The 72089-nt window shown below is 33.5% G+C and overlaps 1 protein-coding gene, 1 long non-coding RNA gene and 1 pseudogene across 3 annotated transcripts; all 3 read left to right on the top strand.

The window, feature by feature from the left end:
• Window positions 1-9097: 9097 nt before the first annotated feature.
• On the top strand, window positions 9098-10181 carry LOC127149461 (uncharacterized). 2 transcript variants are annotated; one of them, XR_007821078.1, is made up of 4 exons: window positions 9098-9279; window positions 9385-9457; window positions 9541-9590; window positions 9755-10181. It is a non-coding gene; the product is annotated as an uncharacterized LOC127149461 (long non-coding RNA). The 2 variants fall into 2 exon arrangements; XR_007821077.1 differs by having other exon boundaries at window positions 9098-9457.
• A 25068-nt stretch (window positions 10182-35249) lies between these two features.
• On the top strand, window positions 35250-48756 carry LOC127149314 (ABC transporter C family member 2-like). Its single transcript, XM_051084490.1, has 26 exons — window positions 35250-35582; window positions 36080-36258; window positions 36618-36657; window positions 36846-37008; window positions 37760-37874; window positions 38057-38137; window positions 39270-39294; window positions 39459-39515; window positions 39804-39869; window positions 40272-40346; window positions 40482-40589; window positions 41138-41272; window positions 41939-42045; window positions 42135-42228; window positions 42528-42695; window positions 42880-43028; window positions 43127-43334; window positions 43429-43527; window positions 43638-43790; window positions 44061-44458; window positions 44570-44750; window positions 44943-45266; window positions 45571-46327; window positions 46726-46847; window positions 48004-48249; window positions 48494-48756. Exons 1-26 carry the CDS (start codon window positions 35250-35252, stop codon window positions 48644-48646), a joined length of 4536 nt encoding a protein of 1511 aa, XP_050940447.1. The 3' UTR covers window positions 48647-48756.
• A 5153-nt stretch (window positions 48757-53909) lies between these two features.
• Window positions 53910-58039, top strand: LOC127149579 (ABC transporter C family member 2-like; annotated as a pseudogene).
• The last annotated feature ends 14050 nt before the right edge of the window (window positions 58040-72089 follow it).

Below are 72089 nucleotides of genomic sequence, written 5' to 3'. Positions count from 1 at the left end.
ACCAAAGAAGGGCAATTTTGGAATAACGAAAAAATAAAATAAGAAATATCAACCAAAATTAAAAAGTTGCTATATTTGCAAAATTGAAAAGGTTAGTGCTAATATTGCTAAATAAGATTTTTATTGTATCACCCAATATAATTTCCCTTATAAATACTATTAATATAAATAGATGGTCATAGCCACGTGTCAATCTATTTATTATCTAATACTCATGCCATGTGTCAAGTAAACACGGATTCTTAGTGGTCATGTATCCCACTACATGCTTGTCAAATTGCCTACAAATAATAACATTCGGTGAGGTCGTAAAATACACCTACATTGGAGAGAAATTGTAAAATTTGTAAATATTGTTTTATAATAATATTAATGTTGAAAAGAAAAAGGAAAACTCGATTTGGATCTTTCTCGTATATAATAAGTAATACAAATTATGTATCCATTTTGATGAAATATTGAAAATATATAAATCTTTTGTTTTTAATTTTTATAAAAAAGAAAAAAATTAATTGCCCCATTAATTTGGTAGGACATCTTTCTATTTATTATATTATAGTACTAAATTAAAATTTGATCAGATCTGGGATGGGCTTTGGGATTTGGGATTTGGGATTTGGGATGAGCATTATTTCCTTGGTTAATATTTTTAGTAAATGGTTGCAATAGAAAACCGGATTTGGAATGGGCTTTGGGATTTATGATGGCCATATTATAAGGAAAGAATATAAAGACAAATTTGATAATAATTGATTTTTGTAACAAAAAAATTTAGTAATAATTGATTTTTGTAATGGCAAAGTCAGTAATAATTGATTTTTGTGATTACATTCTAAAATAAAATTTGCAGAGCACATGGTACAAGTATGAAGAGTATGGTAATTGTCTACAATAGTATTATCACTCTCTAGAAAAATAGTTTCTATTCATTTAAAATATGCTTTTTTAAAAAACAATATTTGTAAAAATATATAGACCACCATAACATATAGAAATTAAAATTAGAGAAAATATAATAAATTCTATATAGTAAAATATATCAAATGTTGTACTTATATCTATGTTTTCTCTCAACTATGAAAACTAAAACTAAAAGGTATTTTGATGGCTATTAGCTTTTTTTTTAAATATAGATACAATTCAACCACCACAGATTGTACATTCAATTATGTAAGATTTGTATATATATATGTATGAATATATATGTACGTCTTAATTTCTAACAACATTAATATATATATATATATAAAACATTGTTTTTCCTTTTGAAAAAAATGTAAATATTGCTTAATAATAATATAATGTTGACAAGAAACAAAAAATGCTCTGATTTTGATCTTTAGTGTAACAAGTAGTACAAACAATATTTGTTTCCATTTTTATGAAATATTGCAAATATATAAATATTCTGTTTTTAATTTTTATAAAAAAGTAAAAGCTTCCACTAATATTGATTGAAATCATGAAACTGATCAATTGATTCCTCTCTTAACTTGGTAAGGCATCTTTCTATATATTATATTATAGTACTAAATTAAATTTTAACCTAGGCTATGGAATATGTAATAAAGTTTCTCTTTGCTATTTGTGAATCCTATCTCTCAATAATCTCAAGGTAACAAATAATGTTTTTTAAAAACTTAGGTAATATTTCTCCTATAAGCTATTTATACTGTGAAAGCTCTTCAGATAATTTGCATTATTATTATCATTAATATACGTTACAGCTAACACCCATTTCTCTCTATTATTGAACGTTCTTAAAAACAAAAAGGGTTAAAATTTGACTTTGTTTACCTTGTCTCTCAATTTTTTTTAATGAGATTAGTTATTTTTACTTTTTATTTCTAAATCAGAAGAATTTGTCAAAGTAAAAAGGATATCTCATATTTTCCATTTTGATAAAGGAAAAGTTAAGGTTATAAAGAAATGATTGTGTCAATGAGAAACCGACTTTTAAATGGTTACTATTTATTTAAAAGATCCTTCTTCTTTAACATTTATAAAAATATAAAGACCACCAAAGCTTAATAGAAATTAAAAATGGAGAACATACAATAAATTTCTATATAGTAAAATATATCAAATGTTTGCACAAAATCTAGGTTTAATTTCCACTCAACTATGAAAACTAAAATTGAAAGGTATCTTTGTGGCCATTAGGTTTGTTTAGTATCAATTAATATAGGTGAAAGTAAGTGGGAGTGAGAGATTCAAATCTTACTTATTTGTTAATCAATATACGTATCAAGAGGTCGGTAGATTAGTGTCATTAACATATTTATATTTATCTAGCTTGAAATGAGTTGAGGGGACTCTAAGAACTCTAAAATTTAAATAAAAACAAAACTTAAAATTTAAATTAAAAACAAAACAAAAAAAAGTAACATTGTAAAACCATTATAAGAACTATATATGAAAAATAAATTCAAAACTCAGAAGTTATAAATAAATTTAAAGATGAGAAAAAGTTAAGTAAGCATATTAGTTGAATATCAAAAGAATGAGAAATAGAGCTAGTAAATTCACTTTACTAAAAATATATTGAATAAATTGGATAATTAATAAGATTTTCTCTTATTCTTTCTTTCATATACAGTAAACAAATCAAAATGTATAAACGAACAATAAGTGGAATTTAATTTTGGAATGCAATCCTTCTTAATAAAATATAAATCAATTATCATTAAATTTTTCTATAATATTCTTAGGAGATTGATTTTGACGTTGCAACAACCGTCCTCCCAAATTATTTCCTTATAATATGGTCATCCCAAATCCCAAAGTTGGGTTGCAAAGTTTGCTGTTGCTACGGTTTATTAGACTAAAAAAATTAATTTAACCCCCCAATAGACACCCAAAGCCTTAGAAGGAAGTAATTGTAATCACAAATGATCAATATAATCTTCTTTACCCGGTACACGACTTCTTTACAATCCGTCCACGTTGGACGGTCAACAAGTCCAACCTGACGTGGAAGTCGTGTACGTCCTTCGAAATTTCCAAAATCACCCTATTTTTTACAATAGTTTTGTAACGACCCAACTTCTTATACTGAGCCGAAGCCATTACTAAATGTAAATAACATAATTAAAGTTATAAAGTTTGGCTAAAATGAATAAAACCTCAAAATTTTATTTATTTAAAAACCAAATCAGGGTAATGTGCGAAATGTAAACAAACATTAAAATCCTACTCGGGCTCTAGCTACTTTTAAAGAAACGAAATAGTAAATAAAGAATAATGAAAACTCAAGTACTAAAAGTTTAAACGGGGTGTAAAACGGAAGCAGAAATCCCTATGGCTCGCCACTGTCACTTCTGGTCGCCCGCCAGCTTGCCCTTGCCCTTACCCCTGCTTCTACCTGAAAAATACGACATGGAAAGAGTGAGTACAAAATACTTAGTAAGGGACCCACTACTAGTCCCACTAGGTGTCTGTTAACTTTATATTAGAGTCCTAAAAATGGTACCCAAAACTGGCACGTTCTCGAACACGTGCAACATGCGCTCCCGTAAAAACGGAATTTGGTCTTCGGTGTCCCGAGGGAGCACCTAGGACATACTGGTCTGTAGTGAACCCGGAGGAAACACTAAGACAATCAGGCTGCAAGGATCCTGTCGAATCACTCGTATCATATCTATATCCATGCCAGACTGGTGGTCCCGTCGGACTATGCAGTCCTAAATAGGTGGTGATCCCGAAGGACACCCATGTAGGTACGACTCTAATAGGCTAAGCTAACAGGTACTCTAACCATAGCATACATACACATAGCATCATCACGTAATCATATCAGTCTAATCATCATATCACATCTCCTCACTATATCCAAACATAAAGCCATAACCGGCCACGTCATTACATTATACCATGTCATCACATCAAATCACATCATTAGTCACATCATGCCCTCATTAATTAACATATCGTTATGCAGTCTAGTCCTCAAGTGCATAACTAGGAATGCATGCGGTCTCATGATTCTAGTCGTAGAGCTAGTAGTAGAAATCTCTTATCTGGAGATTTGCTCGACGAGTCCTAACATCAAGAAAAATGTGCTTTCCAACCAGCGAGGTCCTAAATGTTTAATAACGCCAATTTTCATGATTAATTCACCAAACGACCCATGATCCAAAAATGTAGTTGAGATGACTTACCCTAGGTCGAGGTTGCAACGCTTGAGCCCTTACTGAAGAAATCCGACGCTCCAAAGTCAATTGGTTCAAGATGTTCCTTAAGAGAAATAATTTAATTTAATCCAAATTAAATTATCTAGGTTAAAAATTCAAGTCTTGGCTGGGTATGCTAAAAACCCATTTGACTTACCAAAAACTTACCAACAATAGGTGGGGGAAAGGACCAAAAAGCAAGGTCGCTCCAAAAAGGCTTGGCAGCTCGGCTGGAAGGAAGGAGACGCGGCGCGGCTCGGCTTAGGCGCAGGCGTGGCTCGACTTGGGCGCAGGCGCTACGCGCGTGCGGCTTGGCTGGCGGTGCAGACGCGGGTCACTCAGATCGCGGGGCGGAGACGCGACCGGGTCGGGTTTACGTGTGACGAGGCACAGCGCGGGTTTTCGGACTCGGGCGGATCAACGGGGTTCACGGGTCGGTGCGGATTCGACTAGGTTGTGGGTCGGTGCGGATCGACTGGGTTGGCTTCGCCGACTTCGACAGGTAGCGCTCGACGTGGCTGAGCAAGCGGCTTGGCGGTAAGGGGTTGGCTTCGCCGACTTCGACGGTTGGCGCGGGGGCGATCCGGCTAACTTCGCGGCTGGCGCTCAACGGCGTACGTGGCTGCAGGTCGATAGCTACCCTTGGCGAGACGACTCGACGCCTGCGGACGGCTGGAGACGAAAGCGACGCTCGACGTGCGGTGGCGCACGGTGCGGTCACGACAACAATTGCGGCACTTCGTAAGGGAGGCGGCGGCGGCTAGGGTTTCCAAAATATTTAGGTTGCTCTCTCTTTTTTTATTTTGAAAAAAGAAGATAGGTTTTACTTTTTGGTGCACGAGTCCCAAGGCTCATTTATAAAAAGAACCCAATAATAAATTCCCTTTTTCTTTTCCCTTCAATTAATTCAAAACCAACAAATCTTCTCTCTCTTCAACTAAAACTTCCAATATCTTAAATTTTCAAAATCATCCAATCACAACACTCCCTTTCGTAAATATATATATATATTCTTTTCCAAATAAAATATCACATTAACTTAACTCAATTATTTTATCTTCAACAAACAACCTTACCAAATTTAATTATCCAATTAGAGAAATTATTTTATCCTCGGACTTAAATAATTACTCCACCAAAAATTTCATTAATAACAACGTCCAAGGTTTCAATAACTATGCTTAAGATGACAAAATTAAATTCCAAATTGTTGGGACATTACAAGTTTGCCCTACCACTCTACTTTTGCAATTTCTTTTCAACTCACCCTATTTTTGTCAATAATTTAAAAAATAACTATATTTCCTAACATAAGCCGGAAAACTAGGTTTGTTTTAAAAAAAAATTAAGTTTTTATTTTTTTTAATTATTTAGTAATTCTTGATGTTTTTAAAACGTCAAGAAAAAGTATCTTACTTGACGTTTAAAAACTGTCAAGAAATTTGAAAAATTACTCATCTCCGTCTTTTCATAAAAATTCTGGACGTTTTAAAACGTCAAGAATTTAATTGATATCACTTGACGATTTTAAAACGTCAACGATAAGTACATATCATTTAAAGTTTAAAAAACATCAAGAATGTCGAATTTATAAAAATTCTTGACGTTTTAAAAAGTCAAGAATTTAATAGATAATACTTGACGGTTTTAAAATGTCAAAAAAAAATGGTTTCAAAACCATCAAGAAAACTGAAAATTGACTACCCTCCGCCTTTTCATAAAACTTTTTTACGGTTTTTCTTTTAAATCATCCATTTCTTGAGGTTTTTTTAAAAAACCGTCGAGAAATTAAATTGCAACTGTCAAGAATGATCTTTTTTCTAGTAGTGATAAAAAAAAAAAAAACTTAACTCTTTACAATTTTAGATATATTATAATTCGTCTTTTAATACTTTAATGATATATTTAACATTGGCAACACAATTTTAAAAAAAAATGGTGTAAAATAATGAAGATAATAGCAAATAAATTTTTTTGCTATGATTTTTCTTTTTGTTCAAAGGGAGGATTCGAAATAAATTTCAAAATTCCGAAGTCACAATCACACTTTTTTTAAGCTCTCATTTGTTCTCTCTTTCAATTTTATCTTTGTTTTTGTTTTGATTTAAGAGGTGGCTTAAAGAAGATGTTATGGATCATTTTTCATTGCAATTACCTCTACTGCCTTCCTTCCGAGGCTTTGGGTATCTATTTGGGGTTAATTATGTTTTTTTTTTTAGTTTAATAAATCGATGCAACAGCAAACCGGATTTGGGATGGCCATATTAATAGAGAACAATTTGGGAGAAGGTTGCAACAGTAAAATCAATATCCTAAGAATATTAGAATTAAGGAAAAAATATTATAGGCAAATTTAGTGATAATTGATTTTTGTAATTGCATTCCTAAATTAAATTTCAAGATCTTTTCATTTGAATAAGTGGATTTTTCATTATAAATTATTAACTTGGTTTCTATGCTCATCTTCTTATTTTCTTCCTCATGGTGTTCTGAATCCAAGGTTTTTGTTCATTATTCCATTCTCTTTCACTAAAATCTTGTATTATCCTTTATTCTTTTTTTTTTCTCTCTCTTTTGATTTTGACATCTTGTTATATTTTTAAGGAATATTCTCTCGTCATTATATTCAATATAACGATCTTGATTGTTTTGTTCATTGCAAGTTTTAAACAATTTTAAAAAAATTTAACTCGAAACTTTTGGCCATAGAACTATATTTTTGGTATTGTCGACCACCAGTTATAAGTATCGTTTGGAGCAAGTCAGCGATTAGTGCTTACATGCCATGTGCCATTGACTCACTTGTGCTTTCTATTTCTCACATGCTTCTTCTAGCTCTATGTTTTATAATCTCATTTTTTTAAAAAATTATTTCAAATAAATATCAAAGACCTCAATTTAGCCTTGCGAAGATAACTGCAAACTAGCCATTCGCTTACAAGCTGTGGGAGCTCTAATGATTTGGCTGTAATTAGGAGATCTAATAATTTGGCTTAATTACAACAACTTTTGCAACTTTTGCATCCACCATGGGATTTCTAATTACAAATGTTTTAACTATTACTTCTTTGTTGACAGATGTACGCACAATTGGAAGTATGGTTTGTGAATAGCTTAAACCCGGTCTAGCACGTTGAGAGATATATAGATTTAGCTTCAGAAGCACCATCAATTATCGAGAGTAATCGGCCGCCCTCAGGATGGCCTTTGATTGGAGTTACAAAATTTGATAGTGTTGTGTTACACTATAGACCTAATCTCCCACCTGTCTTCTATGGGATCTCTTTTAGTGCTTTTTCTAACGAAAAGGTTGGAATAGTTGGACAGACTGGGTCTGAAAAATCAGCTTAATGCTTTATTTCGTATTGTTGAACTAGAAATAAGAAGAACATTCATTGATTGTTTGGATCCAGCAAAATTTGGATTGTGTGATTTTGAGAAAAGTTGTTGGGATTATACCACAATCACTTGTTCTTTTTTCAGGTAAAGAATATGATCATATTTAATCATCTTGGTTTCCAAGGTCCTCTTTGGTAAGTCTGATTGGGTTTTTATAAATTTAGTTTGTCTAAAAAACCTCCTTTCACCTAGGAATTGGCTTAGATATATTCTTTTTATTGATGTTTTTGAAAAATTAGGACAAGTTTTGAAAATTAAAATAGAAAGGTAATTTTTAAAACTTTGCTTATATGTTTAGAACTTGGCTAAGAATTCAATTCTTGGATAAAATTCATGGTAAGAAATGAAGAGGAAAGAGACTTAATTTTCAAAAACCAAACACTAAGGAAAGCTAGATGATTAAATATGATCACATCCTTTACCTGAAAAAAGAACAAGTGATTGTGGTTTAATCCCAACTTCTCTCAAATCCCACAATCCAAAATTTACTGTATCCAAACCATCAATGGAATATTATCCTGTTTCTATAGCTAGTTCAACAATATGAAATAAAGTATTAATTATGCTTGGATTTTCCAGCCCCAGTTCGTTCAAATTATTCATTAAAAGCGACCCTGTAACGCCCCAAAAATTCGAGGTAAAAATTTTCTCGTTTTATGTAAATTATTCGGAAATCTAAAATGTTGGTGTAAGTTGATATAATAATAATATAATATTAATTATATTATTATTATTAATATTTATTTTATTTATTATAATATTAATATTATAATAATTATTATTATTTAATATTATAGTAATATTATTATTTTAAAACAATAACATTATTATTACATAATATTAATTTATTTTTATTTAATATTAATATTATTATATATTATTATTTTACTTTATATTATTATTATTAATATTATATAAGTATTAAGAGTTATATATATATATAAAAAATTATTTTTAAACCTAACCCTAAACCGCGTGACACAGACCCCCCCATCCATTTTTTTCCTTCGTTTTTTAATTCCCCGCGCGCCGCCTTGTCTCTTCCTCTTCATTCTCTTCTCCTTCCGACCGTGTCCGCCACCACCTCTCTTCCATCCTCTCCGTCTCCGTCCTCTGTCCCTATCTCCATCTCCGTCGGCGTTCTTAGCTTCGCCGGACGTTCGCTGCAGCCACCATCCGCAAGTCGCGCCGCCTGCCGTCCACCTACAGCCGACGTTTCTCTCTCTCTCTCTTCGTTTCTGCCACCGCCGGCATCCTCTCCGTTCTCATCTCGTGTTTCCGACGCCGACAGAACACAGAGGGGAGCGCCGTCGTCGCCGGAAGGGGGAAGGAATACACGAGCCGTGAAGTGAAGCCGACCCGAGAACCCATTTCCAAGCTGACCTGACCCGAGACCATTTCCAGCCGAGCCGCGAGCCGCAAGCAAATCCAGCCGAGCCAAGTAGCGATCCGAGCCAAGCCGCGAGCCGCGAGTCGAGCCGCGAGCCGAGGCAAGCCGAAGACCAAGCCGAGTCAAGCCACGAGCCGAGCCGCGAGCCGAGACAAGCCGAAGACCGAGCCGAGCCGAGTTGAGCCGAGCCGAGCCGAGGCCAAGCCGAGCCGAGCCGAGTTGAGCCGAGTTGTGAGCCGAGGCCAAGCCGAGCCGAGCCGAGAGTGAGCCGAGCCGAGCCGAGCCACCTAAGCCTTCCTCCCTCCACTTCGGGTCACGGTGAGTCTTCGGTAAGGATTGTTTTGATGAATTCCCTAATGTTACCACATCCGATTCGAGTTTGAATGTTGGAATAAGATATGGCCCTACTTTTCTCCCTTGAAGGTAGTAAGGAGTTGACGCTTAAGTTCTCGGATCTCGCGGCAGGCTTGTTTGGAGATAGCTTTCCTTTCCTTGGGTAAGTCAACGGGTGTCGTTTCGGACCTTTTAAAAACGACTTCTACTAGAGTCATCAACTAAAACCTTTGTGTTTTCGTTTAGGTTGATCCGTTGAGCGTGGATTCGATCGAGGGGCATAACCGAGTATTCAAGTAAGGGTTTTCCTACTACTGGACCTCGGATCGAGGCTGAAAACGTAGTAATCCACAGGGGATTACACGTTAGTGACTGTACTGAATAACTGTATGTGTGTTGACTGCTAAGCACTGTTATTATATTTTGTCTGATGTAAAGGTACAGTGACTGCTAATTGTAGATTGGGATTTTATGTTGATGGACCTTGAAGTTACGGTTCAGTATGTAGTAATCATTGGTCTGGATGTTGATCATGGAGTTTGGACGGGGAAGGACAGTGAGTCCGGTTTTGGTTAGTTAGTTGATTGGGTCTAGGGTTTTCCCTAATGGTGTGCGAACTGGTGATGCGTATAGCAACTGAGGGTGTAATTATTTAAACCTTTACTATCTGACTGACAAGCCTATGGCGGAATTGTAATATGAATGCCGTTGGGGTGTGACTGTTGTAGACGGTTAGTGTGGACTAAGGGGTAACGGTTAGCTTCATCTATGGGGTAGTATGCCTTACTGAAATGTGCATCCTTCGGGAGCACTAGACTGATGTGTGCATCCTTCGGGAGCACTAGACTGATATGTGCATCCTTCGGGAGCACTAGACTGATGTGTGCATCCTTCGGGAGCACTAGACTGATGTGTGCATCCTTCGGGAGCACTAGACTGATGTGTGCATCCTTCGGGAGCACTAGACTGATGTGTGCATCCTTCGGGAGCACTAGACTGATGTGTGCATCCTTCGGGAGCACTAGACTGATGTGTGCATCCTTCGGGAGCACTAGACTGATATGTGCATCCTTCGGGAGCACTAGACTGATATGTGCGTTCTACGGAACCACTAGACTGTTATGTAGGGTACCCCCGAATAGGAAGTTAACTGTTGTCCCCTAACGGGCCCAGTAGTGGGTCCCTTACTGGGTATGTTTATACTCACCATTTTCTCTTCTTTAACTTTTCAGGTAAGGGCACAGCGAGGGGCAGACCGACGAGAGGCAGGAAGGACGCGTGAAGGCCATATGGACGCGTCTGGTTTTCTTATCGCTTCCGCTATGTATTTTGTCAGAATATTTGACTTGTGGTTTTGAACTGATAACTTGAGTTTTTATTTGAGACTTTTATGATTGATTTAAAATAGGGCCCGAAACTGTCTTTTTGTAATGTTTCTAATGCTTTTAATGAATCGTAACTGGTCCGTTTTAAATTTTATGTTGAATGGTCGAGTTTTGGTATTTGGTAGTGACCTCAGCTTAGTCCGGAAAGTTGGGTCGTTACAGACCCCATGAATGACGGGTGGGAGCTCGGGTCTCTATAACGTAATACAAAACTATCAAATTTATTACTCCAAACGAAGGCCATCCCAAGGGCAACCAATTACTCTCGATAATTGATGGTGCTTTCGAAGCTAAATCTATATGCCTCCCAATGCGTCGACTGAGTTTAAACTATTTTCAACCATGTACTTCCAAGTGTGAGTATATCTATCAACAAAGAAGTAATAGTTAAAACATTTGTAATTAGAAGTCCCATGGTGGATGCAAATGCTTGTTGGTTTTTCTCTTTGCTATTCCCCATCACTGCAAAAGTTGATGTAAGCCAAATCATTAGAGCTCCCACAGTTTGTAAGTGAATGGCTAGCCGTTGGTTTCTAGTTATCATCACAAGGCTAAATCTAATGTTATTGTCTATAGATTTTCCCTTGGTTTCAACAATTTTCTATTATAAGCTTTTTATACATGAATGGTTGGCATATCGTTGAGAGCTTTGGTAACTTGTGCGTAAAAGAGAGAGATGATCGATCTACTTATCGAGTCTAGTTGTTGTACTTCTCGAGATGTCTTTACGTAAAAAAGAAAGAAAATAGGTCTAAATTAACAGTTGTGAATTGACAAATAAATATAAGCAGAAAAGTGTAAATAATTAATAGAGAATCAACACAAAAAAGATTTGAAAACCGTACCAAAGTCTAGGCTTCTTTTAAAGTACTTAAAGTCCATCACTTTCTTGAATCTTTTCAATATGAGACAACTACGCTTCAAATATTTTATCAAAACTCAACAATGAGTACCACTAGGCACTACGGATTATCTAAAAAAAATGCATCAAAGAATGTAAGAATAATAATAAAATAGAAAATGCATATTACTTGCTTGGTAGTATAAATAGACTACATAAAAGCATAACATAAGAGGAAAGGTTGCCCACAACGATAAAGTGCTCAAAGTTCCAATCAAGATAAAAGTACAAGGGAACTGTGAAATTTGCTTCCAAAAAAAAAAAAAAAACACAGATGGAGATTATGGAACGATCCTATCAATTTCCCACCTATCCTTCAAAATGGATTGACGATCCTCACAAGAGGATTGGTGTTGAAGAACAACATTGGAGCTTCTATAATAGACAAAAGCATTTGGTCGTGCAATGTTTTTGTTACATGTAGACTCGACATGACAAACCGTATATAAGATACTAGTCTCCACAATTAAAAGTTGTTTAAGCTTACATATGTTATAAATTAGAAAGTGAAAAGGTATATAATGTATTGAGTAAGCTTTTGTGTTTGTGTTGGAAATGAAAAAAAAAAAAACAAATAGATAAAAAAAGAAAAAGAGTAGTTACTACGAGTAGTACTTTTAAAGCTAATAATTAAACGTCTCATAAAAGTATATACACGTACCAGACGAAATAACAAGACAACATATATCGCGTTTTTATATAAAGTTTGATTTCGTCCTAAGCTGCGTTGACCGATCCATTTCTTTAACCACATGTTCTCAAGAATTTCAAGAGTAATCGAAACAACCAAGTATAGGAGTATAATGAAAATCCATACACCTCCTAATGGCTTCATGTATATAAAAGGAACAAAAAAAAAAAAAGGAATTAGAGAAGGCAATAAATTGATGAATGTATATACACAAACTAAACTAGATAATGTGGAACCAAAAGAAAAGGAATTAGAGAAGGCAATAAATTGATGAATGTATATACACAAACTAAAACTAGATAATGTGGAACCAAAAGAAAAGGAATTACAAAAAGGCAATAAATTGATGAATGTATGCAAACTAAAATTGGATAATGTGTGATTGGTGATTTAAAAGAAAGTACGTACCTAAGTATAATATTCCAATCGAGAAGGCTTGTTTCTAATCTTGCACGATCAGAGTAGTTTTTTGTTGCGTAGTAAGGTATTATGATGGAATAACATCTGTAGAATCATTTTTGATATCGTTATTAGCATGTGGAAGTTCTGATGATGAATTTTAGTACCATTGGTTTCTCCGACTTGCAAAACTTCATTACTTTCTTTGGATAGTACTCCTACATTTTTCATTAGCGTTTGGAACAATTTTCCTTTTTCTCTTAGTTCTTCGTACGTTCCTTCCTCTCCATCATGCCTTCGCATGAAGGAGGATAATTTTGTCAAATTGAGATAGAAAAGGTAGTTAGTTGGTCACAACAACTCTAGTCTTCCCTCTTAATTCTCCATTAATGCATTTTTAAAAACCTGTCACAATCACACTGAATCATTTTTTTCCTTCTCTTATCTTATTAGGTTTTGTCACAATCCATTGGAGCAATGAAGCCATATTTACGCCAATTCATTGATGTATAGACTTTTTTGTAGGTTTGGTAGAATTTTTTTTTTTTGTTTAAATGTAGTAAAAGTAAATCTTTTTTTTTTTTTGCAAGTTAAATTAGTGAGTTTCTTACCCTTTTTCTTGGCTTGCAACTAGTATATTATTTTTTTCACTTTGACTTTTTTTGCTTTTTTCAACTTCTGCCAATCTATGAAGTATCGTAAGTTTCATTATTATCTAATTTTAACATTTACGAATAGTGATAGACTAAATTAAAAACTATAAGATGATAAGATACAAAACTAAAACTTCTCAATTTAAGCCATTAAAGATTTATTTATTTGTTGTATGTCAATGATGATGTTTTCTTGTGCTATTGTTTACAGTGAAAAACAAGGATTATTTGGATCAATATATTGTCTACTTGATTTTTTGGGTTGAATTTGATAGAAGATGAACTACAAAAGATCTTTGATAGCAACACTTCTCAATCCTCATGGTAACAAAGTTTTGAAACTTATTTATTTTGCAATTGCATTTTATATATTATTTGGATTTTTGTAGTCACTTTCTGATCTAAATTTTTAGATTGTTTGTTATTTGTTACATTGTTTGTTGTTTCTCAAAACATTGGTTGCAACTTTTGTTCTTTGAATAACTTTTAGAATAATATTAACTTAATTTATCATGAACTCTATTAAGGATCAAGTAATGAGTTAATATGTTGCATACAAAACAATAATTGTATAACCTATGTAGTTTGCTATTCATTATTAGGACTTCCAAACTGGCAAAAAAGAAGAAGCCTCTGTAGAGGGTAATCAAGATATGGGGTGAGGATTTAGTAAAAGAAAAAAGTGTGCTTTATATTTTGTAACGTAACTTAACTATTTTGTCTTAGGAATCATGTTAACATGTACTTTAGCATGCTTTGACTATCCTGTAGTGGTAGCCATTGAAAAGCTATTTTGTACGATCCGCTTAGACATATGTTTTAGGAATCATGTAGACATGTACTTAGGAACTAGATAATTTGGTGTTGACTATTCTGCAGTTATGCTAGTTATTGAAAAGCTATTTTATTCAATCCGCTTCGATATATGTTATAGGAATCACATTCACTTCATAATGAACACACTTCAACAACATAAAACACATACACACTTCAAGAATAATAACTTCTTAAGCTTAGCTAAATTCATCCCACAAACTAAGATAAATTACATACACACTTCAACAACACTTCATGATCAACAAAACACTTTAAGAACACTTCATAATCAACAACATTTTTTTATCAACACACTTCAACAACACTTCATGATGAACAACACACTTCAACATTTTTTTTTATCAACAACACACTTCAATAACATAAAGCACATACTTAGCTACATACACACTTCAAGATCAACAACACAAATCAACAACACACTTCAACAACATTATTGTATCTACAACACACATCAACAACACACTTCAACAACACTATTTTATCAACAACACACTTCAACAACACTTCATGATCAACAATACACTTTAACAACATAGAGCACATACTTAGCTAAATTACATACACACTTCAACATCAACAACACACTTTAACAACATAGAGCACATACTTAGCTAAATTACTTACACACTTCACATCAAAACACACATCAACAACATTTTTTTTATCAACACACTTCAACAACACTTCATGATCAACAACACGCTTCAACAACATAGAGCACATACTTAGCTAAATTACATACACACTTCACGATCAACAAAACACTTCAACAACATTTTTTTTATCAACAACACACTTAAATAACACTTCATGATCAACAACACACTTCAACAATATAGAGCACATACACACTTCAAGAATAATAACTTCCAAGCTTAGCTAAATTAAGCCCACAAACTTAGGTAAATTACATACACACTTGAATAACACTTCATGATCAACAACATTCATGATCAACAACACACTTCAACAATATTTTTTTTATCAACACACTTCAACAACACTTCATGATCAACAACACATATCAACCACACACTTCAACAACATAGAGCACATACTTAGCTAAATTACATACACACTTCAACAACACATCAGTGCAAATACCGAATTCAGTCCATAAACTTACCTACATTACATACACACTTCAAGAACACATAATCGCAAACACCAAATTCAGCCCACATACTTAACAAAACTCAAAGCTAAAACACCTACAAGCATATTGATGGCTAAAAGTAAGAAAATTGATCGAACGATGCACTAGCACAAAGTACAAAAGGAGAGAAAACCAATATTTTGAATGAAAATAGATTATGAAGTGTTGGGATTTGAAGTAGAATGCTGAGAACAACTTTTAGCGTTTGGCAAGTAAAACAGAGTGTCTCATCTTAACAAAAAGTGTATTCAAGTTACATATACTAAATCAATAGAGATAATTTGATGAACTTCAAAAACTGCATTTTAGTAATTCTAAGATAACCTTACCTCATTGATATTGAACATGGCAACCGTATTTTCCTCCAGCACTGTATTTTCCATGGTAGCTCGAACACAAAAATATGTGACAAAAATATGTGACAAAATATGTGACAATGGCATTTGTCGATACAAATACTTTACTTTCTTGAGGATCGTAAAACAAACAACCTCTTGATTCCTTTGGATAACCTACAAATAGACATAATTTTGAACAATGTTCCAATTTTTTAGGATTTTGCACCAACACGTGTATCGGGCATCCCCAAATTCTAAAGTGACGTAAACTACCTTTACGCCCTTTCCGTAGCTCATAAGATGTTTCTGAAACACTTTTAGAGGTAATGTTATTCAAAATATAGATAGCTGTCTCAAAAGCATATCCCCAAAAAGAATCCGATAACTAAGCAAAACTCATTATAGAGCGAACCATGTCCAACAACGTTTGGTTTCTTCTTTCTGATACACTGTTCTGCTAAGGCGTACTAGGTGTAGAGAGTTGTGACTAGATTCCATATTATCAAATAGTCTTGGAATCGTAAATCCATATACTCTCAACCTCGATCTGATCGAAGTATCTTTATTGTTGTATTTAATCCATTCTCAACTACAACTTTATATTTTTTAAATCGTTGTCAGTCGGCTTCACGTCGTCTTTCGATCTAAGCTAGAAGGTAGTCCGGGAAGGGGTGTGACATTACATCCTCGAATCTCCTTGGACTAGACTAAAAATCCACTTTCAAACCTTTAAACTTCAAATTTAGATACTTAACCCCATGAGCTTCCAAGTTAGTTCAAATTCAACGCATCTTTTATGTAGATATGCTTTTTTAATCAATATTCATACCTTAGAGGTTTAGATTCATTAACAATCTCAATATGAAACTAACAAATAAATAACTTAGAAACTTACCCAAATTCATTTAAAATAACCTCAACCGTGTTGACCAATGACCCTAAATGCTTTAGTCTAGGCTAAACATTCCACCCTTGAACCTTAAACTTCACATTAAACTCTTAACAAGATGAGGATCCAAACTTAGTGTATACTTAATGGGTCTTGTATATTAATATGCTCTTAGTTGCAATATCAATAATATGAGAGATTTAGATCATTTAATAACAAACTCAACATCAAAGTAACAAGTCAATAACTTAAGAGATTACCTACACTTGTCCGAAACGAACTTTAAGTGCTGTGAACAATGCTTCGTAATTCTCTAAAGTCCCTAATTTTCCATTCAAACATTATGAGTAATATCTAGTTCATGCTAAAACTAAATGAGTATTTAAGGACTATGAGAGAACTCATTAAATTTACCCAAACCTTAATGATACCTTGTCGAAATAGCCTTAACCACACATTAACGACTTTCTAAATTCAAATTTAGTACCTAAAACCATTTTATGTTTCAAAGCTTATAGAAGTAATACCCAAGCGAACTCTAAAGTTAATGGAATGCCCATTTTCAACCCTTAACATTTAACTATAGGACTCGAGTATCATGGGTAATTCAAGTTTAACACTTAAACTTAATGGACATTCAAGAACTCTAGGAAAACTCAACGTAATTACTCCAAACTTTCCAAGAACTTAACAACGTAATCTAAACTTCAATGTTCAATACCAAAACTGCCATCAAACTTCAAAATCTATCATCCAACACCATGGGTTATTCAATATTATCGCCAAAATTAGATGGGTACTCAAGACCCACTCCACAAAGCTTAAAATCCTACTCAAGTTGTGCCAAAACGCCTAATTTCGACCTTTCGAATAGCTGAACAATGACTCAAGCTTTTCTAAAACTTGAATCTAGCATCGAAAAGTAATGGGTAATGTTAAACTCAAGTTTAAACTTAATGGGTATTCAAAATCATCGAAAAAGATAACCCCGAACCATAAAGATCATACTTTAAATGGTTTATTTGAATTAAGAACAGATACGAAAAGTGGCTAAAATCTCCAAATACTCCACATCTAACAACAAAATGTAACGGGTATTGCAAAATCAAAGCCGGAACTTAATAGGTATATGAAAATCTTCAACAAACCCAACTAAAATAAAGAAAAATTACCCGAAATCTGAGATTCGACGAAAAAGAGTTGGAAGAAACAATGTTAGTGGCGATTCAGCTCGTGGAATGACAACAAAAGTTAATTACATGTTGAACATCTTCGAAGATGACGAAACCCATGGAGAACAAATAAAGCAACATCGATCAAGGTCGTCGGCTTCAAAACAACGTGAACAACGACGAAGCGAGTTACGTCGTTGTTGGCTAACGTTGCAACCCAAGTGCGAGGAAGATGGAAGAGTGTCGGTGTGTCAAGTTTTCTAGAGAAAAAATGGAGGGTGAGTTTGATGTAGAAGAAAGATGTAGAAGAAGGATGGAGAAGAAGAAGACAACTTCTGTTTTTTTTTTTTAAAAAAAAAGTAACACTAATAATATAAGAAAGACCATCTTGCCCCTCACTTCAAATTAAACTTACCTTTTTGCTCTTAGTTTCCTACTTTCAAACATTCAATTTCCAAACTAAATTTGTTCCAATTTCCTTATTAAAACAATTCAACCTTAAAGAATTGGCAATTAGATTTAAACTTGTTTTCACAACTTAGGAAATATTAATATAAATAAAAGAAGAATGGAACGAGGGTTTACAAGTTACTACCTCCTTTTTAAGAATTTCGTCCTCGAAATTCGATTGAAGTGATCAAATGAAAAGTTGTAGGCATCGAGTCCTCATTGCCTGATCACTTTCCCATGTTACTTCCTTAGCAGTATGGTTCCTCCAAAGAACCTTGACTAACGGTATGACTTGGTTTTCTTAGCACTTGTTTCTTCTTATCAAGAATTGGCTTAGGTTCCTCTTCGTAGGACAAGTTCTCTTTCAAAAGGACCAGTTGTGCCTCAAGAGTATGAGAGGGATCAAGAAAGTACTTATGCCACATTGACCATGAAACACATCATAGATCCTTGAAAGTTCCATAAGCAGCGCTAAACGATATGTGAATGGTCCAACACATTCCAATATCTCACAAGATCCAAGACCTTTTTCTACCAAGCAAAACTTCCCAAAGAAGATTAAGAGAAAACTTTAACACTGACTTCAAATTTATATAAATAACTCCTTTGGCAATAATGGGTTGTGTTTAGTATGTCTCTAATAACCTTTATTGTCTCTTTGGGGACTAGTATCAATTCTTAGACACTTCATTTCCTCACCCTTACTTAACACATAAAAATATTGTTACAATTTCCACTCTAGTAATTGAATTGGATTCAATAGTCCGGTTGCTTTTGTCTAAACAGTTTAACCTGTTGACAAAACAAACATCTTAAGACATACTCAGCTATCTTGCGCTTCCTTCCAAGACACCAATGGTGTTGTTTTAAACTTCGATACACCTTGGTGCTTCCAAATGCATAGCCTAAGCAAAAGTGGTAAGTTTTCTCTTATATTTCATTGTTTACCTATAATTTACCATAAACACATGATCAAATATATCTTATCATTGCTCCATGACCTCCTAAGTTATAGCCTAATTGGAAGTCTTGATTCACTAAGTCTCTTATTTGCTTAAACCTTCAGTATTCTTATCATGAGCCTTTACTCTTGTTAATAAGATTCAATCTTACTCGAACTATACATGCAACCTCTCTGAGAGTCGCTATCAACTGCGCATTACAATTATTAATTGCAAAACATAAAAAGTTGATGACATCCAAGAAGCTTGCAATGAACTATCTTTTAATTTAAAGCATCAGTTACTACATTTGTTTTTTCCTAGATGGTAATCCAATGCATAGTCCATAAACTTCAATAACTTTACCATCTTCATTGTCTTATACTTGAATCCTTTTGATCCAAAGGTACTTTAAACTCTTGTGATCTGTCAAGATACGACACTTCTCTACATATAAAATTGTGTTGCCACTTTTTTAATAATAACACTATTGAGGCTATTCTCACATCATGAGTTGCATAGTTACACTCATGCTTCTTCGATTATTTGGAAGCATAAGTTATCACCTTACCTTTGTACATTAGAGCACAAACTAAACCTTGATGAGAAGCATCACAATAAGATTTAAACACAACATAAGGTATCAGAAGTGTAAAATAGTCATGGGAAACAAGTCGTCTCCCCAATTCCTAAAAACTTTGCTCACAATCTTCATCCACTTAAATTATGAGTCCTACTTGGCCTTGGTTAATAAAAGAGCTAACTTTGAAATTCCTTTTATAAAATGCTGGTAACATCCAATTAAACCAAGAAAACCACATATTTTAGTAATTGTCATGGGTTGCTTCCACTTACATATTATTTTAGCTTCCCGAGGATCCACTAGGACACCTTCGGTTGTAGCAACATGACCAAGGAATGTTATTTGTCTACGGCAAAATCTACGTGGACTGAACTTTACATACTTTTTATTGTCTTGTAACGTCAACGACAATATTCTAAGATGTATTATCATGCTTTTCTTTCCCCTTAGAATAAGTAATACATCTATAATGAGCACAATTGACAATTTACTCTAGCTTGAAATACTCGGTTCATTAAGTCTACAAAGGCAGTTGGTGCATTAGTCAAACCAACCATATTTCAAGAAATTAACAATGCTCATATTTCATTTTAAACATCATCTTTGTTACTTGGCTCCTTACTCTTTAATTGATGATATCTTGCTCTCAACTATTTTAAAGAACACTAAGGTGTCCTTTAGCTGATCGAACAAATCATCAATACATGGCAAAATGTACTTAATAAAGACGGTTACCTTGTCCAACTATCATTAATTATTACTTACCCTTAGGATGCCGTTTTCTTCTTAACAACTCAAGACTAGTGCATCCAAAGAGAAACATTGGGCTACATAGAACCCTTAATCATAAGTTTCTACATTGAGCCTTTAACTTCCTCAGTTTCGTTGGAGTCCGCTTGTATGGTGCGAAGGGATTTGTGTTATACCAATACTAACTCCATGAAGAAATCGATTCTCTCTATAGATAGTAATCCTCGTATTCTGTTTGGAAATACATTCTCAATACCTTTGTACCATAGAAATGTTCTCAAATTTTAGCTCTTGATTTGGGTATTTATTACATAAGCCAAGTAGGCAATACAACCCTTTCTTAAACTACCTCGCTCTTACCACGGAAATAACATACGCGAGAAATCTTTCCATTGCCTTTAAACTCACTTCAACGTCACCTTGTTACTTAAACACTTGATCTTTTATGATATAAACCTATAGTGGTGTGATACATTGACAAGAAATCTATTCCAATAGACTCATCAAATTCCAGGGTTAACCAGCCATTAGCCCCTTCAGATGATAAGTTCGCAAGATTAGCTATTCAAGCACCCCTTGAGATTCATTTCTCTACCTTATTCTCAAACAAGTTCTTTGCAACTTGTATAGCCGTAGTTATAAGTTCAACAACATCATCCATTCAGTACTAACAGTAGCAGCATATGAACCTCCGTTCTTAAACTATACTTAAAACTTTTTCATTTGTTCACCTCGTCTTTTATAACTAAAATAGAATATTTGGACGATTAGATGTGCTTCTTTCCATATTTTGCCATAAACACAGTTTCCTGTTAAAGCTTCCAAAATTCATTTCGCTTCCTATTTTCGAATGACCACTGATCGGGTTCTTACGGATAACTCTTTAAGATTCTTTGTAACTAATTAATCTACCATCAGACATAACGTAGAGAAACGCCATCAGTTCTTCGCTCCTCTTTACAACAAGAGAGTGGCAGGTCAAGCCTTCATTTCATTTAGACAACTCATGGTTCCATGTTCTTTCCAACACACTAGTCTACCACTAAGGCTTAACTTAGTATAACGCCATCAACACTTTGCCCCTTTTTACAGTAAGAGAATGGCAAGTTCCACTCGCTTGTCTTATGTCGAATGTTGTTGTTCCTAGACTCTTTAAAAGCTCAAATCCTTAGTTTTTAAGACTGGCTCACATAATTCTCATGCCAACAACAATATTCTGAGTTAAATGAGATATCATCAGCTCACCAAAATTCTTTTTCCGCCTGAGGGTAACTAATGTCGCTTTAACTTCCTCAACTGCATGTCTAAACTATCAAGAGCATCACGAGTTTTCTTAGTAGGTTGCTTGGATCGTATGCCACAATTGTGTATGTTTCAATGTAACTTACTTATTCGATTCAAACTCTTGCTAACTCTTGAATGCAAAGGCTCTTGATTTTCCTAACTCTTGCACATAACCCTTAGGTTTCCCAAAACCATGCTTTGATACCAAAATTGTCGCACCCTGTTCTAAATTTTCCCCTCTAACCTAGATCGTGGTGTGAATCTACTCCTTAAACTCATTCCTTTCATAAATAGGATTAAGAAAACCTATTTCAAGAAATTCTATAGAAATTTCGACACAGTCTCCTCTGAAAAACGAACTAACCATACCTGAAAATAGAAGAAAGACACACTTCTAACCTTTTCAAAAACTCAAATATCATCGAGTGTGTCTCACTATACACTCATCCAACATAATCCAGAGTCCCAAACAAAGTTTATATTCAACTACGAATTAGTTGCAAAGGAAATACAATCTAATAAGAGACATTACATACTCAAATTCTCATCGTGACTATCGCTTCTTCTAATCACCCGGTAATGCAATAGAATACATAAAGAATATACATACTACAAAATGAGATACTACAAACACTGACAGGAAAGCACAACCAATGCTTGGTCCTTGACCATTACCTGGAGGGGAGAAAACATTGAAAACATGAGTTGAAACTCAATGAATGACAATTTTGTTTATTTTTCTTAAAAACTTATAAAACATATATTTAACTATTTAGTTATAAAATCAACATCGAAATGATAATTAAAACATTAGAATCATATATTACCATAAACCATAAGTAAGGCCAACAAACCTATATCCAAACTAACTATGGCAAGGCATCTAAATATACGGCCAAAGATAGCTCGCACATGACCAAAAATCATACGACCAAAACTAGCTCAAGCATATTTAGTACCTGCCACGATAACCTCTATCCAATCCAATCCAACCAATCAAACCCAACCATAATAGCATACTAAGCATACGGCCCAGGGATAGCTCACACGTGCTCCATATCCACTAGGAAACGCGCGGCCAAATGGAGCTCACGCATACTCAGCACCTACCACGGTAACAACATCCCACTCCTATGTGCACATAGAGCCACCCAACATGGGTTAAGCTAGGCCTAAAGCCATATCACAATCCTCCATCCATATCCTCACTTAGGCTCAGGTTCTCGGATCTCCGATCACAGCCTCTTTCAACCCTGAAATCCTCTGAAAACCATAGGTGGCGCTACAGAAACACATTCTCGTAGCCTTAAGGGTAATCACCAACATTCATAATATCACATATTTTATGTTTAACAACCAAACATGGTCGGGAACACATTTCATAAAGCCATTTTAAATCCTTAGCAACTAAAAACATGTTATAAGAATAACCTTTCATTCAAAACATCCACGTTTAATAACAGATCAAGTATTCCTTAAATCAGTTGCCGTATAAATCATGATTAATAAATTCGAGTTCAAACATGCTTTCGAAATATAAGAGTTCATGGAAAACAGAAAGACATATTTGAAAAAATTTCTAGCAGATGGTTCATAAAGTAATTATATTCGAAGTTCTCACAATCATGACATATTATAGGACATATATACATTGATAAGGAAATACTTGAAAATAAGCCACTCACAGTCAATAACTCGATCCCCTAAGATTATACGTTTTCCCCCATCAATTTGGCCTGAAACAACATTCAACGTCACATCATTGTTTTCACTTAGCAAGACAACACAATAATCTCTAAAAATACTTCTTTAAGAGCATTCAAGCTATTTTACATTTGTTGAGTCCTTACATGTAAACCCAATATTTTCTTGGTTTAATTTCTTTAAATGTGGAAAAAAAAGAGAGAAAAAAATGGAAATTAAGTGTGTTTGTATATATATAATTGTTTTATTAAGTAAAATAAAGAAAAAAGAAAAGAAAGGATAAAAGGAAAAAAAGAGAAGAAATTTTTCATTTTTCTTTTCTTCTTCTTCTCTTCCCTTGACCGCCAAACTTTTTCTTCAAAAAGTTCTCATCCATCTTCCATTTTTCCTTCTTCAATTTACAGGGAAAATTTAAGAGAGAGTTTGGAAGGAAGAAGAAGAGGAATTTTACTAGAGTTTTGAGGTTGAAGAAAAGAAGGAGAACTCAAGCAAAGTGTATCCATGGCAGAATCTTGGTTCATTCTGCACATCACTGTTTTTTAATTGAGTTTGAACTCTTAAAAAAGAATTAAGAGGCGAGGTTTACATTTACTGAAATTTAACTCATTTTCAAACGAATTGTATGAAGAAAGTTGGAGCAAATTCTGATATTCATTGGGTGCTTTTTGACAAAGAAAACAGGGTAGTTGGTTTTCACGTAAAATTAGGAGGTCTCTTGTTTTTCTTGTATTGTAGAGTGTACCGATGAAGTTAGGATCTCTATTTAGTATGGTTGTTATTCGATTTACTACAATGTTCATGAAGAAATCTTGAACCAAAAATGACTAAAAATAAGTTAAATCGTAGGGAAAAGTTAAAGAGGTCGTGTGCTCGTGATTCTGAAAGTTGTTCTGTTTCGAGGGTTATCTGAGTTTATTCACAAGGAATTAGATTTATATATCTTTAGGTAAGTTTTAGAGGACCTCAAAATGAAGATTTTGACATAAAGAACACTCATTTTGGTTAAGTATTGAGGGAGTTATAGTCATTTGAAGGTTATGTTAGAAATCTGGAAATTTCAGAGAGTTGTTGAAATAGGATTTTATTTCTTAAGCTTTGTTTTCGTGAGCGACATCTTTAGTGCGACATGTTATGTATATCTTTAGAAAACCAAAATGTTTAGAGTTCTAATACTCGGTTGGGTTGTTGGCAGGCCGAGAAGAACTAAACGAAGCTTATAGACCAAGGATCTAACCCAAGATTGTGAGTGACAAAACCAATTTTGAAATATTTTCCATAACTGTTATTTATGATTGAATGCGATGAATGTTTATTTCCGAAGCCATGAAAGGTATTTGAATTTCATGACTATTTTCAAGTATACGTTTGGAAACTAGATTTCTTAATGAAATTTATGCTAGCACGTGGATATTAAATGTTTGGAAAGTATTTAAACCACAATGTTTTAAGCAAAGCATGAATTAGTAAGAAGTTTTGTTTTAAGAACTACAGTTTTCCACGAAAGAGCTGAGTAAAGTTTGAGCTCTGTGTAAGATTTATAAGCAGGCATGTTTTAATATTTTTAGATGATTTATGAAATTTTCATTAACTACATGACTAAGATCTTAAGCATGAGGCTAGAGATTACCGTGTGCACACTGGTTAGATTCCGTTGTTGACACTGAGTGTACTCCGTAACAACATGCTGTCGTGACTGTTGGGCGGGCGCCACTACGACAAAGACAATGGGAGTGCTAGGTGGGTCCCACTACATCGTAGAGCTTGTAAGCCTTGTTGTACTAGGTGTACCCTACACAACGTAGATTTGTCATGTTAGTTAAAATATTTTGTTATACTTGATATGCCTTGCTAGATTTCAATGATGTATATGCTGAGTATTTGAGAAAGCTATTCTTACTACTATACATTTACATTTACGACTTGTATAAACAGATTTATATGTGTAAAGCTTTCACGTGTTCTTATCTTTAAATTTATAGTTTTAAACTGAGTCACTCACTAAGCTTTATAGTTCACCCTTTCCAAAATGTTTTACCCATTTTCCAGGTAGAGATCGAGTTTCTAGTGCCTGATAGACTGCCTTAGTCTGCCGAAGCTCCGTTATCGATTACCAGTACGTGTTTCGAGTTGGGCATAGAGTCTGTTGTGTTATGATGCATATACAACCTTGTATGTTATAGATACTCCACAGTTTGTATAAGCTTTAGGAGCTGCAGTTGTGTAAATTTATGTTGGTTATATTTTGATTAAGGTGTCTTTAGGTTTACTCGTGAAATCAGTAAATTTCGAGGTACACTTCATGTATGTGTATGATTAGTCTAGGATTCACTACGTTGTGTACATGTATAATAGTTTATATACTAGATTCGCAAGTTCATCTGATTAAAGTTTTAAGCAGAGTCGACAGATACAGGTAAAGAAAATCATTATCGATCGGCTTCACGCTGTCTTTCGGTCTAAGCTAGCAGGTAGTCCGAGAGGGGGTGTGACATTACATCCTCGAATCTCCTTGGACTAGACTAAAAATCCACTTTCAAACCTTTAAACTTCAAATTTAGATACTTAACCCCATGAGCTTCCAAGTTAGTTCAAATTCAACACATCTTTTATGTAGATATGATTTTTTAATCAATATTCATACTTTAGAGGTTTAGATCCATTAATAATCTCAATATGAAATTAACAAATAAATAACTTAGAAACTTACCTAAATTCATTTAAAATAACCTCAACCGTGTTGACCAATGCTTCCAAGTTTTGAATTGAACTTTCCCCTAAATGCTTTAGTCTAGGCTAAACATTCCACCCTTGAACCTTAAACTTCACATTAAACTCTTAACAAGATGAGGATCCAAACTTAGTGTATACTTAATTGGTCTTGTATATTAATATGCTCTTAGTTGCAATATCAATAATATGAGAGATTTAGATCATTTAATAACAAACTCAACATGAAAGTAACAAGTCAATAACTTAAGAGATTATCCCCACTTGTCCTAAACGATCTTAAGTGCTGTGAACAATGCTTCATAGTTCTCTAAAGTCCCCAATTTTCCATTCAAACATTATGGGTAATATCAAGTTCATGCTAAAACTAAATTGGTATTTAAGGACTATGAGAGAACTCATTAAATTTACCTAAACCTTAATGATACCTTGTCAAAATAGCCTTGACCGCACATTAACGGCTTTCTAAATTCAAATTTAGTACCTAAAACAATTTTATGTTTCAAAGCTTATAGAAGTAATGCCCAAGTGAACTCTAAAGTTAATGGAATGCCCATTTTCAACCCTTAACATTCAACTATAGGACTCGAGTATCATGGGTAATTCAATTTTAACATTTAAACTTAATGAGCATTCAAGAACTTTAAGAAAACTCAACGTAATTACTCCAAACTTTCCAAGAACTTAACAATGTAATCTAAACTTCAATGTTTAGTACCAAAACTACCATCAAACTTCAAAATCTATCATCCAACACCATGAGTTACTGAATATTATTGCCAAAATTAGATGGGTATTCAAGACCCACTCCATAAAGCTTAGAATCTTACACAAGTTGTGCCAAAATGCCTAATTTCGACCTTTCGAATAGCTGAACAGTGACTCAAGCTCTTCTAAAACTTGAATCTAGCATCGAAAAGTAATGGGTAATGTTAAACTCAAGTCTAAACATAATGGGTATTCAAAACCATCCAAAAAGATAACCCCGAACCATAAAGATCATACTCTAAGTGGTTTATTTGAATGAAGAACGGATACAAAAAGTGGCTAAAATCTCCCAATACTCCACATCTAACAACAAAATGTAATGGGTATTGCAAAATCAAAGTTGAAACTTAATGGGTATATGAAAATCTTCGACAAACCCAACTAAAATAAAGAAAAATTACCCAAAATCTTAGATCCGACGAGAAGGAGTTGGAAGAAACAATGTTAGTGGCGATTCAGCTCGTGGAATGACAACAAAAGTTAATTACATGTTGAACATCTTCGAAGATGACGAAACCCATGGAGAACAGACAGAACAACACCGATCAAGGTCGTCGGCTTCAAAACAATGTGAACAGTGACGATGCGGTATGCTGGTCGTCATCAGCAACGGAGGAGCTTTGTCAGCGCCAGCGAGTTATGTCGTTGTGGCTAGCATCGCAACCCACGTGCATGGAAGATGGAAGAGCGTTGATGTGTCATGTTTTATAGAGAAAAAATGGAGGGTGAGTTTGATTTAGAAGAAGGATGGAGAAGAAGAAGACAACTTTTTTTTAAAAAAAATAAAAGTAACACTAATAATATAAGAAAGACCATCTTTCCCCTCACTTCAAATTAAACTTACCTTTTTGCTCTTAGTTTCCTTCTTTCAACATTCAAATTTTTCCAGTCTTATTCCAAACTAAATTTGTTCCAATTTCCTTATTAAAACAATTCAACCTTAAAAAATTGGCAATTAGATTTAAACTTGTTTTCACAACTTTGGAAATATTAATATAAATAAAAGAAGAATGGAACGAGGGCTTACATAACTTATATAAGTTTTTTCGAGTATAGCAGAACAGATTTGAATACCTTTATAGAAAATGAACGCTTCATTAATTTTAAAAGATATTTTAGACATTTGTTCAAAAATATAAGAGATAGATATTAAACTTCTTCTCATTTGAGGTACATACAAGATATTCTTAAGTATGACATATCTATCTTCAAAATACAACTTAAGATCTCCCACTGCTTCAGCTGAGACCATCTCTCCTGTTCCAACCTTGAGAGTGATCTCACCTTCTGAAAGCTTTTTCCAAGAACTATTTTCCTAAAATGAGAAATAAATATGGTTAGTGGCTCCTAAATCTAGTATCCAAATTGAATTTTCATATTCCTTTAAACATGTTTCAACAATTAGTAAATCATATTTACCTTGCGTCTCCTTCTTTGTCTTTTTCTCTACAAGGTACTTTAGGCAGTTCCTTAACAAGTGCCCGTTTTGGCCACAATGGTAATACTTACCTTTTTCTACATCTTTCTTTCCCTTGTTCTATTTGGGAGTCTTTCCCTTTTCCTTCTTCTTTATTTAAGCATTAGGTTTTGAGGGTTCAACTTTGGTTTTAGAGGATGATCCTCTTGAAAACTTCCTTTTTACGGTAGCAATATTTGCTTCCACTTGCTACCTCTTACCCATGGTAAGGTTTTGGAATCGCAGGAGCTCGTTTAGAAGGGTTGTCAGATTAAACTCTATCTTGTTCAGAGACGCATTTGTCTGAAATGGTATGAAGCTCTTCGAAAGAGACTCTAAGATAAAGCAAACTTGATTAGCCTCATCAATGGCACCACTATTTACTTCGGCGATGTTAAACTGCATCATCATGTCTAGGACATGTTCTCTAATTGAGGTCCCCTCGTTTATACGCTTAATGTAAATGCATTTGATTCCTCGTTCTTAGGGACCATTCTGGTTACACAAACATTGCCTTTAATGAATCCATAATCTCTTTAGCCGTGGCTAAGGATTCATGTTTCTTTGCCAAAACTTCAAACATGCTGGTAAGAATGTAGACACGAGCTTTTTCATTAGCCTTTACCCATCGATCATATACTTTTCAACTAGTTCGGTTAGAATTAGAGGTGGGGGTTTGAGGACATTCCTCCATTAAGACAAATCTTAAATTGTCAACCACTAATATTATGTTAAGATTTGATTTCCATGCCACATAATTATCGCCATTAAGTTTTTCGGAAGCTAAAAGTTGGACTATTGAGTTATTCATGCTGAAGAAACAAACATATTCTCTTTAGAAGAAAAACTATAATTCTCTATAAATCAATCTATTTTAGCAATTATTAATAATGTACCCTTCACTATTATGTTTTGCAACCATATTTCAAACATTTAGAATAACCTCCACCGAAGGGTAGTTGTTTATTCCTCCCTTGAACCAAGACAATCTTGACTAGATGCTAACTCTAGAATAACTTTTTCTTCTTTATAGCATTTAGTCATCGCTTGTTTGGTCGAGAATGTACTAACAACTTAGTAATTCTTGTAAGTGTAACCCGCTATTTTTGGGTCTCAGAGATTAAAATCAATATGCTCCGAAAGTGGAAAGTCAATATGAAAACCAATCTAAGAAAACCTATCCATCTTTGGAATTTGCAGTGTTCCGAATTCTATACTAAAGGGAACGTCGCTCCAAGGCAGACTTGCAGACGCATTATAAGAATCTCACGGTGCGACCTAATGGAAAAGATCGTAGGATGTGTTGTCACATATCCCTCATCCACTTACTATGAACTATTTCCCCTATCCACCTTGTTATTGATCCATGCAAACACTCTTCGAAGGGAGTCCGCTCCTATGCACGGCCCAAAGCCCTGCATAGACCTCACGGTGTGAACTCTTAGGGACGCTAGAGTTAAAAATACATTATTTTTCTCTAGTTGAATTGTTCTATAACGGTTTTAAGGGTTTTCTATTACTTTAGGATTATGTTTAGGCTAACTTAAACAAATCCTAAGTTTAGGTGAAACATTCGAGCGTAACTATTATACTAGATTTTAACCTACGATGTCTAGGTGATAAACCAGTTTTATTACCTCTGAACTCTCACGAATGCTCATAAAACTAGGTTAACTAGGCTCAAGAACTGAATATGATCTCCAGGTAGCAGGTGTTCCGTAAATCGTCAACTTAAGAACCTTCAACCTTAGTCATCTTATATGACTTGTTGACAAGATCGAATCAGGTGAGCCTCTTGTAACCAGTTTTTCAAGATATCTACCTAATTCTATGAAAAAGATGGGTGGTATGTTTGACCTAGGTGAACATGCAACTTATCTTTGTTATAGATTTTAAGAGTACTTGATTTTGTAACACTTATAGGAAAATGCCGCCAAGAAGAGGTGCTCATAGGGGTGGTCAAGGAGGCCAAGGAAGAGGAGTAGGATGTGTCCAACCTGAAGTACAGCCTGTAGCTTAAGCTACCGACCCTGCTACACAAGTTACTCATGTGGACCTCGCTGCTATGGAACAGAGGTTCAGGGATTTGATTATCTAGATGCGGGAGCAGCAGCAGCCTGCCCCGCCATCTCCTGCTCCGGCTCTAATTGTACACCAGGGCTTATCGAATTAGTTGTCGACAGAGGCCAAACATTTGAGGGATGTCAGAAAGTACAACCCCACGATATTCGATAGGCCTTTGGAGGACCCCACCAAGGCTCAGATGTGGTTGTCTTCTTTGGAGACCATCGGTATATGAAGTACCCTGAGGATCAGAAAGTTCAGTGCGCCGTTTTCATGTTGACAGACAGAGGCATTGCCTGGTGGAAGACGGTAGAGAGGATGCTAGGGGGTGACGTGGGTCAGATCACTTGGGAACAGTTCATGGATAGTTTCTATGCGAAATTCTTCTATGCCAGTTTGCGAGATGCCAAGTGGCAAGAGTTCCTGAACTTGGAGCAGGATGATAGAACAGTGGAGCAGTATGATGCGGAGTTTGATATGTTGTCCCATTTCGCACCTGAGATGGTAGCGACCGAGGCTGCCAGAGTTGATAAGTTTGTCAAAGGTCTCCGGCTAGATATCCAGGGTCTTGTTCGAGCCTTATAACGACTAAGGAGACTGTTGATTAAACCTAAATTGTCTGACCAACTAAACTTAAAAACTGAGTTGTTAGCTTGGATGATATTGTGATGTGACTATTGTAGACGGTTTAGTATGGACTGGGGGGTAACAGTTAGCATTATCGATGGGGTAGTGTAGCTTGCAAGCAAGGTGTCCTTCGGGATTCCTTGACTGATATGTGCATCCTTCAGGATCACTCAACTGATATGTGCATCATTTGGGATCACTAGACTAATTGATGTATCTGATGGGATCACTAGACTGATTGATGTGTGCATCCTACGGAGCCACTAGATTGTTTATGTAGGGTACTCCTTAATAGGAAGCTAACTGTATTACCCTAACGGGCCCAATAGTGGGTCCCTTACTGGGTATACTTTTATACTCACCCTTTTACTCTTTAACATTTTTAGGTAAGGGTAACGCGAGGGGCAGACCGGCGAGAGGCAAGAAGGATGCGTGAAGGCCATATGAACATGTCTACTTTTTGATGCTTTCGCTGAACGTATTTGTTATGTCTATTTCTTTTTAATTATTAAATGGAGTCATGGTTAGAACATCTGTTTTGCTGTTTTGTTTTGACGATTTCATGTACTATGGTTTTGGAACTTTTGGAAAGTGATCTAAAATAGGGTCCGAAACTGATTTTGTTATATTTTGAATGTTCTTAATGAATCGTAAACAGGTCTTTTATGAGTTTGTGTGATTTAATGTCGAGTCTTAGCAGTAAGTAGTAACCTCGGCTTAGTCTAGAAAGTTGAGTCGTTACAACATCTCTTATACATGTAATGATTGTGCAAGACACGCGAAGTTTTGCTAGCATGTTATTGTTCAACACTCTGACACTTACAAAAAATGCGAAATGTAAGAATTTATCATTTGATGACAATTTATCATTCAACTTCAAGGATGGATAGTGGGTGAATTTTAACCATTTTTCTCCATTTCTTTAACCATTTCAATATTTAATTGAAAAATATTTATGACCCATGGTAGTGGAAGAATTTGTATAGGTATGATAATAAATTCAAAGAAGCCTTTTAGAATTCTCTAACTCACACTTTCACCAATTTATTCAATATAAATGTATGTCGCCCCTTGCTTCCTTATAGCAACAAAAATGGAGATGGAAGTGCAATGAGACAAGAAATATGAGAAGATAAGATAAATAGTGAATTTAGAAAATCACAACATCAATTAGGAGAAAAGGAAAATGCAAGAAGACAATTTTTTTTTCGGTGTTGGAGATCTATAAAAATATTTTCTTTCATTTCTTTGTAAATATTTTTTTTCTTTTGTTATCTTTTAGTTATATAGATGAGTAAATGAAAAATTTTCTTCCATATTATTTTCTATTTTATTTCCTTTTATTTTTCTAACTAAAATGAGAAAGAAAAATGACATAAGAACTTATGTTTTCTAGATCAACATTTTAAAATTTCTCATTTTTTTTTGGAGAATGTGTTTTTAAATTTAAAAATTAGTATTATTATATTACTTAACTCTCTTTTTCTTCTTTTTGTTTTATAACTTCTACTTCGTTCAATAATCTTCAGTAATATTAATTTAAAATTATTCTATAATTTAGAGATAAAATATTAAATTTTAAAAAAAGTAAATTAAATATTATCACATTTTAATTCATAACTAACCTTGAAACAAAGAGACTAAAAATATAGTTTGCATTCACTGTTTAATAGAAATTAATTTTTAAAATATTTCTATCATTAATTATAATTATCAATAAAACATTAATTCTAAATAGAAGCAAAAAAGGATGAGATGTAACGTGCGTGTGCGCATATTTAAAAATAATATTGTTTGGAGAACTTATTAAAAAAATAGTGCACTTTTAGAAATAATTTTAAAAAAACCAGAAGATTGTTGAACACTTGAGCAATATTTAAGAAAAAAAATAAATTCAATGGTAAGAAATGGGCGAGTCAGCTCATTTATTTTTCAATGTCTTGGCTCTTTTTTAATCATTTTCTTTAATTTAAGAAAATGTTAATTTTAATATTTAATTATTATATATATGTTATAAAAAAACTTAATTATATTACAAATACTATTAATATAAATAGACGGTCATAGTCATGTGTCAATCTATTTATTATCTAACACTCATGCCATGTGTCAAATAAACATAAATTTTTAGTTGCTATGTAATACACTTCATTTGAGAGAAATTGTAAAATTTGTAAATATTGCTCTATAATAATATTAATGTCGAAAAGAAAAAGGAAAATTTGATTCGGATATTTGTATGTAACAAATAGTACAACCAATATTTGATTATATACCCATTTTTACCAAATATTGTAAATATATAAATCTTTTTATTTTAATTTTTATAAAAAGGAAAAAGGAAAACTGATTGGCCCATTAATTTGGAAAAGAAAACTGATTGGCCATTAATTTGGTAGGACATCCTTCTATTTGTTATACTAAATTAATTGACTTTTGTAATGAAATTTGGTAATAATTGATTTTTGTAATGACAAATTTAGTAATAACTGATTTTTGTGATTTCATTTCAAAAGTAATAATTAAAGAGGATGGTAATTTAGAAGGAAGTGCTATAAATGAACAACTTTCGGGGAGGAACAATGAAGAAGAAAGAAAAAAAGAAGAAAATTAAAACAAGAGGTCAGTAAAAGAAAGATTGTTATCTACAATCGGAGGATAGTTCATGCTTTGTTGTTCTTGAGTTGCCTGCAACTCTTGAAGTAGCATATCTTCACAACTCATTCTGTGGTAAGCTAAAGCCTGGGCGAGGTTCAATAGTGTTGGGCTTGAAGTAAGTCTTTGATAAACACTGGGTGGAAGAGGTATCTCATTTTGTCCCCTACGACCCTTTTCTGTTGTCCCCATCACCGGTGAAAAGTTCTTGAATAAAACATAGTTTTATCACTTTCTAGATCATCTTTGGCTAGAGGACTTACTTTTAAATGTTTTCTTTGAATAAAAACCATATACTGAGTTCTAATCCTTAATGTAAATTTATTATAATGTATTTATTTATTTTTCTTCTCATAGTTTGTGAATGTTTTAGGCATAGTATAATCTACTCCACAGTGATTGGAAGATTATGAAAGAAACAAATAAATTATTTTTAAAACTTAAATTCTTTGTTTGTGTAATTGTATCAAATTTGGTAATAAGATAAATTATATATATATAGTTATGGTGTATTTTTATGTATTTATTTTACATATTTTATTTAGTTAGTAATATTTTTGTGTATTTATTGCAGTTAATTATATAATATTTTGGTTTAATTATCATACATATTTTGTGTAACTAATAATACTAACTAACAAGAGCATAACTTAATTGTACTATTGATATTAAGATAAGAGATTCAATTATTTTCACTTAATATATCATAAAAAAAAACACCTAGCCTGAAAATGCATGAAAAAAAGAACTTACATCGCAATCTTTTGTTTTAATTTTGATGATATATATTTCAAATAGTACACAATTTGTAAGGATTATTTCAAAACGATGTCATAAAAGAATTCTTTTTTTAAATGGAAAGATTTGTTATTTTTCCTTTTTTTTTTCTTGGAAAGAATCTCATAATTAATTAATATAAAAGAGATGATGGTCCATAACATAGGAAAAATCAAGAATGATCACAATGTACTATTAATTAAGGATACAAATATTTTTTAAAAAATTACTGATGCTATAGAAAATAAAACCCGACTTTTTTTTTTTTTGTTCAGAGGAAGGATTCGAAATGAATTTCAAAATTACGAAGTCATAGTCATACTTATTTTTTTTTTCCTTATGCTCTTATTTGTTCTCTCATTCAATTTTATCTTTGTTTTTGTTTTGATTTAAGAGGTGGTTCAAAGAAGTTTGTCATTTCAATTACCCCTACTGCCTTCCTTTCCAAGATCTTTTTATTTTAATAAGTGGATTTTTCATTATAAATTATTAGTTCGGTTGTCTATGGTCGCCTTCTTAATTCCTTCCTTATGTTGTTCTCAATATGAGGTTTTTGTTAATTATTTCATTCTGTTTAACTAATTTTATATTATCCTTTATTCTTTTTTTTTTCTCCTTTGATTTTGGCATTTTGTTGTATTTTTAAGCAATATTCTCTTGTTATATTGTATTTAATATAATGATCTTGATTGTTTCGTTTATTGTAGGTGTGTCAAAAATAAAAATAAAAAAAAACTCGAAACTTATGACCATGAAGACTATATTTTTCTGGTATTGTCGACCACCAGTTATAGGTGGTGTTTGGAGCAAGTCTGCATTTGGCGTTTACACGCCATGTGCCATTGACTCACTTGTGCTCTCTATTTCTCACATGCTTCTTCTAGCTCTATGTATGTATAGAATTTGGCTCATCTTCTACAAATATAAATCACAAAGGTTTTGCTTCAAGTCTAACATCTTCAACTATTTCTTATCTTTTTTGGCTACTTACTTTGCCATTGAGCCTTTGTTTAAATTGATAGCCAAAATTCCAATCTTCAATTTAGATGCCCAACAACCTGGATTTGCCCCATTTGAGGTATACCTAATTTTCTTTTTCTTCTTATAATATTCTAATTTTTTTTCTTTTTTTTACTTCAATGAATAGGTTAAGATTTATTAGCTAAATTATTTTACACAGTTTGATGGAAAAAAGAAAAAACAAAGAATATGCTTCAAATATGAGAAAACGAAAGAGAAGACTTTCTGATTTTCTTTTTGATTGGGTTAATTAATAGAAACTTAAAAGGTTTTTGAGTTAGAATTCTGTCTTGATTGGTTTCTCCTTTTCTTTCTTTTTCTTTTTTTTTTTTTTTTTTGTTTTTTTGTTTTTTGTTTTTTCCTTTTCTTTTCTCTTCTTCTCTCTCTGGTTGGGTAGAGAATCAAATCTTTGACCTCAAGATTAACTATATAAGTTTTATGTCAGTCAAATATGTTCATATGGGTCGTTAAACATTCTACTAGCTTGATGGGTGAATTTTATGATACGGAATCGACCAATATTAATTAAGGCATTTCTTCTTTTTATTATCTCAGGTGGTTAACTCGATGATTCGAGCTCTTACATGGGGCTCCATGCTTGTAATGTTGGTTGTTGAAACCAAAGTTTACATATTTCAATTTCGATGGGCCATTAGGTTTGGGGTTGTTTACGTATTAGTGGCCAAGATTGTAATGCTCAATTTAATTCTTTCAGTCAGGGATATGTACAAGAGGTATTTTATTTTATTTTATCCTTTAACTTTTGATGGCATCGTCAGTAAATAACATATAAAATAAAATTAATATATTAATTAGAAATTGAATTGAAATGTTATATATATATGTACATATATATATACACATATATATATGTACATCTATAATACATATGTACATATATAGATGTATATATGTACATATATAATTTACATGTATATATGTACATATATACACACATATATGTATATCCTAGATAGATGTGAAAAATAAGTTTAATATTTGTAGACTCAACAAGATCATATATTCTATGTTTTTACATCATTGAAGTCTTATTCCAATCATGTTTGACCGTTAGTGTGTTTGTCTTTTGCAGATATATTCTATGTTTGTACATCATTGAAGTCTTCTTCCAGGCATGTTTGTCTTATATTACGCTCAAATTTAGGAAAAAAAAGAAAAAAAGCTTGAGTGTGGTATAGCCGATCAGGCAGCCCCCACATACAAATTTGACACATGGCTTTTAGAGTACATATTGTTAGATTTTATCTTGTTCCACCTCATTGCTAGCTAGCTCTTACAAAAGATTTTATTAATCGTGCAGGCTTTATTTGGTGTTCTCTTACTTGCATATTTTCCTAGCTTAGATGTTCTCAGTGATGAAGGTACAGATGTGATTACTAATAAACTTGTGGATACTTTAGAAAATGAAGAACTTGTCCAAGGAGAACATTTATGTCCCGAGCGACATGCAAACTTATATTCAAGTCAGTATCAATTTTACAACATCTTGTGATATTATTACCTTTAACGATACAGATCGATATTTTATGTTTTTTCCTTTTTGCACACCAAGACATGAAGACAACAGATAAACATTGTAGTACATATTAATATGCACATATTTACGAAGAATAAAAACTAGAAAAATAATGCAACTCGAATTGTACCTTTGAAAACAATAAATCTATAAAGATATAATAACAAAAATAGAAGAAATAAAAATGGAATTTTGAATATGGAACAAGTATGTGTTGTATTGAAATAATTGATGTATACAAACACGGTGAGTTTAATAAATGAAAAAAAATAGACTAAGGAAGTATTTGGGGCATTGAGTTGGTTGTTATAATTAATAAATATTGTAGCTTGTGAGTTTTAATATAATCCATGTTGGGAGTATAGGCTATTTTATCGTGCGGGCAGAAAATAGTAAAACTATGTAAGAAAGAGATAAATAGAGGACAAGTAGAAAAGAATAAACATTGTAACAAAAATTTGAATCGGTAAAACTACGTTTAATTGTAGGTTATAATAGTTGAAAATACCAATATATATATATAATTGGAGCTCAAATATAGAGTGGGTGATATATATTGACCCACTTAAAGTTTGTAATCCAAACACTTATCCTGTGGCAGATCATGTGATTAGCAGTTCGAGTCCGATAGTCTCCCTAATCAAAAGTGATGAATTTAATGTTTGTTCTTTTAATTGTGGCTACCATGACTTTACTAGAAATGACTTTCGCATGGATGAATCACATAATAAAGATAGGATACAAAAGACCTCTGACAGAGAAGGATGTATGGAAATTGGATACATGGGACCAAACTGAAACATTATTCAATTGGTGTGTTTACCTCTCTCTCTCAACATTATTATTTTTCTTTTTCTTTTTTTTTTTTTTTGTGGTTTTTTTGCAAATATTATTAAACCGGTAGCCCATCTATCTTAAACGATGTTTCTTTTTTTTTTTTTTTTTCAATATATATGAGATCTTCAACACTTGTTTTAATAATCATTTTTTTGTAGCTTTCAAAGAACTTGGGAGGAAGAATGTAAAAAGTCCAAACCATATCTTCTTAGAGCGTTACATAGTAGCTTTGGAGGAAGGTAAGTAGTAAGGGCGGTATCACTATCTACACATCATATGAACAATGTTTGGATAAACTATTAAAGGAATAATAGGTTGTTTGTTTTTCCTTTGAATTTTTGATTTGATTGCATCCCAAATATAAATATAATAACGTACTTATTAACTTCCATGCGTTCCTTTTAAAATTTAGAGGTATAGCCTTCACTATACATATTTCACGAACGTGCTGCTTTTCATATATATTTCATTACTAAATTCTCTTAGTTTTAGGATAAAATTAACCGCATACTCAAATCTACCTTGGTTAATTTTTAAAATTCTAACTCTTTATTATAATGTTTTTTTTTGTATTATATATACAATAATGTATCATTATATGCAATGAGTTTTTTTTTTTTTTTTGTATATATTATTTTTTGCAATATTTTTGTATGTAAATAGCTTTTTATAGTATATTTAACTACTTTTTAGTATGATATTATGTGGTTTTTTTTTGTGATAACCTTTTTTAATTATAAAGTTTCTTATCTTGTAACTTTTTTGAATATATATTGTGTTATATTCACCGTAGATTTTTTTAATTACATAATTTCCCATCTTGTAACCTTTTTTTAATATAGACTGTGTTATATTCGGTATATATAGACCCTCGAGCTTTTGATTGAGCGTCTTCCTTAGTCGTCTATTTGAAAATAAATTATTAATGAAAATATATTTATTTTAGATGTGATTCTATATTATTTTTCAATTTTTTTAAACCCTCGTAATTATGACAAGGGTTTATGAGACCGTTCAGCATGACATTTATGAAAAATCTTAGCATATTAGGCTATTTATGAAAAAGTAGTGAATTTAGACTAGACTGTTGTAACATTCATTCTCAGGGGTATGATAAATTTAGCAATAAAATGATCCTCCAAATTTAATCTAGCTAATTAATAGGGTTTCATCATCATAATTAAACAACTTCTTCTTTGAAATTTTAGCCGCTGGAAATCAATTATGCGTATAGAGTAAATGAATTATTGAATGTGTTTCTATAGTTTTATTTAGCATATATATACTACAAAATACCACTAGTTTTAATCTGTTACCTCATTCTTTATATCGTCTTTCATTAATTTTTTTCATACACTTTTCTAATTGTAGGTTTTGGTTTGGTGGCCTGTGGAAGGTAATACACAATCTTATCTCGCGATATATAAATAAATATCACATTTAGGAAAACAATTTTTGGGAATAACAAATACTTAAAGAAATATTTTGCTTTATATTTAGCGTTAATAATATATTTGTTATATTACTACTCCTATTTGACTAAGAAGTTGGTACTTGTAGACTGGCAGTGATGTTTCTCAATTTGTGGGACCTGTCCTTTTATGTAAACTTTTAGAGGTTGGTTAATTCCCATTTTTGTTTTTGTTTCTTTTCTCTCTTTTGAATGCTATCTTTTATATCATTAAAATTGATTTTGAATTATTAAAAAGGTTATTTCGAATGATTTTGAAATTAACAAAAATGATTTTTAACTATTTTAACGTCATTAAAAAAACATAGGTTAACTCTATTCCTAATATATTCACATATATACAAATATATATATATATATATATATATATATATATATATATATATATATATATATATATATATATATATATTTAAATAAATTTGTATATGCAGTGCATACAGCGTGGAGATCCACCTAGAATTGGTTACATTTATGCCTTCTCAATATTTGTAGGAGTGGTATGACCCAAATCCTTCTTTCTTATTTTAACCACATCCATGCATGTGAATCAATTTGTAGGTTGCCTTTTTCATTATATTCAGTTGTTTTAATTTATCACTCATGGTTTTTCTTGTTCAATCATAAACAAACTTTTTAATGATTAAACTTTTTAATGAATGATTTAAAAGGAAGTGGTATTTATATGAGACTACAACCTTTATAATTTGAAATGGAACTAATAGTTTTAAGAAGGTTTGTTAATTAAACAAATCCTAATATATGTGCCTTCAAACAGTTGCCAAAAGAGCTTGTTTTGAAGGCTTTGAAAACTCTAGCTTTGGGCATATACACATATACACATACACACATACATATGTATATAATTATATTAATAATATTATGTTTCTTTTTTGTTGCAGCTATTTGGAGTGTTATGTGAAGCACAATATCTTCATAATGTAATGCGTGTTGGTTTTCGATTGAGATCAGTCTTGGTAATTAATTTTTTTTCAATCATGCTTTATTTGATCTTTTAGTTAATTCAAATGCTTTGAATAGTTAATGTTTTTGTTTTCTTTGATTTAGTTTGATTGTAGTTTGAGCATTAGTCTGTTTTGATATACTTGTAGGTTGCGTCTATTTTTCGTAAATCAATGAGGTTAACCCATGAGGATAGCAACAAATTTGGTACAGGAAAGATAACCAACTTGATGACTTCCGATACTGCAGCACTTGAGGTACATTCCAATTTTTTAACTGAATTATAGTAATGCATTTTGCTTTAGTTACCTTAGGACAGGGTCATGCACATTATCCACTTTTCAAAATTTTCTGCACATTAATGCTTTCATAAAAGTAATTATGAGGAAAGTTTATGCTAAATCAAGTTATAAAGTCTAGAATTAATACGTTGGAATTAGAAAAGTTGATGCAGTGGTGCAGAGATTTTTAAGATAATTTATTTTTTGATAAATATAAAAAAGAGATAATCTCGGTAGTAAATCATTTTCATTTCTGTTAGTTTGAATCATGCACATGATATTGAAACAAGAGTTTGTGTAGTGAATGCTTTTGATGACAACAATAAATTATATTGTATATATGTGTGAGTTTTTCAATACTATTTTTCTATTATATTTGAACTTTTGTTTTTATCTTTTCTACTTTTATGTGAAGAGAATTGTTTGTGTAGAAACAACTTTTATTATCAAATTGTTTTTTCTTCGTGTTTCTTATTGAATAAATTTCTAACAAAACTAATGAGGGTAATTTTACGTACATCCAGAATATAACCAAGTCACTTCACGAATTATGGTCATCTATATTTCGTATAATAGTTGCAATGGTTCTCATATACCGCCAATTGGGGGTTTCATCACTTCTTGGTGCATCATTGCTTATTCTTTTGTTTCCCATCCAGGTATATGTGTATAACAATAATATTCTTTATCAATAATATTCATTATATAAGGACGTTTGGGATGCTTAGTTTGTTATTACAATCTATGGGTTATAATAGTCTGACTATTTTAGTATGAGTAGAAAATAATGAAAGGAGAAATAAAAAAGAATGAGTAGGAAATATTAAACATGAAAAACAAATAGTAAACATGGTAGCAAAGAGGGATTTGAAATAGGTAAGGTTGTAGTTAATTTGTTTTTTTTTTTTACAACAATTGGTGGGTGAAGAATAAAATCTCGTACCTATAGAATGGAGTGTCATATTAGACTGCTGAGCTAAGCTAACACTACAAGAATTTTGGGCTCTGTTGATAGTTTTTTCTAGCAACAAAAAAAATGTACGGACAATTCTCTTGTTCGTACATTGCAACCGCTCTTTAGATTTGAAATAGGTAACGTTTTAGTTAATTAGTTTTTTTATTTGTACAACAATTGGAGGGTAAAGGATCAAGCGTCGTACCTATAGGATGGAAGGTCATGTCAGTTACAGCTAAGCTCGTTGCAGTTAAATGGTAGGTTATAATAGTTAAGTTTTGGTCAGCAGCATTTATTATTGCTTGGCTTCCAACATTAAACTAAATCCAAACGTAATAGTTAAAATTTTATTATGTGTTTTTATTTACAGAAACTCGTGACCAATAGATTGCGGAAACAATCCAAAGAGCAGTTGCAATGTACAGACAAGAGAATTGGTCTTATCAATGAGATTTTAGCTGCAATGGAGACAGTGAAGTACGCAATAAGGAATAATATATATTTAGTCTTTTATAATTTAAAATAAAATTTGTTGATAATTTATTTGTCATTTATAAACGGATTAGATATTATGTTTGGGAGAGTAGTTTTCAATCCAAAGTACAAAGCATTCGAAAGTTGGAATTGTCATGGTTTCAGAAAGCAGCATTTCTCAAATCGGTAAGTTATATATACATTTATACTAGTTCTTGTAACGTTATTTTTTTTTTTTTTTATGTTTATCGTCACATTGTGATTTTAAAAGGAAAATTAAACTTTGTTGTTAATTAGGTAGCTCTACATTTATATTTATTCAATATAATGTTCTAGAGTATATTGTTAGGAGTATAACAAAATTAATGGTACAAGTTGTCATTATATAGTTCATATACATATATAAAAAACATTTTTTAACGATGATCTCACATTTACAAAATATTTCTGTTGGAATTTTAATGATAATTTAATTGGTTTTGCAGATCAATAGTTTCATAGTTCATATCATTCCTTGTTTGGTGGTTGTGACTTCCTTTGGATTATTCACAGTTTTTGAAGGAAACTTGACTCCATCTAGAGCATATACATCCCTTTCACTGCTTTCAGTACTCATATTTTCTTTATGCATGTTTTTCGGTGCAATACCTCAGGTTCTATTACCTTCCTTAATTTAATGTCAAGCTTTTTTTTTTTCCTTTTTCCTTTGTAATACTTTAAGTCCTCTTATTATATTATATACTTGATCTTTGATCAGACTATGCCATTATTTTGGTTTTATTTCTATTATATACATGCCACTTAAAAATAGATGATGGCGTTGGATTGAGTACACAGGTGGTAAATGCGGTTGTATCGTTAAAGCGTGTGGAGGAGTTAGTTGTAGCTAAAGAGAGAATTGTACTTCCAAATCCACCATTAAATCCAGACCTTCCATCCATCTTAATAAAGAATGGAAACTTTGCTTGGGATATAAATCATGTAAGGTATCCTTTGGAGTTGAAATTGGTTAGTGAAAAAAGAAATAACATGATTTATTATAATAATAACGTTGATCACTTAATTAATTTAAGCAGAGTGAGAGGTTCACGTTGTCAAACATTAATTTGGAGATACCAATGGGTAGCTTAGTGGGAGTTGTTGGAAGTACAGGGGAAGGAAAGACATCACTACTATCAGCCATGCTTGGAGAACTTCCACCAGTACCTAGGGATGCGGATGCAAATGCTTCTGTTTTTATTCAAGGAGATGTTGCTTATGTTCCACAAGTTTCATGGATTTTTAATGCAACAGTAAGTATGAATATTATACAATAATTGATTACTAGCTTCTTCACTATTACTTTACTTTAATTGCATTGCTTATGCATTTTTAATTAATTTGTAGGTGCGTGAGAATATTTTATTTGGTTCTCCATTTGATTCTGCCAAATATGAAAAGACAATCGATATAACTGCATTACACCTTGACATTGACTTACTACCAGTAAGTTGTTTTCCATATTATTTATTTTTGAACAATACCTAGTTTTAATATATATACACATATTATCTATGTGACTATGATAGGAAATTAATTATTTATTTTGTTGTTAGGGTGGTGATCTTACTGAAATTGGAGAAAGAGGAGTGAATATCAGCGGTGGTCAAAAACAAAGAGTTTCATTGGCAAGGGCAGTCTACTCCAATTCTGATGTATACATTTTTGATGATCCTTTTAGTGCTCTTGATGCTCATGTCGCTACTCAGGTATCCATAGCTAGCTAATACACCATACTAATATCACTAACTAGGATCCTTACAGAAACTTAATTAAGGTAAAAAGATGGAAATTACACATTGCTTTGCTTTGAAGTTTCCTTCCCTCATTTAAATCAAGGGTTTATATTTGGATTACTGTATGTATATATCGCGTACCTATTCTTTCATGTATTCCTCCTCTGTTTTTGGAGAGAAATTTTTAGTGTAATTTTGGATTTTCTTGTACTATATCATCAATAGATGCCCAATTGTGACCAGGTTTTTGAAAAATGCATTAACGGAGAATTAAGAGGGAAGACTAGAGTTGTTGTGACCAACCAACTACACTTTCTACCTCAATTTGACAAAATTATCCTCCTTCATGAAGGCATGGTGAAGGAGGAAGGAACGTATGAAGAACTAAAAGAAAACGGGAAGTTGTTCCAAACGCTAATGAAAAATGCAGGAGTATCAAAAGAAAGTGATGAAGTTTGGGAAGACGGAGAAACCAATGGTACTAAAAAATCATCATCAGGACTTCCACTTGCTAATAACGAGATCGAAAATGATTCTGTAGATGCTACTACATCACAATACCTTACTAGGCAACAAAACACTACTCTGATCATGCAAGAAGAACGAGAAACGGGCCTACTTGGTTGGAATATTGTACTTAGGTACATTTTTCCTTCTAAATCACCAATTACATATTATCCGGTTTTAATTTGTGTATATACGATCATTAATTTATTGCCGTCTCTAATTCCTTTTCTTTTGATTCCTTTCAGATACATGAAGGCATTAGGAGGTGTTTGGGTTGTTATTATACTCCTCGTGTATTTGGTTTTGTCAATCACTCTTACAATTCTTGAGAACCTATGGTTGAAGAAATGGACTGGCCAACGTAGCTTAGGACGAACTCAAACTTTATACAACAACGCCATATATGCCGTCTTGTTATTTAGTCTGGTACGTGTATAATCGAATCGATTAATATTTTTATGAGACACTTAATTATTACTCATTAAAAAGTATTACTCGTTGCAATTTTTTTTATTTATTTGTTTTCTTCATTTCCCACACAAAAGCTGACTCAATCCTACATACCTTTTCACTTTCTAATTTATATCATATGTAAGCTTAAACAACTTTTGTTATCAGGTATTGTTGAGACTACTATATTCTATATGGTTCATCACGTCGAGCCTACATGCAGCTAGAACGTTGCACGACCAAATGCTTTTGTCTACTATAAAAGCTCCAATGTTGTTCTTCAACATCAATCCTCTTGGGAGGATCGTCAATCGATTTTCGAAGGATATAGGGGAGATTGATAGAATCATTCCACAACGTCTCCATGTGCTTTTGGAGCAAATTTCATCTATCCTTTGTACTTTCATCTTGATTGGAATTTTGAGCACTCTATCGTTGTGTGCAATCTTTCCTCTTATCTTATGCTTTTATGTAGTCTATTTATACTACCAGGTAACCAACATGCATTTTCTATTTTATTATTATTCTTACAAGTAAATTAAATAACTAGTTAATTATTGTATAATACATCATTGTTGAGTTTTGACAAAATATTTGAAGTGTAATTCTCCTAAATCGAAAAAATTCAAGAAAGTGATGAGCTCTAAGTACTTTAGAAGAAGCACATGACTTTTGTTTTCAAATTGTTTTTTGTGTCGATTCTCTATTAATTGTTTACACTTTTTTGCTTATATTTATGTGTCAATTTCACAAACCGTTAATTTAAACCTATTTTTTTTATTGTTTTTTTATGTAGAGGACATCTCGCGAAGTACGACGACTAGACTCGATAAGTAGATCTCCTGTTTATGCACAATTTACTGAAGCTCTAAATGGGGTATCAACCATTCGTGCATACAAAGCTTATGATAGGATTGTTGAAACCAATGGAAAATCTATGGACAACAACATTAGATTTAGCCTTGCGATGATAAGTGGAAACCAATGGCTAGCCATTCGCTTACAAACTGTGGGAGCTCTAATGATTTGGCTTACAACAACTTTTGCAGTGATGAGGAATAGCAAAGAAAAAAACCAACAAGCATTTGCAACCACCATGGGACTTCTAATTACAAATGTTTTAACTATTACTTCTTTGTTGACAGATGTACTCACACTTGGAAGTATGGTTGAAAATAGTTTAAACTCGGTCGAGCGCGTTGGGAGGTATATAGATTTAGCTTCGGAAGCACCATCAATTATCGAGAGCAATCGACCGCCCTCGGGATGGCCTTCGTTTGGAGTTATAAAATTTGATAGTGTTGTTTTACGCTATAGACCCGAACTCCCACCCGTCTTGCATGGGATCTCTTTTAGTGTTCTTTCTAAGGAAAAGGTTGGAATAGTTGGACGGACTGGGGCTGGAAAATCAAGCATACTTAATGCTTTATTTCGTATTGTTGAACTAGATACAGGAAGAATATTCATTGATGGTTTGGACATTGCAAAATTTGGATTGTGGGATTTGAGAAAAGTTGTTGGGATTATACCACAGTCACCTGTTCTTTTTTCAGGTAAAGGATGTGATCATATTTAATCATCTTGGTTTCTTAGGTCCCGTTTGGGTAAGCCTGATTGGTTTTTGTAAATTTAGTTTTTTTAACACCTCTTTCACCCTGGTGTTTCTGGCTTAGATACGTTCTTTTTACTGATGTTTTAAAATATTAGCACAAGTATTCAAAATTAAAATAAATAGGTAGTTTTTAAAAGTTTGCTTTTGTTTTTAGAACTTTAGTTAAGAATAATTCAATTATTGTACTTAAGAAAGATAAAGGTCATAGTAAAAAATGAAGAGAAAATAGTCTTAGTTTTTAAAAACCAAAAACATAAGAAAGATAAAGAGTTAACAAATTGGGTTATAGTTACAGCGTATTCTTCCGTTTTTCTCATTGTATTGTTTTGTTTTATGTAGGAAGTGTTAGGTTTAATCTAGATCCATTCCAAGAACACGCTGACTTTGATCTTTGGGAAGTTCTTGAGAGGACACATTTAATGGATGTCATAAGGAGGAATACGTTGGGCTTGGATGCTGAGGTATGTTTCATTTCGATCGACTTTTGTGAGAAATAGTTTATGTGTGGAATTTGATAGTAGTTTAAGTCATATGATTCTTTATTTAAATTCTTTGTTCAATTTGATAGTCTTTTTTAGAAGATTTCCTTAGACTTTGGTTTGTTTTGTAATATGTGAAATTGATTTGCTGGAAACTTTGCTCCATTTTTTTGGATTCTTTGTATTGATTTCTTAATATTATGATATATGCATGCAACTTTGTAACTAAAAATATTAGAGCTGAGTTATAATTAATCTGGTTGAGAGGCTATTTCTTCCCCATTTTCTGCTCTCAAACTGTTGTATTGAATTAATGAATTGTTTGTAGCTCGGCCTTTGATAGCATTGTTGTTCGTAATCTTGCTAAGTGAAACACACTTCGGTCTTGTCAAATATATTTGAATAACTTCTTTAGATATTTATCAAGATTACAACTACCGTTCTTTAGGTTTAGACACTTTTAAATTAGAAACAAATTAAAAGAAAGTGTGCATACAAAATAAAATACGCATCCCTTATACCTGAAGTGATTGTGCACGACACCCAAGTTTTGCTGGCATGTTTTTGTTTAACACTCCGACACTTGTTGGAACACATATCAAACACTTGGTCTTTTTGTCAACAAAAAATACCTTCTCATTAATATAATAATAAATAGAAATATAAATACACAAAGGATACAAACTTCAAAGGAAAGAGAATAAGGAAAAAACACAAACAAACAAAATACAACCAAATAGATCATATTAGATTGGATGGACACGTTTTAGAACACAATAGAAGTTAGACAAAAATTATATAAAGTCAATATAGGTCCAATATAATGTTTATCCGACACATATTAATATACTAGTTAAGTATATTAAACAAACTCATTTTGTAGAGTTAGCATAGGATGGACACTTTTTAGAACACAATATAATGTTTATAACAAACTCATTTAGTATATTAAACATATTCATTTTGAAATGCTTGTATAAATATGATATATACTTTTAATAAATGTGTTCTTGGTATGGCGCCATATTCTAAAATATTTATTAAGAAAACGATCTGCATGTATCACACCATGTTCGTATCGGCCCATATCCATCTCTATTCAGAATTATATATGTTAAACTTATTTAAGTTTTTATAGGTTTTAGAGGGTGGACAGAATTTTAGTGTTGGGCAAAGGCAACTATTAAGCCTTGCTAGAGCACTTCTTCGACGATCAAAAATACTTGTTCTTGATGAAGCAACTGCGGCGGTTGATGTACAAACTGATGCCTTAATTCAGAAAAGTATTAAGGAAGAGTTTAAATCTTGTACAATGCTCACTATTGCACATAGATTAAATACCATCATAGACTGTGATCGAATTCTTCTACTTGAGTTTGGACAGGTAAAGGATGTTTTTTTTTTTTTTACTTTCAATAATCATTCAAACGATCCACTTAATTACTCTTATTAATATTCTAGTTTTTTTCAACATGAGCTTAACTCAATTGGTATTTGTATGTACCACTTATTTTAATACCTGTTTAAAATTATAGATTCTAGTTTTGTTTGAGTTGTATTATATCTTTTTGTATCTTTGTACTACAAAAAAGCATTAGTTTCTTATTCTTTGCGTTTTTACATAATAGGTGTTGGAGTACGACACTCCAGAACAACTTTTATCGAATCAAGAAAGTGGTTTTTCAAAGATTGTTCAAAGTACAGGAGTTACCAATGCCCAATACTTGCACAAATTAGTATTTGAAGGTCAAGACAACATAGAAACAAGCAAGGAAATGTGAACATATATCATATATAATAATGTAATTAAATTCTTCTTAATTAGAATCGAATTATTGTATTGTGAACAAATATCATATATATTAATGTAATTAAATTCTTCTTAATTAGAATCAAATTTTTGTATTTCCCGACGGTTAAACGTTGTTATAAGTCTTTAATTAATTCATAGTATGAGTTACAAGTTTAATTATGTGTTGATGTAACGACCCAATTTTCCGAACTAAGCTGAGGTCACTACTTACTGCTAAGACTCGACAGTAAAACCCACAAACTCATAAAGACCTGTTTACGATTCATTAAAATATTCAAAATGTAACAAAAACAGTTTCGGGCCCTATTTTAGATCACTTTCCAAAAGTTCCAAAACATAGTCCATGAAGTCATCAAAACAAAACAGCAAAACAGATGTTCTAACCATGACTCCATTTAATAATTAAAAAGAAATAGAAATAACAAATACATTAAGCGGAAGCATAAAAAAACTAGACATGTTCATATGACCTTCAAGCATCCTTCTTGCCTCTCGTCGGTCTGCCCCTCGCGTTACCTTTACCTGAAAAAAAAAATTAAAGAGGAAAGAGTGAGTATAGAATATACCCAGTAAGGGACCCACTACTGGGCCTGTTAGGGTAATAACAGTTAGCTTCCTATTAAGGGGTACCCTATATAAACAGTCAAGTGGTTCTGTAGAACGCACACATCAAACAGACTAGTGATCCCGTTGGATACACATATCAGTCTAGTGATTCCGAAGGATACAAGTATCAATCTAGTGATCCCGAAGGATGCACATATCAGTCGAGTGATCTCGAAGGATGGACATATCAGTCGAGGAATCCCGAAGGATGTCGTACCTGCAAGGTACACTACCCCATAGATAAAGCTAACTGTTACCCCTCAGTCCATACTAAACCGTCTACAACAGTCACATCACAATATCGTTCAAGCTAATGGCTCAGTTTATAAGCTTAGTCAGTCAAACAGTTTAGGTTTAGTCAACAGTCTCATCAGTCGCTATACATATATCTAACCCACACGATACTGTCATCTTATCTAAGCCCTGTCAACGAATCAATCATCGCTAAGTAAATACACCTGACAATCATTTCGTCTCAGTCCAAATGCTACCATATCTACAAGTAAACTATATTATGCATAACGTCTATATAATGCTTAACGTTCCTATTCAGTCTACAGCACAGTCCATCAGCAAATACACAAATTTACACATGAGGTTGCCGAACCCTTAGTCCATCAACGACATAACTCGATAATAAGCAGCCCAACAACATACTTCAACTATATATATAACATCAAGATTTTCATAATCCATCGACATTATTATTTCAGTTAACAGCACGACCCATCAACATAACTAAATTACAAAGAACATACGAGCATCTGTACTCCATCGGCAGAAGATCCCATTCACATATATATGTATATAAGCTACTATTAACAATCATGTCACCAAGAGTGCATACTAGTGATGTTTTCTAAGCATACATGCAACAGTCAATTCAGTACAGATGCTATTGTATAATCTTCATATGGGTTACTATGTTTCTAGTCTCGGTCTGGGGTCCAGTAGTAAGAAATCTCTTACCTGAGATGTAGCTAAAATTCTTGTTCAAGTTAGTGTCCAAATGAATCCACATAAACACAAATATAAGGATTTAAATGATGACACCATCAAAATCTATATTTAAAACGCTCAAGGCAACATCCACAGACTTACCCAAGTAGAGGAGAGTTGACTCCAAACTACTAGGGGTGTACATAAGCCGGGTTGGGCTGGGTTGGAGAAAAAATGTGGACCAACCCAAAGTGACCGGGTTGGCAAAATTTGAACCCTATCGGTTCAATATTCAAGGGTCAACCCAACCCAACCCAACCCTAAAAATTCGGGTTGGGTCGGGTTGGTCTTTTTTTTTAATTATATTGTATTTTAAAATTTTATATTGGTAAGAATTTAATTTTCACCATTTTCATAGTCTTTCAACCCAAATTTTCATATTCTTTTCAAATTTGAAGTCTACAATAATATTCATTCAAAAGTTCACAATCATTAAAAAAAATTAATCACACAAAATAGCAATGTCCATTAAAATTTAAAAATACATTCAAAAATTCAAAATCATACAAAAATTAATAATCACATGAAATAGGAATATCAATAATGTCTAATAATGTCCATTCAAATTGAAAAATGATTCAAAAGTTCAAAATTAAATAATGTCTACTAAAAATACATTAATATGTTCAAGGTTCAATAAAAAACTATTCCAATTTGGCCTCCACAATGTGCCACGACAATGATGATTTTGGGTGATGGTTCTTCTGAAAAAATTATTTCAATTTTTTCTTCTCTTCAAGATATAGTTGATATATATCTCTAGCTATTGTTACTCTCGATGGAACATCAAACTTAGGACATGCAATACTACAAAAGTGTCTAAAACCCTTACTCTCAACAAATCTGAATGACAACTCATTCATAATTATCATCTTAGCACATGCTAGTCTACATGATGATTGGCTAAACAATGTAGTCACAAAATTACTAGCATTGGCTCCCTTCCCATCATTTTTAGGTACAAGAGTTAAGGTGGTTTGTTCTTTACTTTCTTCTCTGTATAGGTACTTTTTACATTGATTTCTTAAATGCTTCCACAAAGTGCTAGTTCCACAACTATTACTATCACATGCATAATCCTTGCTACAATAGTTACACTTGCACCTAGCTCCGTCTTTAGCACTTGCTTCCATTTTTGTGAAATGATCCCACACGGAAGAAGTTTGTTGATTAGGTCTCTTTCTTTTAGACTTGGGAGGTAGAGGTGGTACATGTTGTGTAGTTTGGCTTGTATTAGGAGGGGGAGGAGGAAGGGGAGAAGGCATTTCATTGTTACCAGTAGCACTCGCATTCTCACTACTGCTATCCATCTATATAAAAATAAATGAAATCAGCATCTAATTAACATTCCAATTAAACTTTAAACATCAACATACACCAATTAAATATATACATATGTAATTCCAACACCAACATATAATGAAAAGAAAGTGTTAACCATCAAAATATTTAACTTACCGTAAAGTTAAACAAGGGTGATTCCGCAGTATCTGAAACCGTGTCCGTGGTGACGAGTTTTAAAGAAACTCAAATATAAATATTTGAGACACTGTTAAAAGAAAGTGAAAAAAAAAGTATTATAGCTAGGATCAATCAAATATAAAAACCTCGAGTTATAAGAAAGTCATAGCTTAAGACAAAGTTCCTAATTTAGGGACCAAAATGATTAATATACACAATAATCAATATAACCATGGACCAAAATGACTCCTCAAATTTATATAAGCATTAGAACTTAAAACTTACATGATTGTATAACTATCCAACTAAACCCGTAATTTTTAGATGAATTTATAATGACACACAACCTTTTGGCACCTCTCCAATTGATAAAATACAGTACTTTAGTTAATTTAATAATGATGTTCTGCATTTAGAAGGTGACCAAAATTAGTGTTTCCGAGATGCATACAGGCAGGCCTTCTCATCACTCACTCAGCAACAAACAGCAATGTAACAATACAAGAATGGGACTTTGGACTATATATCAATTAACCCAAAATCTTACTCTTTAATTGAAAAGAAAAATAGAGTCAAAGACAGTAAATCTTCTACCTTCGTTATCCCCCAAACCACTATTTTATAAACACTTCTAAATATTCAATTCCACACAGTACTCTCATAAGTCATAAGCCACCCCTCAAATAAAATCATCTACAAAGGATTTTTCTATGTGTGATTAGAATTAATAAGCTGAAAATAATAATAATAATACAGACTGAGGTTTGGACAAAATATTGCAGTATTTTTCAAAGCAAAAAAAAAACAATTAGAAAAAAAAATGAAAGTTAGGTCAGATGGGAACAATGAACAAACCTTGTACAAAACAAGATGAAGAACCCGACAAAGCAAGATGAAGAACCCAGAATGTGAAGTCCGTATAACTTGCGATCTGAATGTGCAGTTGAACTTGCAATTGGAAAGCCGTCGGAATGTGTCGTGCCGTCGAACTTAAATGTGCAAAGGCTGCCGGAATGTAAGGGTCGCCGAAATCTTAACGGCTATCGCCGAAGGGATTACGAAATGTGTCGAACTGTCGAAGGGATTGAATGCGCTAAAAGGGGATGGGGCGACGACGAACGCGAAACAAAATGGAACGCTCAACGCTGAAATGGAAATGGAAATGTTAATTTAGGTTTTTTTTTTCTATATATATATATATATATATATATATATATATATATATATATATATATATATACCCCTAAACCGGGTTGGGTTGGGTCAACCCGGCCCTTAATTTCCCAACCCGGTAACTCGACCCATCTTTTTTTTTTTTCAATTTTTTAACCCAACCCAACCTAAAACATAATTTAACCCAACCCAACCCTTACGGTTTGGGTTGGGTAGTCCAGGTTGGTCGGGTTACGGAATTTTTTGAATACCCCTACAAACTACACTTGCCGTAAAACCCAAGAATTAGAGCGTCACCTCTTTAAACACCTTCAAGGATCAAAAGATAACCCAACCAATAAGTCCAAAATTTTGTTCCAACATTTATACTCGAATCAACTATAGATAACATTAGGAACTCATTAAATTGTCCTTACCAAAACTCAGTGGGACTCAGCGCGGATGGAAATGGCTTAAGTGGCTCGGTGAACAGAGATCGGCTTGGAAAATCGGCTTGGGTTGGGAGGAAAATCAGCTCGGGTCGGCTCAAGTCAGCTCGGCTCGACTCGGTTCGTGGCTCGACTCGTCTCGATTTGGCTTAGTTTATGGCTCGACTCTGCTCGGACGGTTTGGCTTCACGCGGCTTGAAGAAATCAGGTGTTGAGTCGGTTTGGGCGCGACGCGAACCGTTTGAAATAGGCGTACATGAACCGCTGGCTTTCGAGGGAACGATGACAAGCGAAGAAGCAGCGGCTGATTGATGCACGGACAGTGAAGAACGACAAGGATGGAGACGGAGGAGCCGACGACACGTTCGACTGAGGGCAGCAACAGCTGACAGATGACTGTGCTTCAAGGAGAGACGACGAGCGGCGACAGATCTGGCTTCGCGTCTTCGCGGTTGTGATGGTTGAAGAAGGGGAAGAAAAAGGTTGAAGGCGACCGGCGACTGGGTAACTCTGGATGGGTGACGCGAGGTGGTCTTCAGCGTGCTTGAACGGGGAAGAACGAAGATGGGGGCTAGGGTGACTGTTGTTGGTTGTGGAGGGAGAAGAAAAAGAAGGGGGGTCGTGTTGCGCGCGTGGAGAGGAAGGAGATTTAGGTTTTATTTTAATACATACATACATATATATATATATATATATATATATATATATATTAAATAATAATAATAATATAAAATTCATATTATATTATTATTTGATTAGTTTATATTATATCATATTATTAAAATTTACACCCTTTATTTTCTTTTTCTTTTCTCTTCTAAACTAAATAAATTTTAAAACACAATTTTTTTATTCTCAAAATTAATATAAAATGTTAAAAATTTACCTAAAAATTCTGGGCGTTACGGTTGATCTATAAACTTTGAAAAATAATACGGGAACTTACACTTATGGCAAATATAAAATTAAAATTGAGCTCATGACTCAACACTACTTGAAAATTGCATGAATGAAAATTTAAAAGTCCAACCCAAATGAAAAATTATCGGATTACCAAAATGTCCGCACAGTAAAAAATGCTTCCTAAATTGGATATTGTTAGAATATCAGTGGGCCAATCTTAGGAAGTGTACAAAATATTTTATTAAACGAACGTTCTTAGTGTAAAAGATATTCTTTTAATTAAAAGTTTATCTCAAGATATTATCTTTGAAAGATTTGGTGGCTCAAGATTTTGTCTTCCCTTTTGTAGAAAATAGCAGTATCTAGGGTTCCTATTTATTTTGTGTTCATCGGCATTTTGGTGAGTATGCAGAAAATTGAAGGGCGATTCGTATCCTTATGAAGCAATTGAACATGATTCAGATTCAAATTGAAATTATTGTGCCTAGTAGTATTCATGATTCAGATTGCTTTTAATTGTTGTGATTTAGCTTCAGAAGCATCATTAATTATTTGAGAGTAATCGGCCACCCTTGCGATGGCCTTTGTCTGGACTTATAAAATTTGATAGTGTTGTATACACTATAGACCCGAGCTCCGACCCGTCTTGCATGGATCCCTTTTAGTGTTTTTTCTAATAAAAAGGTTGGAATAGTCGGACGGATTGGGGCTGGAAAATCAAGCATACTTAATGCTTTATTTCGTATTGTTGAACTAGAAACAGAAAGAATATTCATTGATGGTTTTGATATTGCAAAATTTGGATTGTGGGATTTGAGAAAAGTTGTTGGGATTATAGCAGTCACTTTTTCTTTTTTCAGGTAAAGGGTGACCATATTTAATCATTTTGGTTTCTTAGGTCCCGTTTGGGTAAGCCTGATTGGTTTTTGTAAATTTAGTTTTTTTAACACTTCTTTCACTTGGGAGTTTTTGGCTTAGATATGTTCTTTTTACTGATGTTTTAAAAAATTAGTACAAGTATTCAAAATTAAAATAAAAAGGTTGTTTTTAAAAGTTTTGCTTATATTTTTAGAACTTTAGTCAAGAAGAATTCATTTATTGTACATAATAAAAGTCATGGAAAAAAATGAGGAGGAAATAGTCTTAGTTTTTAAAAACCAAAAACTTAAGAAAGATAAAGGGTTAACAAATTGGGTTATAGTTATAGCGTTTTTTTTTTTTTTTTCGTTTTTCTCATTGTATGGTTTTGTTTTATGTAGGAAGTGTTAGGTTTAATCTAGATCCATTCCAAGAACACACGGACGTTGATCTTTGGGAAGTTCATGAGAGGGAACTCTTAAAGGATTTCATAAGAACGAATACGTTGGGCTTGGATGCTGAGGTATGTTTCATTTCGCTCGACTTTTATGAAAAATAATTTATGTGTGTGGAATTTGATAGTAGTTTAAGTCAGATGATTCTTTTTATTTAAATTCTTTGGTCAATTTGATAGTTTAACTTTTTCAGAAGATTGCCTTAGACTTTGGTTTGTATTGTAACATGTGAAATTGATTTGCTGGAAACTTTGCTCCATTTTAATTTGTTGGATTCTTTGTATTGATTTATATAATAATATTAATGTTGAAAAGAAAAAGGAAATTTTGATTTGGATCTTTCTTGTATGTAACAAGTAGTAAAAACAACATTTGATTATGTACCCATTTTTATGAAATATTGCAAATATATAAATTTTTTGTTTTTAATTTTTATAAAAAGGAAAAAAAAAACTTATTGACCCATTAATTTGGTAGGACAGCTTTCAATTTATTATACTAAATTAAATTTCAACACAGTTTGGGATGAGCTTTATTTCCTTGATTAAATTTTTGCCTTCAATAATTTTTTGGATCGACATTATTTCCTTAATTAAATTTTTTTAGTAAACTTGCAAACTGGATTTGGGATGGCCATATTGTAAGGAAAGAATATATGGACAAATTTAGTAATAATTGATTTTTGTGATTGCATTTCAAGGGAGATTTATTTTTAATAATGTATTTTTAAAAACTATTGTCAAAAATTAGGTAGAAGGCAGACTATGGACAAAAATAGAGTGATTTGGGCAAAATTGTGTACCAACTTTACTTGGAGGTCGTAGACGGGATCCACGACTTCAATCCGTGAACCTCAGAGTTTTGTTTTCTCACATTATTTAATATATATAGATATATAATTTTAATATTTAATATAGTGTGGATCCCACACCTTTTTAACATATTTAATATATATATATAAATTTAATATTTAATAAATTGTGGACCCTACCCCTTTTATATATATATAATAATTAATATATATATTAAATATTCAAAATTTCAAATTTCAATTTTAGAAAATATATTTCTTATAAAATATTTTTTCAAATTCCAATTTTTAATTTTTAAAAATTAATTTTCTCATTAATTATCTTTTCAAATTTCAAATATCAATCTTCAATTTTTTTAAAAAAAGATATATATTAACAAAATATATTATTAAATATTTAAATCTCCAAATTTCAAATTTAAAATATATATTTTCTTATTAAATATTTCAAAATTCTAATTTTCAATTTTAAAAAATGATCTTTCCAATTTTCAAATTCCAATATCTATAAATTCTTATATATTTTCGATCTCCAAATATATTTTTGAAAATTATAATTTGGAGATTTAAATATTTAATAACATATTTTGTTAATATATATCTTTTTTAAAAAAATTGAAGATTGGTATTTGAAATTTGGAAAGATAATTAATGAAAAAAATTATTTTTAAAAATTGAAAATTGGAATTTGAAAAAATATTTAATAAGAAAGTTATTTTTTAAAATTGAAATTTGAAATTTTAATATAAATATATTAATTATCTTAACAATAAAATGTGGGGTCCACAATATTTAAATATTAAATATATATATACTAAATATTTTAAAAGGGTGTGGGGTCTACGATATATTAAATATTAAAATATATATATATACATAAATTAAATAAAAAAATGAAGTTGTTAAAATCTTAGAACATATATTAGGAAGGTTATGATAGGGGTTGCTAGACCTCTATACGTCGAAATTAATTACACAAATCCATAACACAGATTAATTATATTAGAGAAACTCTGATAAGAACGCAAGTATTGAAATATAATTGTTTGCACTTTTTTACTTATATTTATGTTTCAATTTCACAAACCGTTAATTTAGACCTATTTTTTATTCTTTTCTTTTTTTTTTATGTAGAGGACATCTCAAGAAGTATGATGACTAGACTCGATAAGTAGATCTCCCATTTACGCACAATTTATCGAAGCTCTAAATGGTGTATCAACCATTCGTGCATACAAAGCTTATGATAGGATTGTTGAAACCAATGGAAAATCTATGGACAATAACATTAAGATTTAGCCTTGTGATGATAAGTGGAAACCAATGGCTAGCCATTCGCTTACAAACTGTGGGAGCTCTAATGATTTGGCTTACAGCAACTTTTGCAGTGATGGGGAATAGCAAAGAAAAAACCAACAAGCATTTGCATCCACCATGGACTTCTAATTACAAATGTTTTAACTATTACTTCTTTGTTGACAGATGTACTCACACTTGAAAGTATGTTTGAAAATAGTTTAAACTCGGTCAAGCGCATTGGGAGGTATATAGATTTAGCTTCGGAAGCACCATCAATTATCGAGAGCAATCGACCGCCGTCGGGATGGCCTTCGTTTGGAGTTATAAAATTTTATAGTGTTGTATTACGCTATAGACTCGAGCTCTGACTCGTCTTCATGGGATCTCTTTTAGTGTTTTTTGTAATGAAAAATGTTGGAATCGTTGGATGGGCTGGGGCTGGAAAATCAAGCATACTTAATGCTACTTAATGCTTTATTTCGGATTGTTGAACTAGAAATAGGAAGAATATTCATTGATGGTTTGGATATTGCAAAATTTGAATTGTGGGATTTGAGAAAAGTTGTTGGGATTATGCCAATCACCTGTTCTTTTTTTCAGGTAAAGGATGTGATCATATTTAATCATCTTGGTTTCTTAGGTCTCGTTCGGATAAGTCTAATTGGTTTTTGTAAATTTAGTTTTGTTAACACATCTTTCACCCGTGAGTTTCTGGCTTAGACATATTCTTTTTACTGATGTTTTAAAAAATTAGTACAAGTATTCAAAATTAAAATAAAAAGATAGTTTTTAAAAGTTTGCTTATATTTTTAGAACTTTACTTAAGAATAATACAATTATTGTACTTAAGAAAGATAAAGGTCATGGTAAAAAATGAAGAGAAAATAGTCTCAATTCTTAAAAACCAAAAACTTAAGAAAGATAAAGGGTTAACCAATTGGGTTATAGTTATAGCGTTTTCTTTCATTTTTCTCATTGTATTGTTTTGTTTTATGTAGGAAGTGTTAGGTTTAATCTAGATCCATTCCAAGAACACGCTGACATTAATCTTTGTTTTACGTTGTGCTTGGATGTTGAGGTATGTTTCATTGCGATCGACTTTTGTGAGAAATAATTTATGTGTGGAATTTGATAGCAGTCTAAGTTGGATGATTGTTTATTTAAATTTTTTGGTCAATTTGATAGTCTAACTTTTTCCTAAGATTGCCTTAGGCTTTGGTTTGTTTTGTAACTTGTAAAATTGATTTGCCGGAAACTTTGCTCCATTTTGTTGGATTCTTTGTATTGAATTCTTAATATTAGGATATATGCATGAAACTTTGTAACTAAAATTATTAGAGTTGGGTTATAATTAATCTGGTTGAGAGGCCGTTTCTTCCCCATTTTCTGCTCTCAAGCTGTCGAATTGAATCAACGAATTGATTGTAGCTCGGCCTTTGATAGCATTGTAATTCATAATTCTTTGCATTTTCTAGCTAAGCCTCTTGCTAAGTGAAACACACTTTGGTCGTGTCAAATATATTTGAATAACTTCTTTAGATGCTTATCAAGATTACAACTACCGTTCTTTAGGCTCAGCCACTTTTTAATTAGAAACAAATTAAAGGAAAGTGTGCATACAAAATAAAATATACGTCTCTTATACCTGAGATGATTGTGTAAGACACCTAAGTTTTTCTGGCATGTTTTTGCTCAACACTCCGACACTTGTTGGGACACATATCAAACATTTAGTTTTTTTTTCAACAAAAAATACCTTCTCATTAATATAATAATAATAAATAGAAATATAAATACACAAAGGATAAAATCTTTGAAGTGTAGCCACCTAATTTTATCCTACATTTTTTATTATTCTTTAAAATATTAATTGTAGCAATGGTTAAGATATTTTATTCATTTTATTTTGTTAAAAAAAAGTAATTTTTTTATAATAATATAAAATCTTATAATAATTGTTATTATTATTTAAATCTTTCATTAATGAAAGTATCTATCTTAAAAAAAATCAATTTATCACGTTTATCATTTTAGAAAAAGAAATATTTTATTAATATCATATTTGACTTATCATTTTAGGAAAAAAGTAAAATAATTTATTTCATACAAAATTCTTTTAATTTATCTTTATCATTTTAGGAAAAAAAACAAAGTATTTTATTTTATTAATATCATATTTGATTTATCATTTTAGGAAAAAAGTAAAATAATTTATTTCATACAAAATTCTTTTAATTTATCTTTATCATTTTAGGAAAAAAAACAAAGTATTTTATTTTATACAAAATCTTTCAATATCATATTTTTACTATTTTAGAAAAAAAGAAATTCAATAAAATAACCTAATTTGATTTTATACTTATTTTTTCCTAATTTGTGGCACACCCCGGGGTCTATAAAAAGGGATCTTTTGTCATTTGAAAAAGAGAGAGAAAAAAAGTGTATTAGAAAGAATATCTACGAGAGAAAACAATTTTTTTTATTGCTTAGAGAATCTCTGTAGATTTTTTGTTGTTGTTGTTGCTGTTGTTGTTGTTGTTGTTGTTATTGCCAGAACTCTTCCCTCCCTATTTTGCCATTTTCTCTCAAAAATTCTAGCAATCTTCTTTACTCTTCTCTTTCCATTCTACCATTTTTCTCCCAAAAACTCCAACTATCTTTTTTATCCAATGAAAAGGTAATCTTCTAAGAGGTAAAAAGGCAATGAGTATTCCATTTGTTTGAGAGTTTCTTCCCTTTCTTTCTACTTTTTGTTTGCGAATTAAATTTGCATCTATAAAACAACTTGTTTTTATTTTTTTTACAAATTCTCTTGATATTCCCTACATATTCTTTTATATGTTTTCCTTTTTCTACTAACCACTTTCCTTTCAAGCTTTGATTTCAAGAATTTTTATTAACAATCATTCTCTTGGGTCTAACATCCTAACTTGCCACCAAGCTACAGTAAAAATTAAGAGTAAATATTTTTTTTCTTTTGTAAGTTAAATTGGTGAGTTCCTTATTCTTTTTCTTGGTTCTTGGCTTGCATCTAGCATATTACATTTTTCAATTAGTAAAAAAAATTAATTTTTCCTTAGATGATGTTTTTTGGTTTTTCAAACTTGTGCTAATCTATGAAGTATCATGCTATGTAAGTTTCATTATTATCTAATTTTAACATTTATGAATAGTGATAGACTAAATTTAAAACTATACGAGGATAAGATACAAAACTATGACTTCTCAATTTAAGCCATTAAAGATTTACTTATGTGTTGTATGTCAATGATAATGTTTTCTTGTGCTATGGTTCCCAGGGAAAAACAATGATTATTTGGATCAATGTATTGTCTACTATATTTTTTGCGTTGAATTTGATAAAAGAGGAACTACAAGAGATCTTTGATAACAACACTTCCCAATCCTCATGGTAAGAAAGTTTTAAAACTTACTTATTTTTCAACTGCATTTTATATATTATTTGGATTTTTGGAGTCACCTTCTGATGTAAATTTTTAGAGTGTTTGTTATTTGTTACATTGTTTGTTGTTTTCTCATAACATTGGTTGTAACTTTTGTTCTTGGAATAACTTTGATGATGATGTTAACTTAATTTATCAAAAACCTCTGTGGAGGGTAATCAAGATATGGAAGTGTGGATTTGGTAAGCATGCTTTATGTTTTGCAACCATAACTTAACTATTTTGTTTTAGGAATCATGTTGACATGTACTTAGGAATGTTGCTTTGATTATCCTACAGTGGTAGCCATTGAAAAAATATTTTGTGCAATCCACTTAGACATATGTTTTAGGATTCGTGTTGACATATATTTAGGAACTTGATACTTTGTTACGTTGACACCAAACATGTGTTGACATATAAGCCTTTATTCAATAGAAACAGTATCGTCAAAGCACATTTCTTGACAATAATTGTGTGACGAAACATTTACAATGACAATATATTAGTGTCGAGTTATATTGAAAGATAACACACTTAAAGTGTCGTTATAAGAGTATTAATGACAATATATTTGTATCCAGTGATAGATAACGGTGACACATTTAAATTGTCAATGTAATAATATTAATGACAATATATTCGTGTCGAGTGATAGGTTACGGTGACACATTTAAAGTGTTAATGTAAGGATATTAATGACAATATATTCGTGTCAAGGTATATATAACAATTACACATTTAAAGCGTCAATATAAAGTTATTAATGACAATAAATTCGTGTCGAGTAATAGATAATGGTGACACATTTAAAGTTTCAATCTAAGAGTATTAATAACAATATATTAGTCTCAAGATATAGATAACGGTGACACATGATTTGCGTCAATATAAGGGTATTGATGACAACATATTGGTGTCGAGTTATAAATAACGGTGACATATTTATTGCGTCAAGGTAAAGGTATTAATGACACAATTTTGGTGTCATCTAAGCACATTTAGTGACACGTTTTCCAAAGTATTGTTAAATAGACTTTCTTGGCAGTGGCTTCAATGACACAAAAATTGGCTTCAATGACACAAAAATTGTGTCGTTGAAAGTCTTTATGACGCAAAACTTGCGTAGTTAAAACCTAAATTTGTAGTAGTGTTCCAATACAACTAATACTTCTATACGTTGTCCTTGTTTAAAGTGTGAAAATTGTCAAAAACATAAAGCCAATGATATAAGAGATCATTTATATTTTAATGTCATTGATGAAAGTTATAGGATTTGGTTTTGGCATGGTGAATATTCATCCTTCCATGGAGATTCCTCTAAGTGTATGTATGAAGAGAATGATGTTGGAAATATAAAAAAAATGGTTCAAATTGCTCATGAGCAATATTCAAAGGATCCAAGTGGTTTTGAGAAATTGCTTAATGATGTTGAACAGTCGTTATACGAAGGATGCAAAAAATTCACCAAATTGTCTACATTAATGAAGTTGTATAACTTAAAAGTTAGATATGGATGGAGTAACATTAGTTTCTCAAAACTCCTGAAAGCATTAAAAGACATCTTACCTTCTCCTAATGACCTCTCTACATCAATGTATGATGCAAAGAAAATGTTAGTTGCACTAGGAATGAAATATGAAAAGATTCATGCATGCCCTAATCATTGTTGCTTGTATCGAAAGGAATATGCCAACACAATTGTGTGCTCGGAATGCAGTGAGTCTAGGTGTGGTACTTTCCACCTATTCAACGATTTCAACAAATGTTTAGAAGTGTTGAATGTGCTAAAAACTTAACTTGGTATGTTAATGAAAGAGAAATTGAAGATAAATTGAGGCACCGTGATGACTCTCTAGCTTGGAAGTTAGTTAACACCATGTGGCCAAATTTTAGTTCTGTACTGTAACACCCCAAATTTTTTAAGTAAATTTCTTGACACTTGTACTAATTTTTGAAGGATTTAAAAATTTTTGGGTGTTAAAATTTATTTGGTTTAGAAGAGAAAAGAAAAAGAAAATGAAGGGTGTAAATTTTAATAATAATAATTTAATATGAATTTTATTATATTATTATTATTATATTATATTATTATTATTATTATTATTTTAGAAAAAACCTAAATCTCTCTTCTTCTCTCATGCGTGCCGCCAGCCCCCTTGCGTTTTCTTCTTCTTATTCTTCCTCTAGTCGCGCCTCTCCCCCAACTCTCATCTTCAATCTCTTCTCTCCTCTTCTCCGTCCGCCGCAGCCATCGAGCCCCTGTCTTCTCCCCGTGTATCGTTCGACGAAGCCCAGTCACCACCGCCACGCATCTCCTCGTTCGTCGGCCAGATCTATCTCTATTTGTGAAGTCTGGCAGTCACATGGTGGAGCAATTTACATCGCGTCTTCGGTCTTCCTCTATCCGTCGACTGCCAGCCATCTCAGTCCCTCTCCGTCCTTCGTTTGCTGCATCCTCGCAAGACCCAGCTACCGCGTCTGTCTTTATCCGACCCGACCCAAATCATCTTCTTTTCCAGCCGACACCTATTTAACCAAGCCGAACTGAGAACCAAGCCGAGCCGAACCGAGTCGACCCGAGGCGAGCTACCTCCCAAGCCAAGTCAATTTTCCAAGTTGATCTCCCTGTTCACCGAGCCACTTAAGTCGTTTCCCTCCACGCAGAGTCATGGTGAGTCTTTGGTAAGGGTGAGTTAGTGAGTTCCTAACGTTTTCTATAGCCGATTCGAGTATAAATGTTGAAATAAAATGTTAGACCTATTGGTTGGGTTAACTTTTGATCCTTGAAGTGTTAAAGAGGTGACGCTCGAATTCTTAGGTTTTACGGCAAATGTAGTTTGCAGTCAACTTTCATATACTTAGGTAAGTCTGTGGATGTTGCTTTGGAGCGTTTTAAATGTTGATTTTGGTGGTGTCATCGTTTAAATCCTTATGTTCGTGTATAGGTTGATTCGTTTGGACGTTGACTCAAACAAGGATTGTAGCTAAATCTTATGTAACGGATTTCTTACTACTAGACCCCAAACCGGGACTTGAAATATAGTAACTCATATGAAGATTACACAATAGCGACTGTACTAAACTGATTGATGCATGTATGCCTAGAAAACATCATTAGTATGCACTCTTGACTGATTAAAAGTTACATGATTGTTAGTTGTAGATTACATGTATATACATGTGAATGGGTTATTCTGCCGATGGAGTACGGATGCCCTAATGTTCTGTGTAATTTAGTTATATTGATGGACCGTGCTGTTAACTGAAATAGTAATGTCGATGGATTATGAAAACCTTGATGCTATGTATAGTTGAAGTATGTTGTTGGGCTGCTATTTATTGAGTTACGTCCTTAATGGACTAAGGGTTCGGGAACCTCATGTGTAGATTTTGTCTTCGCTGATGGACTGTGTTGTAGATTGAATAGGGACGTTAAGCATAATGTGGACGTTATGCATAATATAGTTTACTCATAGTTGTGTTAGCATTTGGACTGAGAAAAAATGATGGTCAGCTATATTTACATAGTGATGATTTGATTCGTTGACTGGACTTAGATAAGGTGACAGTATTGTGTGAATTGGATATATGTTTAATGACTGATGAGACTGTTGACTAAACCTAAACTGTCTAACTGACTAAGCTTATAAACTAAGTCGTTAGCTTAAACGATATTGTGATGTGACTATTGTATATGGTTTAGTATGGACTGAGGAGTAACGGTTAGCTTTATCTATGAGGTAGTGTACCTTGTAGGCATGGTGTCCTTCGAGATTCCTACATTAATCCGTGCATCCTCCAAGATCACTAGACTAATATATGTATCCTTTGGGATCATTGAACTGATATCCTCCGGGATCACTAGACTAATATTTGTATCCTTCGGGATCACTAGACTGATATGTGCATCCTTCGGGATCACTAGACTGATATGTGGATCCTCCAGGATCGCTAGACTGATATATGTATCTTTCGGGATCAGTAGACTGGTATGTGCATCCTTCGGGATTACTAAATTGATATGTGTATACTCCGAGATTACTAGACTGATATGTGTATCCTCCAAGATCACTAGAATGATATATGCATTCTTCGGGATCATTAGACTGATATGTGTATTCGATCGGATCACTAGACTGATACGTGTATCCTCCAGGATCAATAGACTGATTGATGTGTGCGTTTTACGAAACCACTAGACTGTTTTATGTAGGGTACCTCTTAATAAGAAGCTAACTGTTATTACCCCAGCAGGACCAGTAGTGAATCCCTTACTTGGTATATTTTTATACTCAACCTTTACTCTTTAACTTTTTCAAGCAAAGGTAACACGAGGGACAAACCGACGAGAGGCAAGAAGGATGCTTGAAGGCCATATGGACATGTCTAGTTTTTTTATGCTTCCGCTGAACGTATTTGTTATTTATGTTTCATTTTACTTATTAAATGGAGTCATGGTTGGAACAACTGTTCTTCTGTTTTGTCTTGATGAATCGTAAACAGGTCTTTTTGAAAGCGATTTAAAATAGGGCCCGAAATTACTTTTCTTATGTATTGAAGGTTTTTAATGAATTGTAAACAGGTTTTTTTATGAGTTTATGTGTTTTATTGTCGAACCTTAGCAATAAGTAGTAACCTAAGCTTAATCCGAAAAGTTGGATCGTTACAGTAGGTATCAAAGCCTAAGTTTTAGGTTCTATAGACTAACTTACGATGTGAGTCTGTGTTTTATGTCCCTCTAGCTAAAACGATCCTTTGCCACTCGTCAGGTACGGTTTCATGAAATTATATGTATAACTCTATATGTATGACCTTGCATAAGTTAAACTGTGAAGTAAATTATTGTATGTATTGTATGAGACTAACGGAGACATTGGTGGTTGTTAGGAATATGCCGCCAAGGAGAGGTGCTCGTAGGGGTGGTCGAGGAGGTCGAGAAAGAGGAGCAGGACTTGTCCAACCTGAAGTGCAGCCTATAGCTTAAGCTACCGACCCTGCAGCGCTAGTCACTCATGCAGACCTCGCTGCTATGGAACAGAGGTTTAGGGATTTGATTATACAGATGCGAGAGCCGCAGCAGGTATCAGAGCCATCAATAAGTATTAACCTCAGCTTAGTCCGAAAAGTTGGATCGTTACAGTAGGTATCAGAGCCTAAGTTTTAGGTTTTGTAGACTGACTTACGATGTGAGTTTGTGTTTTGTGTCCCTATGGCTAAACGATCCTTTGCCACTCGTCAGGTACACTTTCATGAAATTATATGTATAACTCTATATGTATGACCTTGAATAAGTTAAACTATAAAGTAAATTATTGTATGAGACTAACGGAGTCATTGGTGGTTGTTAGAAATATGCCGCCAAGGAGAGGTGCTCATAGGGGTGGTCGAAGAGGTCGAGGAAGAGGAGCAGGACGTGTTCAACCTGAAGTGCAACCTGTAGCTGAAGCTATCGACCCTGCTTCACTAGTCACTCATGCAGACCTCGCTGCTATGGAGTAGAGGTTCAGGGATTTTATTATGTAGATGCGGGAGTCGTAGTAGGCTGCCCCATTAGCTCCTACTCAGGCTCCAACTGTACCCCAGAACGTACCGGACTAGTTTTCAGTAGAAGCTAAACATTTGAGGGATTTCAGAAAGTACAACCCTACGAAATTCAACGAATCTTTGGAGGACCCCACAAAGGCTCAAATGATGATCAGAAACTTCAGTGCGTCATTTTTATGTTAACAGACAGAGGCAATGCCTGGTGGGAGACGGTAGAGAGGAGGTGATGTGGGTAAGATCACTTGGGAATAGTAATAGGAGAGTTTCTATGCGAAATTCTTCTCTGCCAGTTTGCAAGATGCCAAGCGGCAAGAGTTTCTAAACCTAGAGCAAGGCGATAAGATAGTGGAGTAGTATGATGCAGATTTTGATATGTTGTCCCGCTTCGCTCTTGAGATGATAGCAACCAAGGCTGCCAAAGCTTATAAGTTTTTTAGAGGTCTTAAGCTAGATATCCAGGGTCTCGTTTGAGCCTTTCGACCAGTCACCAATGCCGATGCACTGCGCCTGACAGTGGATCTCAATTTACAGTAGAGGGTTAACTCCTTCAAGATCGCAGGAAGAGGGTCGACTTCAGGACAGAAAAGAAAGGCTAAGTAGCAGCCTATTACACTGTCGTCGAGGAACTTTAGATCAGGTGGAGATATTCGTCGTTTCCAGCAGAAACCTTTTAAGGCAGGGGAAGTTGCTAGAGGGAAGCCTTTATGTACCACCTGTGGGAAGTACCATCTGGGTCGTTGTTTGTTTGGGACCAGGAATTGTTTCAAGTGTAAGCAAGAGGGCTTATGAATGATAGATGCCCGATGAGACTTACCAGGGTTGCACAGAATTAGGGACCAGGTGCTTCAGAGCAAGGTAGAGTCTTTGCTATGAATAAGTCTGAGGTTGAGAGAGCAGACACTATAGTGATAGGTACGCTTCCAGTGTTAGGGCATTATGCCTTAGTTCTTTTTTATTTTGGTTCGTCGCATTCCTTTATCTCTTCTGCATTTGTGTTGCATGCACGCTTAGAGGTAGAGCCCCTAAACCATGTTTTATCAGTATCTACTCCTTCTAGGGAGAGTATGTTGTCAAAAGAAAAGGTAAAGGCATGCCAGATTGAGATAACAGGTCATGTAATAGAAGTAACATTGTTAGTCTTGGATATGCATGATTTTGATGTAATTCTGAGTATGGATTGGCTAGCTGCTAACCATGCTAGTATAGATTGTTCCCGTAAGGAGGTAGCGTTTAACCCTTCCTTTATGGCCAGCTTTAAATTTAAAGGGGAAGGATCAAGGTCGTTGTCTAAGGTAATCTCAGCTATGAAGGCCAGCAAACTGCTTAACCAGGGAACTTGAAGTATCTTGGCCAATGTGGTAGATAATAGAGAGGTTGATGTGTTGTTGTCATCGGAACCAGTTGTGAGGGACTATCCAGATGTTTTTCTCGAAGAACTTCCAGGATTACCTCATCACAGAGAGATTGATTTTGCTATTGAGCTGGAACCTGGTACTATCCTATATCTAGAGCTCCATATAGAATGGCCCCAGCAGAGTTGAAAGAGCTAAAAGTGCAGTTACACGAGTTGCTTAACAAAGGCTTCATTCGATCGAGTGTGTCACCTTGGGGTGCACCACTTTTGTTTGTTAAAAAGAATGATGGTCGATGCGCTCATGTATTGGCTATAGAGAGTTGAATAAGGTAACTGTTAAAAACAAATATCCTTTGCCCAAAATCGATGATCTGTTTGACTAGTTATAGGGATTTATAGTGTTCTCTAAGATTGATCTCCAGTCAGGATATCATCAGTTGAGGATTAAGGATAGTGATATACTGAAAACAACCTTTCGTTCTAGATATGGGCATTATGAGTTTATTGTGATGTCCTTTGGTTTGATGAATGCCCCAGCAGTGTTTATGAATTTGATGAACATGGTGTTTAGGGATTTCCTAGACACTTTTGTGATTGTGTTTATTGACGATATTTTGATATATTTCAAGACAGAGGCAGAGCATGAGGAGCATTAACGCATGGTTCTAGAAACCCTTCGAGCTAATAAATTGTATGCAAAGTTTCAAAATGTAAGTTTTGGTTGAAGCATGTATCTTTTCTAGGCCATGCAGTTTCCAAAGCTGGTGTTTCTGTGGATCTAGCTAAGATAGAGGCAGTTACCAGTTGGTTCTAACCTTCCACAGTCAGTGAAGTTCGTAGCTTTTTGGGTTTAGCAGGCTAGTACCGATGGTTTGTGGAGGAATTTTCCCGTATAGCTACTTCTCTTACTTAGTTGACCAGGAAGTGAGCTCCTTTTGTTTGAAGCAAGGCCTGTAAGGATAGTTTTCAAAACCTTAAACAGAAGCTCATTACTGCACCGGTTCTTACTGTACCTGATGGTTCAGGAAGTTTTGTAATTTACAGTGATGCTTCTAAGAAATGTTTAGGTTGTGTTTTGATGCAGCAAGATAAGGTAGTCACTTATGCTTCTCGTCAGTTGAAGAGTCATGAGCAGAATTACCTTACCCATGATTCAGAGTTGGCAGCAGTAGTTTTTGCACTGAAGATATGGAGACATTACTTGTATGGTGAAAAGATATAGATCTTTACGAATCATAAAAGCTTGAAATACTTCTTCACTCAGAAGAAGTTGAATATGAGACAACGAAGATGGCTTGAATTAGTAAAGGATTACGATTGTAAGATATTGTATCATTCTGGCAAGACAAATGTGGTAGTTGATGCTCTTAGTAGAAAGGTATCACATTCAGCAGCACTTATTACCAGACAGACCCCGTTGTACCGAGATTTTGAGAGGGCTGAGATTGCAGTATCAGTAGGGGCAGTCGCCTCGTAGTTAGCTCAGTTGTCGGTGCAGGCGAATTTGAGACAAAAGATTATTGTTGCTTAGCGTAACGATCCTTATTTGGTTTAGAAGTGTTGCCTAACAAAAGCAGGGCAAGTTGTTGAGTTCTCCATATCCTTTGATGGTGGGCTTTTGTTTGAGAGGCACCTTTGTGTGCTAGCAAACGATGTAGTAAAACAAAATTATTGACTGAGGCTCATAGTTCCTCATTTTCCATGCACCCAGGAAATACAAAAATGTATCAGGACCTGAAACGAGTTTGTTGGTGGCGTAATATGAAAAGAGAGGTGGCAGAATTTGTCAGTAAATGTTTGGTGTGTCAGCAAGTTAAAGCACCAAGGCAGAAACTAGCAGGTTTATTACAACCCTTGAGTGTGCCGGAATGGAAGTGGGAAAATGTGTCTATGGATTTCATTATAGAACTGCCTAGAACTTTGAGGGGTTTTACAGTGATTTTGGTTGTTGTTGATAGGCTTACCAAATCAGCACACTTCATTCCGAGAAAATCCTGGGCATAGTTGTACTTGACTGAGATAGTGAGACTGCATGGAGTGCCAGCGTTGATTGTTTCTAATAGAGATGCTCGTTTCACTTCCAAGTTCTAGAAGGGTTTACAGGCTGCTATGAGCATGAGGTTAGACTTCTGTACTACTTTCCACCCACAGACTGATGGTCAGACTAAGCGTCTGAACCAAATTTTAGAGGATATGTTACGAGCTTGCGCATTAGAATTTTCAGGTAGTTGGGATTCTCACTTGCATTTGATGGAATTTGCTTATAATAACAGTTTTCAGGCTACCTTGGCATGACACCGTTTAAGGCCTTGTATGGCAAATGTTGTAGATCCTCTATTTACTGGGATGAGGTTGGTAAGCACAGTTAATGGGTCCTGAGCTAGTTTAGTCTACTAACGAAGCAATACAGAAAAGTAGAGCACGTATGCAGACCGTACAAGGTAGATAGAAGAGTTATGCTGATGTGAGACGGAAAGATCTTGAGTTTGATGTGGGAGACAAAGTGTTCTTGAAAGTAGCACCTATGAAAGGTGTCTTACATTTGAAAAGAAGGGAAAGTTGAGTTCTCATTTCGTTGGACCGTTTGAGATTCTGGAGCAAATTGGCCCTATGGCGTATCGTTTGGTGTTGCCGCCATCACTCTCGGTAGTTCATGACATAGTCCATGTTTTTATGTTGAGAAAGTATGTGTTAGATCCATCCCATGTACTAGATTACGAGCCATTAGAGATAGATGAAAATTTGAGTTCTACAGAACAACCAGCTAAAATATTGGCTAAAGGGGTAGAGATGTTGAGAAACATAGAGATCCCTTTAGTTAAAGTCTTATGGCGGAATCACAAAGTTGAAGAGGCTACATGGAAGAGAGAAGATGACATGAGAGCTCGTTATCCAGAGTTGTTCGAGGAATAGAACTTTCGAGGACGAAAGTTCCTTAAAGAGGGAAGAATGTAATGCTCCAGATTTTTTAGGTAAATTTCTTGACACTTGTACTAATTTGATGATTTAAAAATTTTTGGGTGTTAAATTTATTTGGTTTAGAATAGAAAAGAAAAAGAAAATGAAGGGTGTAAATTTTAATAATATGATATATTATAAAATAATAAAATAATAATATGATATGAATTTTATTATAGTAATATTATATTATTATTATTATTATTATTATTATTTAAAAAAAAACCTAAATCTCTCTTCTTCTCTCCCGCGCGTCGCCAGCTCCCCTGCGTTTTCTTCTTCTTCTTCTTCTTCCTCCAGCGGCGCCTCTCCCCCCTACGCTCATCTTCAATCTCTTCTCTCCTCTTCTCTGTCCGTCGTCGCAGCCGTCGAGCCCCTGTCTTCTCCTCGTGTGTCGTTCGACGAAGCCCAATAGCCACCGCCGTGCATCTTCTCGTTCGTCGGTAAAATCTGTCTCTATTTGTGAAGTCCGGCAGCCGCGTGGTGGAGCGATTTACGTCACATCTTCGATTTTCTTGTATCCATAGACCGTCGGCCATCTCAATCCCTCTCCGTCCTTCGTTTGTCGCATTCTTGCAAGACCCAGTCACCGCTTCTGTCTTTATCTGACCCGACCCAAATCATCTCCTCTTCCGGTCGATGCCTATTTAACCAAGTCGAGCTGCGAGCAGAGCCGAGCCACGAGGCGATCTGAGCCGACTCGAGACGAGCTGCCTTCCAAGGCAAGCCAATTTTATAAGCTGATCTCCCTGTTCACCAAGTCACTTAAGCCGTTTCCCTCCAGCTGAGTCACAGTAAGTCTTTGGTAAGGGTGAATTAGTGAGTTCCTAACGTTTTCTATAGCCTATTCGAGTATAGATGTTGAAATAAAACGTTAGATTTATTGGTTGGGTTAACTTTTGATCCTTGAAGGCGTTAAAGAGGTGATGCTCGAATTCTTGGGTTTTACGGCAAGTGTAGTTTGGAGTTAACTCTCCTCTACTTGGGTAAGTCTGTGAATGTTTCTTTGGAGTGTTTTAAACGTGGATTTTTGTGGTGTCATCGTTTAAATCCTTATGTTCGTTTATAGGTTGATTTGTTTGGACGTTGACTCGAACAAGGATTGTAGCTAAATCT

The sequence above is a fragment of the Cucumis melo genome, chromosome 5, assembly GCF_025177605.1.
Source record: "Cucumis melo cultivar AY chromosome 5, USDA_Cmelo_AY_1.0, whole genome shotgun sequence".
NCBI classification, from domain to species: Eukaryota; Viridiplantae; Streptophyta; class Magnoliopsida; order Cucurbitales; family Cucurbitaceae; genus Cucumis; species Cucumis melo.
The sequence above is the reverse complement of the archived record's forward strand: the minus strand, read 5'-3'. Positions and strand labels throughout refer to the sequence as shown.

Excerpts from the sequence above, each read along its gene's own strand:
- LOC127149314 (XM_051084490.1), top strand. The coding sequence starts at position 35,250 with ATGACCATGAAGACTATATTTTTCTGGTATTGTCGACCACCAGTTATA. Across the intron at positions 39,295-39,458 it reads GGTTTGGTGGCCTGTGGAAG|ACTGGCAGTGATGTTTCTCA; the intron begins GTAATACACAAT and ends TGGTACTTGTAG. Across the intron at positions 45,267-45,570 it reads TAGTCTATTTATACTACCAG|AGGACATCTCGCGAAGTACG; the intron begins GTAACCAACATG and ends TTTTTTATGTAG.